The sequence below is a fragment of the Saccopteryx bilineata genome, chromosome 2, assembly GCF_036850765.1.
Source record: "Saccopteryx bilineata isolate mSacBil1 chromosome 2, mSacBil1_pri_phased_curated, whole genome shotgun sequence".
NCBI lineage: Eukaryota > Metazoa > Chordata > Mammalia > Chiroptera > Emballonuridae > Saccopteryx > Saccopteryx bilineata.
In genome coordinates, this window is record NC_089491.1 from 120,252,592 (window position 1) to 120,313,539 (window position 60,948).

The 60,948-nt window shown below is 39.0% G+C and overlaps 1 protein-coding gene across 1 annotated transcript; it reads right to left on the reverse strand.

The window, feature by feature from the left end:
- Window positions 1–15,037: 15,037 nt before the first annotated feature.
- On the reverse strand, window positions 15,038–53,025 carry MRPL42 (mitochondrial ribosomal protein L42). Its single transcript, XM_066254786.1, has 7 exons — window positions 52,941–53,025; window positions 47,795–47,960; window positions 39,026–39,089; window positions 36,518–36,602; window positions 28,468–28,631; window positions 19,420–19,581; window positions 15,038–15,210 (listed from the first exon to the last, which is right to left on the reverse strand). The coding sequence occupies exons 2-7, from the start codon at window positions 47,862–47,864 to the stop codon at window positions 15,165–15,167; spliced, it is 591 nt and encodes a 196-aa protein (XP_066110883.1). The 5' UTR covers window positions 47,865–47,960; window positions 52,941–53,025; the 3' UTR covers window positions 15,038–15,164.
- Between the last annotated feature and the right edge of the window lie 7,923 nt (window positions 53,026–60,948).

Consider the following 60,948-nt stretch of genomic DNA (forward strand, 5'->3'; position numbering starts at 1 on the left):
TTAGTTCTCTGGCATGGAAAAAAACCCTCTCATTTGGCTCCCTCTTCATGTTTTTCTTTTCGTTTTTATTTAATTTATTTAAACATTTTAAATAAAATCCAAATCAGTCACCCACTTCTCCCACTCCCAAGTCCCCACTTCTGGCAACCGCTAATCTGTTCTCGGTATCCATGAGCTTGGTTTGTCTGTTTTTTAGATTCCACATATGAGATCAGATGATATTTGTCTTTCCCTGACTTATTTCACTTAGCATAATGCCCTCAACATCTACCCACGTTGTCACAAATGGCAAGATTTCATTATTTTTTACGACTAAGTAATATCTCACTGTATATACATGGTTTCTTCATCCATTTATCCATCAATGGACATTTAGATTGTTTCTATACCTTGGCTCTTATAAATAATGCTGTAATGAACATAGGGGTGCATATATCTTCTCAAGGTATTGTTTTTGTTTTCTTTGGATAAATACCCAGAAGTGAAATTGCTGGATCATATTATAGTTCTATTTTTCATTTTGGGGGGGAACTTCCATACTGTTTTCCATAGTGGCTGCATCAATTTACTTTCTACCAACAGTGCACAAGGGTTCCCTTTCCTCTGCATCTAATGTCCTGATAATTGACAAGTTTTAGCAACTTAAAGTTGTTTATATAAAGTCTACAAAGCATTAGTGTTTGTGAAATGTTGAACACGTGCTTTTCCCAGCGTGTTTCATTAGTTTTTTTTCAAAGCAGTCTTTTGATTTTGAACTTATCTTCTTATGATTGTTTTGGGCCAGTGTTGGGAAGAATTAACAGGAAAAGGGCATGAGATAACTTGATAATTTGGGGAAGGTTATCCAAATATTCTATATCTTGATTGTGATAGCAGTTCCTGGGATGAATATATTGTACTTGTCAAAGATCATCAAAGCATATATTTAAAATGTGTGTATTTTATTGTATTGTAAGTTATACTTTAATAAAGTAGATTTCAAAAATGCTTCTCCATGAAACAACCTTCCCCAACTAATCTAATCCCCAGTGACTACTTCTTTTTCTGAACTTTAATAATAGCACACAATTTACCAAAAGATTAGTTACTGTCTTATTTTGGTCTCCAGTTGTTAAGCAGGCCATATTGCTTTATTGGTTAGCTCAGTGGTTTTCAAATGCCCGTCCACCAGAAATTTCATGCTGATCAGCAAAAGAGTTAGACATCCTGATGTTGCATGAAGATAATATCAGGGTGGTTTAACTCTTTCATGACGGGTATGAAATTATAGACCCTGTAATCTTCATAAAACAGCAAGTTGGTTAACTCCTTTACAACCAGCACAAAATTTCTGGCAGACTGGCAGTTGCAAACCACTGGGTTAGCTTTTTCTCCCAAGCCCCCCACCCCCTTAGCTAACTGGTCTGTGTGGAAACAAGCGTTGAATATATATATAGTTGTGTTTCTTTTTACTCTTTTTTCCTTCTTTTCCAAGTGAGAGGAGGAGAGATAGATGTGCCCTGACCAGGATCCATCCGGCAACTCCCATTTGGGGCCAATGCTCTGCCCATCTGGGGCCATGCTTGCAACCCGAGCTATATGTTAGCACCTGAGCCGTCCTCAGTGCCTGGGGCTGATGCGCTCAACTAACTAAGCCATGGCTGTGGGAAGGGAAGAGAGAAAGAATGGGGAAGGGAAGGGATGAAGAAGCAGACAGTCACTTCTCCTGTGTGCCCTGACTGGGAATCAAACCTGGGACATCCACACGCCAGGCCGATGCTCTATCTCTGAGCCAAAATATATAGTTTAAATTGATAAGAAAATTATCAGTTGTTGAGCATATCAGTAAGTGATCATTAAAATACAGATGATTTATAGTAAAAGATTTTTTTTAACACTAGGAAAGAAAATTCAAATCAATTTCTGATTGTGAGTTCCTAGTACCATGTGCATTCAGCTCAGTCCTACAGAGACGTGGCAATTTGAACCCATAAACAAATCAATTAAGCTTTAGTAATTTCTATTGTGATAGAATGGCTAGGCCACAGTATTTGCTGCTTCTCCCTTCAAAAGCTATAGTCTATTGCCCTACCCCCTGAACCTGGGATGGTCTTGTGGAAGTGATATTGTACCAGGTCCTCAAATAGCTTTGTAGCTTCCAATCTTGCACCCTTGGAATCCTGAAGCCATGTGAACAAGCCAGGGCTGGCTTGCTAGATAATGAGAAACTTCTAGTTCCCCTATTATCCCAGCTGACAGTCACATAATCACCAGATATGTGGGTGAAACAATTCAAGACCAGCCAGTCTCATAAACCCAATTAATGATCTCAGATGTATAGGCAAACCCAGTCAGAATCAACCTGACTGAGCCCAATCTAGACCAGAATAATTAGCCTGAAGAACTGTGAACTAAAAACAACAACGTAAATTTATAATTTAGCACAGATAACTGATACTCAAGGATTCATCTAAAGTTTTCTTGAGGATGGACCCTCCAAGTAGTTTTAAAAACTTATTAACAAGTCATTAAATCCTTAAAAGAAACTGAAAGGGAAGGTTGAAGCTAACATGTAAGGAATGTTTATTTCTCTATGGAAATATTAATTAAAAAAAAGACAACGTGCTTCTGAATGTATAAGTAGAATGAGTGAGAAAATGAACTAATGCTTTAATAGTAAATGTATAATTTCAGGCCCTGGCCAGTTGGCTCAGCAGTAGAGCGTCGGCCTGGCGTGCGGGGGACCCGGGTTCGATTCCCGGCCAGGGCACACAGGAGAAGCGCCCATTTGCTTCTCCACCCCCCCTTCCTCTCTGTCTCTCTCTTCCCCTCCCGCAGCCAAGGCTCCATTGGAGCAAAGATGGCCCAGGCGCTGGGGATGGCTCCTTGGCCTCTGCCCCAGGGGCTAGAGTGGCTCTGGTCAGGACAGAGCGACCCCCCAGAGGGGCAGAGCATCGCCCCCTGGTGGGCAGAGCATCGCCCCTGGTGGGCGTGCCAGGTGGATCCCGGTCGGGCGCATGCGAGAGTCTGTCTGACTGTCTCTCCCCGTTTCCAGCTTCAGAAAAATACAAAAAAAAAAAAAAAAAAGTATAATTTCAGGGGCACATCCAGTGAAATGCCAAAGCTGGTTCACACTAACCTGTGGGATTCAGTTATTAACTTCAGGAATTTTGTGAAACCATTGATAGCTCAAGTCAGCTATGATGAGAGTATTTACTCAATGAAAATTGGAAAATAATACCAATCAGAGCCAGGTGTTAAACCTTTACTAGTACTGGGCATATTTTTGGAGGAAAATTTCATCAGTATGTGTACATAAATGCACATATGAAAACATTCTTAATGTTTGAAGAAGACTTCGAGTGGTTCTGCTATAGGTAAACTTAAGAAAGTTAATTAGTCTCACTGAATTTCAGTTTCCATATCTGTAAAATTAGACTTTGTGCCCCCAAATCTGTTTTTAGCTTAATTATTCTATCTTCTATGATCTTATGAATGGTAGTTATACTTGGATAGCAACAAATGAAAAGTCCAATGGGATCTATTCAAATTGTCTCACTAACCATGTTAGTAAGGACAGACATTGCTCTAATTCAAGAAAAACTGAAGTAAGCATTAAATCAATGTGCTTTAAAGTATGACAGAGTAAAAGATGAATTCTAACTAGAGGGGGGAAAAGGGAAGATTTGGCAAGATATTTTGTCAATCAGGAATGTGGTCTCATCTTTAAATCCACAGTGGTTTGAACTCTGCAGGTACTTAATGAATTTGCTGAAATGATTTGCTGCTTAGAGAGAAGATAACAAAGAAGATCTATCTATCTATCTATCTATCTATCTATCTATCATCTTTTAAGTGAGAGAAGGGAAGGGAAGATACAGAAATAGACTCCCACATGTGCCCCAACTGGGATCCACCCAGCAACCCTTTCTTAGGACGATGCTTGAGTACTGAGCTATTTTTAGTGCCTGAGGCAGATGTGCTCAGACCAACTTAACTATCCTCAGTGCCCAGGGCCATGCTTGACTCAGTTGAGCTACAGGCTGCGGGAGGGGAAGAGGGAGAGAAGAGAGAAAGGAAGGGGAGTGGAGCAGATGGTTGCTTCTCATGTGTGCCCTGACCGGGAGTTGAACCTGGGACGTCCATACAATGTGCCAACACTCTGTACACAGAGCTACCAACTAAGGCCATAAAGAAGATATAATCCTGCTGAATTGAAGAGATAGACAATATTAGAAGGATTTTACTTGCAATTTCCAAATGAAATTGTGAAAGACTCAGTCTCAGTTTTGCCATCTAAAAATAGACACTAATTTACAAGCAGGCAACCACAGTTGTGAAGCATTTTAGGTTTCCTGCAGGAAGATACTATATAAATGAAGTGATGTTACCAAATCAAAGTGGATGCCTTGGTACAAAACTAGAAATAACATTACATGTTCTTTCTGAGCATTTCTTCCCAGTGCATTAAAAATATTACTTTCAGAAGGTTAAACAGTACATTAGAAAATAGTAGGTATGAGGAAATTGGCTGAGTTGTAATTGGCAAAATAATCTTTGGCATGAGAATTTTTTTTTTTTTTTTTTTACAGAGACAGAGAGAGAGAGTCAGAGAGAGGGATAGACAGGGACAGACAGACAAACAGGAACGAAGAGATGAGAAGCATCAATCATCAGTTTTTCATTGCGCATTGCGACACCTTAGTTGCTCATTGATTGCTTTCTCATATGTGCCTTCACATATGAGACTGCAGGCCTTCAGCAGACCGAGTAACCCCTTGCTCGAGCCAGCGACCTTGGGTCCAAGCTGGTAAACTTTTGCTCAAACCAGATGAGCCTTTGCTCAAGCTGGCTACCTCGGGGTCTCGAACCTGGGTCCTCCGCATCCCAGTCTGATGCTCTATCCACTGGGTCACCGCCTGGTCAGGCTGGCATGAGAATATTTGAAAATCATTTTGGTGAGAATATTAGCAAGTCACTTTGAACTTCTTAGAAAAATAAAATCTAAGAAATTCCCTTTGCCCATAAACAATGGAGACATTTATGTATGCCTTCAATGTTTGTGCACTGATATTCAAGTTGACTCATTTCTGGAAATCAAAAGTATATACACCTGAAACTGGAAAAATGTTTTCCTAAAATGCTAGAGCTATCCAAAACGAAAGAATATGTTTTCTTCTTTTCTTAAAAATAATGCTTGGAATCTAATTAGAGCTGCTTCTTAAAATATGTGGAAACCACACTTTCTATCTTGCATATCAATATCATTCCCTTACTAATGTCATTATGTGCTTAGCTTCAGGCAAATAAAAACTAGGGCACAGTGTGACGCAACCTTTTATGAACCACTGAAATACTACAGGCCTGTCCCTAGGAAAACACAGACATGTATTCTCAAAATTTGACACAATTTCAGGAGTTTCATAGATACCCCAACCTCAAATCCCATTTATGGAATCCTTAGGTTAGAATCATTTGACTAGAGCAATTTCTTCCTACAAAATCACATTTAGATGCTTGTGATACAATGGATGTACAAGGCCCTATGAGACTCTAGGGACACTGTGGTACTATAACCAGTCAGGATTCTTACAAAGTCATAGAGCTTACAGGCTAGTAGGGAAGATGGACATTTATCAAATAATCACACACATAAATAACTCCTAATTATAAACTTTGATCAAGTGCTATGGAGATAAGACATCCCACCTCTCTTCAAGCAAGCAAGAAGAAAATGAAGTGAAATAGTTCAAGTTGAGAGCAAAAAACCCCACCAACTTAGAATTCTGTACCCTGCAAAATTATCCTTCAAAAGTAAAAACAAAAACAAAAACAAAAACTCTCTTAAGCAAAAATTGAGGGAATTTACCTTGTAAAAATTTTGTTTGTTTGTTTTTCTTTTAGTATTTTTACAAAGTTAGAAGCCGGGAGGCAGTTAGACTCCTGCATGTGCCCAACTGGGATCCACCAGGCATGCCCACCAGGGGGCGATGTTCTGCCCATCTGGGGCATTGCTTCGTTGTGGCTGGAGCCATTCTAGTGCCTGAGGTGGAGGCCATTGAGCTGTCCTCAGTGCCTGGGCCAACTTTGCTCCAATGGAGCTTGGCTGCAGGAGGGGAAGAGAGAGATGGGAAGGAGAGAGGGAAGGGTAGAGAAGCAGATGGGTGCTTTTTCCTGTGTGCTCTGACCCGGAATTGAACCAGGGACTTCCACATGCCGGGCCGACACTCTACCACTAAGCCAACAGGCCAGGGCCGTAAAAATGTTTTTAAAAGTTCTTTAATCCATGTCAATTAAGCTTTATAAGCCAAACCAACCTTTCATCCCAGAGACAAAAAATTATCATAGGCTGATAAAAGACATTTGATTAGTGTTTAGTAGGCCTAAAGTAATGTATCAATGACAATTAGTTGGATATCTATGTGTTAAGTGCCTTAGTAGTATTCAAAAAAATTATTGGATGTATTTTTCCTCTCTAATGAAACAGTTGAGGATATAAAATATATAGATAATTGTTGAAAATACATTTCCCTTGACCAATTCTATGCTACAAAAAAGCAAAATGGTTGTAATACCAAATAGTTATATTGTCTAAGAGTTTTAAATAAGATGAGTTGATTGTAAGATAATCATATAAAATTGTATAAAATTAATTATAAGAGAATTTTCTATTATAGATGGGAAAATGAGAGAATAAAAGTAACAAATAAAAAAAGTTCTTTAAGAGAAAAGGAAAATGTTATAGGTCAGAAAAACATATCTACATTAAAAAAAAAGGACTGAGTGAATAAAAAGTTTTATTTTCCTTATTCATTAATTTAACATATTGTTCAAAAATAACAGCAACAATATATTTGAATATATTTGTATATATATGTATGTGTATTTGTATATATACATATATATATATACACATGCATATGCTTATGTTTAAGAGAAATGAATGACAGCAATGATACAAGGAATGGGTGGGAGGAATTAGGATTAATCTGTTATTGCTAGGTACTTGCACTACCCACCACACAGGATAGTGTTATCTGAAAGTGGACTTGGCTTGGTTGCACATGTATATTGAAACTCCAGGGCAATCACTAAAAAAAAATTTTCTTAAAGTATAATGGATATGGTAAGAAAGGAGAGAAAACATAATAATATAAAATGATTAATGAAAACCACAAAAGGTAGAAAAAGAGTAGAAAACAAAATAAAAGTAACAAAGACTAGGGCATAAAACAGAAAACAATAACAAATATAGTAGATAGTAAATCAAACTTTATCAATAATCACTTTGAACATCAATGGTCTAAATGCACCAATTAAAAGAAAGTGATTGCCAGATTGGATCAAAAAGCAAGACTCGTATGTTGTCTGCAAGAAACCCACTTTAAATATAAAGGCACATACAAATAAAAAATAAAAGGATAGTGAAAGATATACCATATTAAAACTATTCAAAAGAAAGCAAGAGTAGATATGTTAATTTCAGACAGAGTGGACTTCAGAACAATAAAGTTATCAGGAAAAAGAGGAGCATTACATAATGATTAAAGGGTTAATTCTCCAAGAAGACATAACAATCCTTAACATGTATGCATCTAACAAAAGAATGTCAAAATACATGAGGCAAAAACTGACAGAACTGTAAAGAGAAATAGATGAATTCGCTATTATAAGTGGAGACTTTAACATAGCTCTATCAGAAATGGAGAGATCCAGCAGCCAGGAAATCAACAAGCAATTAGCTCAACTTAATAACCTCAATCAACTAGATATAATGAACATATATAGATTACTTTATCCAACAACAGCAGAATACATATTCCAAGCTCATGTGGAACATTTACCAAGATATACCACATTCTGGGCCATAAAAAGATTCCTTAACAAATTTAAAAGAATGAAAATTATATGGTACCTGCTCCCAGACCTCAGTAGAATTAAACTAGAAATCAATAAAAGAAAGACAGCTGGAAAAATTCCAAAATTCTGGGACATTAACACACTGCTAGCTAAGTAACACAGATCAAAGAAGAAATATCAAGAGAAATTAAACAGTATTTTTTCTTCTTCTTCTTTTTTTTTTTTTACAGAGACAGAGAGTGAGTCAGAGAGGGATAGACAGAGACAGACAGACAGGAACGGAGAGAGATGAGAAGCATCAATCATTAATTTTTCATTGTGCGCTGTGACACCTTAGTTGTTCATTGATTGCTTTCTTATATGTGCCTTGACCACAGGCCTTCAGCAGACCGAGTAACCCCTTGCTGGAGTCAGCGATCTTGGGTTCAAGCTGATGGGCTTTTGCTCAAACCAGATGAGCCCGCACTCAAGCCGGCGACCTCGGGGTCTCAAACCTGGGTCCTCTGCATCCCATTCCGACACTATCCACTGCGCCACCATCTGGTCAGGCTAAACAGTATTTTGAATTAAATAAAAATAACAATTTATCAAAATTTTTGGGATGTAGTTAAAGTAGGCTTAAAGGAAATTTTAGCGCTGAATGCTTACATTAGAAAAAAAGAAAGATCTAAAATCAATCATCTTAAGTTTCCACCTTAGGAAACTAGAAAAAGAGCAAATTAAATCTCAAGTAAGCAGAAGAAAAGAAATGACTTAGAGCAGAAATCAATGAAAACAGAAAGTGAATAGAAAAAAATCAAACCGAAAGCTGGTTCATTGTAAAGATCAATAAAAACCAATAAACCACTAGCCAGGCTAAGAAAAAAAAGAGAGAAGATGCACATTGCTAATATCCAAAATGAAAGAGAAAACATCACTACAGATCCCATTGACAATAAAAAGATAAAAGAATATATGAACAACTATATACCCATAAATTTGATCATTTAGATGAAATGAATTAATTCTTTAAAAGACACCATCTGGCAAAACTCACACAAGGAGAAATAAACTACCGAATAGGCCTATAACTATTGAAGAAATTGCATCAATAATAACCTCCCAAAATATAAAGCACCAAGCCCAGAGAGGTACACTGGTGATTTCTACCAGACATTTAAGGAGGAAATAATACCAATTTTCTACAATCTCTTTCAGAGGACAGAAGTAGAGAGAGTATCTTCTGAATTATTTTATGAGGTTAACATCCCTAATACCAAAACCAGCCAAAATCATTCCAAGAAAAGAAAACTACAGGCCAGTATCTAAAATGAACAGAGATGTTCAAATTCTCAACAAAATATTAGCAAGTCAAATCCAAAAGAATATAAAGACAATTATATACCATGACCAAATGGGATTTATTTCTGGTATGTAAGGCTGGCTCAATATTTGCAAATCAGTTAATGTAATCAATAAATACTGAAGTAAAAAACAAAGTCAAAGGGCAGACACTACCCAGCTTCAAGACTTACTATAAAACTACATTCATCAAGACAGTGTGGTATTGGTGAATGAACTGACAAATAGATCAATGGAACAGAATAGAGACCCAGAAATAGACCTACATAAATATAGTCAACCCATCTTTGCCAGGGAAGTAAAATCAATACAATTTCATCAAATGGTGCTAGAACAACAGGACATCCACATTAAAAAAAAATTAATCTAGATACAGCTCTTAAACTTTTCACAAAAATTAACTCAAAATAGACCGTAGACCTAAATGTAAAATACAAAACTATAAAATTTTTACAGATAACACAGGAGAAAATATAGATGATCTTGAGTTTGGTGCTAACTTTTTAGCTATAACACCAAAGGCATGATCCATGAAAGAAAGAATTAGTAAACCAGACTTCATTAAAATTAAAAATTTCTGCCCTGTGAAAAGACACTATCAAGAGAATTAAAAGACAAGCCACCCACTGAGAGAAAATATTTGCAAAAGACATCTAATAAAGAACTATTAACCAACATATACAAAGAACTATTAAAACTCAACAATGATAACAAACCAGATTAAAAAATGGGTCAAAGTCCTTAACAGAATCCTCACCAAAGATATAGAGATAGCAAGTGAGCATATAAAAAGATGTTCCACATCATAAGTCATCAGAGAAATGCAAATTAAAACAAGATACCATATCATATGTATTAGAATGGCCAAAATCCAAAACACTGATAACACCAAATGCTGACTGACGAGGATATGCAGCAGCAACGGGAACTCTCATTCATTGCTGGTAGGAATGCAAAATGGTCCAGCAACTTTGGAAGACAGTCTGACAGTTCCTTACAAAACTAAATATACTCTTACCATATAATCCAGCAATCATACTCCTTAGTATTTATTCAAGGGAACTGAAAACTTATGTCCACACAAAAAACTGAACATGGATTATAAACAACTTTATTCATAATTGCCAAATTTGAACCAAGATGTCCTCAATAGATGAATGGATAAACAAACTATGGTACATCCATACAATTGAATACTATTCAGCACTAAAAAGAAATGAGATATCAAGCCACAAAATGACATTGAGGAACCATAAAAGCATATTACTAAGTGAAAGAAGCCAATTTGAAAGGCTACATACATATGTTCTGATTTCAACATGTAACACAAAAAAGGCAAGACTATGGAAACAACAGAAAAATCAGTGTTTATCAAGGGTGGAGGAAAAGGGGGATGAATAGGTGGAGCAGACAGGATTTTTAGGGCAGTGAAACTACTCAGTATTCTATAATGGTAGATCCATGCCATTCTATATTTGTTAAAACCCACAGAATGTACAACATCAAGAGTGAACCCTAATTTAAACTATGAACTCTGGGTTATGATGTGTTAATACAGGTACATCAATTGCTGATACATGTACCACTGCAATGGAAAATGTTGATAATAGGAGAGGCTATGCATCTGTAGGGACATGAGAAATCTCTTCCACTCAATTTTGCTATGAATCTAAAACTACTCTAAAAATAAAGTCCTTTTTAAAATTTAGAGAAAGAAGGAAAAGGGGGAAATGGCACAAGGGTGGGGGGGCGGGGGGGTTGGTTGATTACTATATGTGCCCTGAGGATCAAATCCACAGCCTTGGTTTATCGAGATGACGCTCTAACCAATTGAACTACCCAGACAGGGCCAAGTCTATTTTAAAAAGAAAGTGTATGCACCAGGTTGTTAATAACAGCACTACATATAATAGGAAACAAACAGAAACAATGATTATGTCTAACAGTAGGAATTTAATTAAATTATGACAAGCTAGATGACAAAATATGCATCCCATTTAATCAAAGTATTTAAAGATATGGAAAAAGATTCATGATATTCAATATAAAAAAGGAAGTTACAAAACACCTTGCATAATAAATACTATTTTTATTTTTTTTAATTCTATTTAGAAAATTAAATTTAACATGGTGACATTGATCAATAAGAGTACCTAAGTTTCAGGTAAACGTTTCTATAGTATTTGAACTGTTGATTATATTGTATAACCATCACCCAGTCAAAATCATTTTCCATCCCTATATATGTCCCTCTTTACTCCCTCCTCCTGGTAACCATTCACTTTTTCTATGTCCATGAGTCTTAGTTTTATATCCCACCTATGTATGAAGTCATACAATTCTTAACTTTTTCTGATTTACTTATTTCATTTAGTATAATGTTCTCAAGGTCCATCCATGTTGTTGTAAATGGCAATGTCATCATTTCTTATGGCTGAGATGTATTCCATTGTATATACATACCACATCTTCTTTATCCAATCCTCTTATTGAGGGAGACTTGGGTTGTTCCATGTTTTGGCCACTGTGAATAATGCTGCGATAAACATGGGGTGCGTAGATCTTTACATACCAATGTTTTCAAGGTTTTGGGGTAGAAACACAGTAAAGGGATTGCTGGGTCATATGGTGGTTCTACTCTTAATTTTTTGAGGAACCACCATACTTTCTTCCATAATGGTTGTACTAATTTGTATTCCTACCAGCAGTGAATGAGGGCTCCTTTTTCTCTACAGCCTCTCCAACACTTCTACCTGTCTTGTTGATAAAACCAATCTAACAGGCTATCTCATTGTAGTTTTGATTAGCACTTCTCGAATAGCTAGTAAAGATGAGCATCTTTTCATATATCTGTTGGCCATTTGTATGTCCTCTTGGGAGAAGTGTCTACTCAGGTTTTCTCCCCATTTTTTAATTGTTTGTTGCTAAGCTTTGTATTTTTACTTTTGCAAGTATATTTATGAAGTGAGACAGAGATGAAGTGAACATAAAGTGAACAAGAATGTTAGTGTTATCTCTGTATGGAATAATTATGGGTAATTTTTACTATTTATTTAGTGTCCAACTTTTAAAAATAATGATGCATATTACGCTCATGATTAGAAAAAAACCCACTGTCATTAAAAAAATTAAGTATCTCAGTAGATACTATAGTTCCTAGGAAGGGACTATATTTTGCTATTGGCCTAGCAAAAGTATAATGCCTCCTCACATATTGTAGGGGTTTAATAAATGCCTGATCAAAAGAATAAATAATAATGGCCTCAAAATATTTCAATATTTAATTTTACTACTCCCATTTACTTCACTGGTCATTCTTACCTAAAGAACATCCAAATATTCTTTGCTGATTAAGCACATTAAAAATGACTACCTTTGGGTATGGGATGTTCCAATTGAATTTATGTGAGAGTGCCCTCTGGTGGTTTCACCGACAGTGCTCTTTATCAATTTCAGGTGCGTTAATCAATGTCCCCAATGGAAATATGAGAACAAGAACTGGGTAATGAGTTTTTCATGAAACAAAATCCATTCTAGTTTTAAATGACCATCCCACCTTATGTAATTTTTAACTTTCTGGAAAAAAAATAGACAAACGTGGACCTTTTAATAATGACCAAATAATGTTAGTAATGGTGGGAAATGGGAGGAGCAGAGGGGTGGTGATAGTGGTTATGGAGTATGTACTTATTTAGCAAAATTAAAAATCAATGAGCCATGAAAATCAAAATTCTAGAAACTACAGTGTTTATCTGTATTTCCAGTACAATAAAATCAAAGTTAATTCTCCAAAGCATTGACATATGAATGTATGTTTTGGGCAACTTACAGTTGAACAATCTTTCTTTAGTAGCTTTTTGTAGTTGAAGAAAAAGAATCTGTAATTTAATTTTTATTCTACTTCTAAAACATAACATAGCTCAATCTGTGTAAAACAATGGCTATAAAATCAACCTAGAAGTATCTATTTTTGTCATCAAACATGGCTGATAAATATTTCTGATTAGGTCCTGGCTGGTTGGCTCAGCGGTGGAGCATCGGCCTGGCATGCGGGGGACCCGGGTTTGATTCCCGGCCAGGGCACATAGGAGAGGCGCCCATTTGCTTCTCCACCCCTCCCCTCCTTCCTCTCTGTCTCTCTCTTCCCCTCCCGCATCCAAGGCTCCATTGGAGCAAAGATGGCCCGGGCGCTGGGGATGGCTTCTTGGCCTCTGCCCCCAGGCGCTGGGGTGGCTCTGGTCACGGCGGAATGACGCGGGGGGGGGGGGGGGGGGGGGGGGGGGGCAGAGCATCGCCCCCTGGTGCGCAGAGCGTGCACCTGGTGGGCGTGCCGGGTGAGTCCCGGTCGGTCTGGCTGTCTCTCCCCGTTTCCAGCTTCGGAGAAGAAAAACAAAAAACAAACAAACAAAAAAATATTTCTGATTATAGTTTTATCAATTTTTTTTCCTTTCCCTCCAAAATTAGTGATGTATTAATTTAAAAAGTAAACCACTTCAGTGGCCTTTATTTCCTTTCCTATTCACTATTCTTTGTATTTTTTTGAACCTCAGCTAGAGTTTTATAAAAGAACTAGATTAAATAAACTTTGAATGTAAAATCATTTTTCACATCAATTTTTAAAACATCACAAATATTTTAGAAGTTTGTTTTTCTTTAAGTTTTTTGTTTTGTTTTTGTTTTTTTTTTTAAATATTTTATTTATTGATTTTTTTTAGAGAGAGGGGATAGAGAGAAAGAGAGAAGGGGGAGGAGCAGGAAGCATCAACTCCCATATGTGCCTTGACCAGGTAAGCCCAGGGTTTTGAACCGGCAACCTCAGTGTTCCAGGTTGACGCTTTATCCCACTGCGCCACCACAGGTCAGTTTCTTTAAGTTTTTATTTTGAAGAGTGAGACCGGGGATTGAACCAGCAACCTGTGCACTTCTGGGCGACATTCCCACCAGCTGAGCTATCCGGGCAGGACAGAAGTTTGAATAAAGTAACTTGCACCCTTTTAAAAGATCCTAACCTCCTAAATAGAAATCACTGGGGCAGCAATGCTATTAAGGATCATATACAGGGTTGGGCAAAAGTAGATTTACAGTTGTGAGTACAAGAGTTTATTCCTGTATTATTTTTATTTTCCATATGAAAAACTGTAAACCTCCTTTTGCCCACCACATATAATCTGGTAGTGACAACCAATAGTATATACTAGTATTAGCATTGTTATAATCACTAGTTTAGTAATATTAATTTTTAAATACAGAGCTGTATGTGTTCCAAAGCTAGCATAATTTTAAGAGTTTAAAAAAACCTCAAACAACCTATATAATATATTCTTTATATTCCTGGGTGAAGGAAAACACCCCTTTGTCATTATGGTGTCCTATAGAAAAGCTTGGGAGCCTGACAATTTGGATCCTGGCTCTCCCGCTCACTGGGTAGGTAGTTCACTTAGGGTTATCTATAAAATGAGGATGATACTTCTTCAACGGATTATTGTGAGAATTTAATAATAATGTATGTAAAGAACCTAGCAGATAGTTGTAACTGATTAACATGTAACTAATTTAATTATTTCCTAGATGCCACCAAACTCCCCCCCAAAACATTATAACATCTATTTTCTAAATAGTCCTCCTGAGTTTCTTTACAAAGGCAATTTAATCTCCAGAAGGACAGCCATGCACATTTTTATTAATCATATTTAAATTACTAACAATATTTGGCTGATAATATAAAATACATAATTATACTAATCACATAAAAATAAATGGTAGGTTAATATCTCAAAGGGAAAATAAAATAGGTCTCTCTAAATAAGAATGTCAAATCCAGAATTACTTAATCTATATAAAGAAATACACATTCTAATAGATGAAAAGACATTTTATTATTATTTTGCAATATAACATAGTAGTGAATATATCTGATAGCATTTTCTCAAATGGCAAATGAAACACAGGATAACATCTTTCTTTGATTACTGTAAACCTCAATATTATCTGTCTTTTGGCGGATTCAGTTTCTTACGACGTCTATGATACCTTAAAAAGAGGAAAATATTTAAAAGATTAATTATTTTAATAAAAGTTAACTTTCTGATAGAAATATCAAATTTCTGTTTATTTTGCTGTTTATTAGTATTCAATAAAATCAATCAAACTATATACATATGTTGTTAGATATATCTCAGATAGTTCTTAATAAGCCACATTTCCCCAGAGTGAAAATTGTTTTCTATTAATTAAACTTTTAGAAAATCTTCATTCAGATCTTAAGAATAATTTCAATATGGTAACCTGGATGACTGTTAAACACTATAGCTTTATAATTAAGAAGCTGCATATTGTGAACATGCTCTATTGAATTTATTTTATTATATTTTATTTCTCTTCTAGAAATTTGTCCTAAAGCAATATAGAAAAATGGTTAAAATTTTAATTGAGGGAAGTGGAGGTACAGGATACAAACTTGAATACATAGTAGAATCAAAACCATATAAAAATAACCAAACTAAGACAACCTATGTATAGATCAAAAGAGAAATGAAATGAATTGTTAGCAGTAATCAAATCTGAGTGATTTTATCGTGAAGAATTTTTCTTTTTGCTTCTCTGTCTTACCCTATTGTCTTTATTGATTTAAGAAAATTTCTGCACAGAATAAGTGTAGTTTTTTTTTTTGGTGATGAGTTGTCTTCAAAAAATTCTGCTATGGTCAGATTTTAGGACGTTTATCTGAATTTTTTATTTATTTTTTGCTAATGTGGAAATGCAATGTAAGGATTCTATATCATAAATAATACATGCATCTTACGCTCTTTAGTTGTTAAGATTAACGTATCAAAAGCATTTTGTTATTATCTTAAGGCTTCATACAAGCAACCTTCTTATGCATTATTTTCTCAGCTAATTTTTTTAAAAATTGCAAAATATAGACATTAAGTTGAAAATAAGTGAATATGGTCCTGGCTGGTTGGCTCAGTTGGATAGAGAGCATCAGCCTGGCGTATGGACATCCTGGGTTTGATCCCAGTCAGGGCACACATGATAAGTGACCATCTGCTTCTCTCTTCCCTCTCCCTCTTCTCTCTCTCTTCCCCTCCTGCAGCCAGTGGCTTGATTGGTTTGAGTGTTGGCCCCAGGCCCTGAAGACAGCTTGGCTGGTCCAAGCCCAACAGCCTCAGGTGCTAAAAAGAGCTCAGCTGATTCAAATATCGGCCCCAGACAGGTGTTACTGAGTGAATCCCAGTCAGGGGGACTGTGGAAGTATGTCTATCTCCCTTCCTCTCATGAGAGAAGAGAAGAGAGAAGAGAGAGAGAAGAGAAGACATTTATATATACTAACATGGAACACTAAGTTGTAGGCTAATACATAAAGTAATTCTGTGACAAGATGAATGAACCTGGAGGGCATCATGCTAAGTAAAATAAGTCAGTCAGAAAAAGACAAATATCATATGATTTCACTTTTATGTGGAATCTAAAAAAAATAAAATAAATGAACAAACAAAACAGAAACAGACTCATAGAAACAGAGAACAGACTGAGGGCTGCCAGATGAGAAGGGTGTGGTAGGCTGGGGAAAATATTGAAGGGATTAAGAAGTACAGATTGGCAGTTACAAAACAGTCTAGGGATGTAAAGTACAATATAGAGAATATAGTCAATAACATTGTGATAACTGTGCATGGTTCCAGGCAGGTTCCACACTTGTTAGGGGGGAATCACTTCATAAGTTATATAAATGTCTAACCACTATGCTGTACACCTGAAACTAATATAATATTGACAGTCAACTGTAATGGAAAAAAAAATGTTTTTAAACCATAGCAAACCATTTATGTAAACATTTCTACATGTATTTATATTAACATAGAAAAATTAGTGTTCTTATGCATTCCAATTACGTGTCAGATAATCAAGGTTTTACTAGTACAGCAGTATCCCTGAAAGGTATTATCTCAATGCAGCAGGGGTTTGAGAAGTCATAAACTTTCTGAAATTACATATAAAATTCTGATTATATCTTTTTCTGGGAAATGGATTCACGTTTCACTGAATTCTCAATGAGGTCTTTGACTCTAAAAATGCTAGAACTATCCTATAAAAATGTGATTCAGCTTTAACATTGCTCAACTATTTTCACTACTCAAGAGTAAGTTAAAAATGCTTGAGACTCTAACAGCCCTATATTTAACAAAGTCAAATTCTAAAACATGCTCAATAAATGTCAACTAGTCAGACAGCATTTATAAATAAATGTCTTATCATGCATGGATTTTCAATATGTGCTACCATCACTAACCAGAATAAGCACATTAATTTTGGAGTTCCTTTATAACTTATCATCCAAAGTAGGACCCTTTAAAGAATAAAAACCTCTCTATTAATAACTAACAAGAGTTAAACTGAGACTGCTCCTGGCAAACCAATATGTGTATCATTACACTTCTTAAATTTTACACTGACTCAGCGACACCTGGAATGTATGTCCACAGTTTTTAATCCAGAGTAGAACTTTACCTCCTGGTTCACACTGCAGCAAAGTCTTCAAATCTGTTTCCTACTGATGATAGTTGCTAATTTTTGTTACCTCCATGGGAAAATATTAAAGTAGTTCTTTAAATAAAGTGGTACTGCTATTTGTACATTTATAGAATTGTTCTACATTTCAGAAATTTAGAATTACTTTCCAGATCCTTCTTATCTTCCATCTAGCCTTCTTTCAATCCTTTCTTTCAATGTAATTTTACATTTACTGGAGCTATGTTCACTTATTACTTCTTATTTATGAGGTTTCATGAGCATACAATGGAGTATACAGATGCATTAGAAAACTGTACATATGAAATTTACATAATGTTATTAACCAATGTTACTCAAAATTAAAAAAAGAACCAGAATTTTTCACTCATTCACCTAGTCATTCATGTTAAAATATGAATATCTACTATGTGCCAGTCACTATTTCTAGGTGCTAAGGATTCTGTAGTACACAAAACAAAACAACGCCCCACCCTCATGAAGATTACGTTCCAGTGCAGAAAAGAGAAAAATAAGATAAATAAGTTGGCCATGGAAGGCTGTAATGAGTAAAAACCTGAAGGAAGTGAGAGCTAGCTTTACTGATGAGCAGGAAGAACATTCTATACAGAGTGAACAGCAAGAACAATGGCTCTGAGATGAAAGGAAGAACATGTTCAAGGACAGCAGAGCCCATGTGGCTGTATAGAATGAACAAGGAAGAAAATAGGAAATGAAGATAGAAAGTAGGAAACGGAGTCAGATCACGTAAGTTCTTCTAGATCAGCGGTTCTCAACCTGTGGGTTGGGACCCTGGTGGGGGTCGAACGACCAAAACACAGGGGTCGCCTAAAGCCATCGGAAATTTTAGGCGACCCCTGTGTTTTGGTCATTCAATCCCCGCCGGGGTCGCGACCCACAGGTTGAGAACCGCTGTTCTAGATAATAGTTCAGGCCTTTACCTTTTCTCTGAGTGAGATAGGAAGCTGTTGGAGGGTTTAGAAGAAAAATTATAAAAACTGACATGTTTGAACATGCTTATTCTGACCGTGTATACTAAAAATAGACTGTAGAGAAGCAAGAGCAGAAGCAGGGGACCAGTTAGAAAGCACTATAATAAGTCAGGCAAAAGATGGTGGTGCGGACAGGATGGTGGCAGAGGAAGTGGTGATAAAGGGTCTCACTGGGATACACTTGGAGACAGACAGAATCTGCTAATAAACAAGATGCTGAGTGTGAGACAGAGAGGAGTGAAGAGTAGCACCAAAGTTTTTGGCCCAAGAGGTAGAAAACTGGAGCTGGCACTGTTATAGACAGGAAAGGCTGCAGAAGAAAGCTGGTTTGTGGGGGACCATCAGAAGCTCAGAGACACGTTAAGTTAGGGATACCTATTAGACATGTTCAGTAAGCATTGATAAACAGGCCTCTAAATCAGGGGAGCAGTGTTCAAAGACAGATTTTGGATCCATTAGCACACAAATGGTATTTAAAGCCGCAAGTCTGGAGAAGATCACTGTCTTAAAGAATGGGACAGAAAAGAGGAGACCCAAGGACTGATCCTTGGGGCACTCAAAAATTCAGAAATAGGGGAGATGAAAAGGAATCAGCAAGAGAGAAAGCAAACTAATACATAGACTTTAGAAATGCAAGAACAGTATTAACAAAGTTATTAAGGTTGAATTAATGACAGAAACAAGAGATAACAAACACAAACATCAGAAACTCTACCCTTGCTGAAATGCTGGGGTCCGGAAAGAGTTGTACTGGAAGGAATGTTCCATCCCTTTGGATTTTTCACGCCGAATGAAGAAGACTGAAGAGATGAAGAACCTGTGCACAGATGCCGGCACTGAGGGGACTGACATGCCTATGGCCCGAACACTGGCAACACTAACAGCCAAAAGAGACACCATATGGGCAGCTGTGAGAGCAACGAAACTCAGAATTGTGTCCTTAACAACTATTTACAGAGTGGTTATCAAACGTGAACTATTTCAGGAAATACAAAACAAATATTCACATAAATAGTACCTTTCAAAGAATATATTCATGCTCAAAGTTCCATGACTTCAGGTAAATACAATGTAATAGCTAAGTTAATTTAATTTGTTTCTATTACTTATAAAATTATCAAACAGAAAGTAGCAGAAGCTTCATGGTTATATATGTAATTTTTGAATGATCAACCTTTGCAGAATCGAATATAAAAACAGTAATTCAGGCAAAGGCAGAGGGTAGAGAACTAAAAGTTCAATTTAACCCCAAACCCAATGTCCTGGGTTTCTTTATTACCCATCTTCCACACTGCGCAAACAGCTCTAGCACGTAATCTCGGTATAAACCTCAGACCTAAGACTCTGAATTGCCATCCTAAACTAAATCACCAGCATTAGGAAAAGGCAAAATCCAATTCACAGATTTACCAGCAACTATTTTAACTTTGTATTTCCTGGCTTCAAATAACCTAACCACCAATGTTTATTGGCCATTAGATGTTTGGCATCAATTCTGTACAGACATACTTACTACTTACACTCCCAGCCCACCCACCTAGGTGAGGCCAGTAACTAGATGCAGGTATTTTATGACTGAATGAGGTGGGGCAACAACACCTTAGGATCATAAAGCTTTTGGTGACCTTGATTTAGAACCTGATAATGAGGAACATCTTTGTGGCCTACCTAGATAAAATGGAAATGAGATGAACCCACATAACTTGATAGCTGAACTCTGGGAATACAAATTACAAGAATCATTGGGAAAGTTACCAGTGGACCATCCCAAAGACTATTACAAATAAAGTATCATTTCAAAAAGAAACTAAACAACTTCAAGAAGGTGTGGAGACAATTAGGTAAGATAATATTCCATCAGTCAATAATTTCACACCCATACATTGTATTAAAAAACCTGTATGTATAAAAAAGGCCTTATGGAAATTTACAAAATAGAAGATGCATTCCTAATGAAGAGAAAATAATCTAGAGCGAAAATCAGAAACAAGACAAGGCTGTCTACCTTTACTACTTTTATTCAACATAGTACTGGAAGTATTAGCCAAAGCAATCAGAAAAGAAATTAAGGTCTTCAAACTGGAAAGGAAGAAAACTGTCATTACTTGCAGATCATACACACATACACAGAACGCTACAGATTCCACCAAAGACTATTAGAACTGATAAACAAATGCAGTAAAGTAGCAGGATAAAACTAATATTCAGAAATCAGTTGCACTGCCTGACTAATGGTGGCACAGTGGATAGAGTGTCAACCTGGGAAATCGAAGTCCCAGGTTTGAAACCTCAAGGTTGCTGGATTGAGCACAGGCTTGCCAGCTTGAGTGCAGAGTCACTGGCTTGAGCAAGGGTTTCTGGCTCGGCCGGAGCCTCCCCCACCCCCTGTGAAGGTACGATGTATAAGAAGTAAGCAATGAACAACTATGAGTTGATGCTTCTCATTTCTCTCTCTTCCTGACTTTCTCTAAAAAGAGAAAGAAAAAAAATCAGCTGCATTTTTTATACAACAATAAGCTATCAGAAAGAGAAATTAAGAAAACAATCCCTAAATTCAATAAAAATTTAAGAAATAAAACAAAGAAAAAAACAATTCCACTTACAATTGTACCAAAAAAATACCCCCAAAACAAAACAAACGAAAAACACTCACCTAGGAATAAATTTAACCAAGTAGGTAAAAAGACTATAGTCACTTAGAAAATTGTAAGACACTGAAGAAAGAAATGGAAGATGATTTAAATAAATGGGAACATATGCCATGCTCATAGATGGGAAGAATTAAACATTGTTAAAATGTCCATATTACCTAAAGTAATCTACAAAGTTGATGCAACCCCTATCCAAAAACCAATGGCATTTTTCACAGATCTAGAACAAATAATCCTAAAATTTATATAGAGTCACAAAAAACCTCTAATACCCACAGCCACCTAGAGAGAAAAGAACAAAGTTGGAGGTATCATGCTACCTGATACATGTATCACCAATGATACATCTGATAAGGGGTTACTATTCAAAAAAAACAAAAGAACAAAAACAAACAAAACAATCCAATTATATACAATGGGCAGATGGCCTGAACAGAAACTTCTCCAAGGAAAACAAACAGATTGCCAACAGACATGAAAAAAATGTTCAGCCCTGGCCGGTTGGCTCAGTGGTAGAGCATCGGCCTGGCGTGTGGAAGTCCCAGGTTCGATTCCCGGCCAGGGCACACAGGAGAAGCGCCCATCTGCTTCTCCACCCCTCCCCCTTTCCTCCCTCTCTGTCTCTCTCTTCCCCTCCCGCAGCCGAGGCTCCATTGGAGCAAAAAGACGGCCCCGGCGCTGGGGATGGCTCCTTGGCCTCTGCCCCAGGAGCTAGAGTGGCTCTGGTCACAACAGAGCGACGCCCCGGATGGGCAGAGCATCGCCCCCTGGTGGGCGTGCCGGGTGGATCCCGGTGGGGCGCATGCAGGAGTCTGTCTGACTACCTCCCTGTTTCCAGCTTCAGAAAAATACAAAAAAAAAAAGAAAAAAATGTTCAACATCACTGATCATCAGAGAAATGTTTAAGTCAAAACCACAGTAAGATATCACCTCACATCTATTGAAATGACTGTCATCAATAAATCAACAAAAAAGTGTTGTTGAGGATGTGGAGATAAAACCACCATGGGATGGCAAAATAGTGCAGCCACGATTAAAAACAGTACAGAGGTTCCTCAAATAATTAAAAATAGAACTAACTACCTTATGACCCAGCAAAGAGAAAAATAAAATCAATGAAAACAAAAGCTAATTTCAAAAGATCAACAAAGTAAACAGTATCAGTAATGAATGAGAGGTGACATCAATACAGAGTATAAAAATATTAAAAAGATAAAAGGGACTATTATGAACAACTGTGCAAATAATTTAGATGAGATGAAAGAATTCATTAAAAGATAATCTACCAAAGCTCCCTTTAGAAATAGATAAAATGAATCACCCTGTATACTGACTATAGTAACTGAAGTTATACAGTGGTACCTTGACACACGAATTTAATTCGCTTCATGGCTGAGCTCGTGACTCAATTTGCCCGTGTGTCAAATCGAATTTCCCCATTTAAATGAATGGGAATGCAATTAATCCGTTCCGGCCCCCAAAAACCACACAAATTTTTTGTTTTATATGCTTTTAAATAAGAAAATGTACTTTATAAATAACAAATACATATATGCATATATCATATATATACATAATGAGAGAATATAAAGAAATAAACTGGTTTATGAAGTGTATTTACCATCAAGGTCAGGAGAAGATGCTGGCAAAAGGGGAAGAGACTGGTGGAGGAGGTTTTCATTTTGTGAGCTATCGCTTAAATAACTTACTCTCTACACACTTAATGCTATATTTAATTGCAAAATTTAACTCACACACTATGAATGATATGAAACTTTATTGCTGAACTAAATTTCTATTTTTTTACTTTGCTTAATCATCATTTTCTTCACTGACTTTTGGCTTTTTTCGCTACACTTTCCTCACTTTCACTTAGAGGTCATTTCAACAAAAACCTTTCCATGGAAGTTTGTTTCTTCCTCCATTTCAGAATGTTCAGCAGGCCATCTAGTGGAGGGTGGCAGAAGCTCATGATTCAAATATCCGCTTATGACTTAAAGCAAAACATCCTATGAGTGACTGCTCGTCTTTCCAATTGCTTGTGATTTAAAGTGCTTGTGTGTCAAGGTACCACTGTAGTTAAACACCTTCCCACAAAGAAAATTCCAGACCCAAATGGCTTCACTGGTGAATTTTAACATTTAAGAAAGAAATATATATTCTTCCAAATAAACTGAAGAGGAGGAAATATTTCCAAACCCATTCTATGATGCAAGCATTACTCTGATACTAAAACCAGGTAAAGGCATTATAAACTGCAGACTAATAGCCCTAATAAAGTAGTAAAAATTCTATACAAAATTTTAACAAATTGAGTTCAACAATCCATAAAAAGAACAATATATCATGCCTAGATAGGGTTTAGCCCAGGAATAAAAGATTGGTTTAACACGAAATCATTCACTATAACTCATTATAATAAGGACTAAAAAAGGAAAAAATACATGATCATCTTAATAAATAAAAAATCATCTAACAAAATTCAACACCCATTCATGATTAAAAATAATAATAAAGAAAAAGAAAATTCACCACACCAGCAATAGAAGAGATTTCCTCAACCTGATCAAGGGTATCTACAAAATGACCCATTGTAAACATACTTAATGTTGAAAACCTCAACACTTTCCCTCACTAAAACTGGGAAAAAGACAATGTCCGCTTTCAACACTTCTATTCAACATTAAGTACAACACTGTACTTAAAGTCCTAAGCATTACAGTAAATCCAGAAAAATAAAAAACATAAATATTGTAAAAGGAAAAGTAAAACTGTCTTTATTTGATGATGCCATGATTGTCTACTTCGAAAATCCTAAGGAATATACAAACAAGGCACCAGAACTAGTCTCAAGACCACAAAGGATACAAAGTAAACATACAGAAATCAATTGTATTTCTATATACAAACAACAAATCATTAGAAATTAAAAGTAGAAACCCAATACAATAGCATAAAAAATATGAAATGTTTGAGATAAATTTATCAAAAATGTACAATATTCATATACTACAAGCTATAAAACACAGTTAAGTGAAATTTGAAAAGACCTAAATAAATGGATGAATAGGCCATTTACATGAACCATTTGGTTATGAACAAGACAACAAAAGACTGCAGCAATTCAGAACATGCAGGAAGGAAATGGGTACTAGGAGCCATTACGGCAAAATTTCAAGGCAGGGTCTGAACTAAAATATTTGAATAATGGCAAGAAATAAATGATAAACATGAAAGATTTTATAAATTATGAAAAGCAATCTTAAAGAATATAGTAATGATTTAGATTTGGGGCTATAAAATAGCTTGCTAATTTGTATTCATATATCCTAACTTACAGTGACCAGAACAGGAAAAAGCCTGAGAGCATGCAGAAACAGAAAGAAAAATCAAGAAAGTGGATATAAAATTGAAGCAGGACATGAAAGACACCATGGCAACCAAAATAATTTTTTTCTTGGGAAATTAATACAGAAATATTTTTATTACAAAAATATTAACAAAGGGGCTTTTCTTTATTTTTAATTCAGTGAGAGCAGGGGGAGGCAGAGACAGACTCCCACATGCACCCCAACTGGGATCCACCCAGCAAGCCCACTAGGGGGTGATGCTCTGTACATCTGGGGTGTTGCTCCATTGCTCATCAACCGAACTATTCTTAGTGCCTGAGGTGAAGGTCATGGAGCCATCCTCAGCGCCCAGGGCCAACTTGTTCCAATTGAACTATGGTTGCAGGGGAGGAGGGGAAGAGAAGTGAGAGAGAAAAGGGTGGAGGAGCAGACGGGCGCTTCTCCTGTGTGTGCCCTGACTGGGAAGCGAACCCAGGACATCCATACATGGGGAAACACTCTACCTCTGAGCCAACCAGCCAGGGCCATGGAGGGATTTTTTTAAGATAGGAAAAGAAGAGCTATGTTTTAAGTTTAAATCTTTGAACAGATATCCAGTTTGAAACATTTTAAGGAGAATGGTACAGTCATCCCTCGCCATATCATGGTTCACCTTTTACAGTCTCACTGTATTACGGATTTTTAAATTGTATGTATCTAATTTTGTATCGTGAATTTTCGCTATATCATGCGATTTTGCGGTATATAGATATTTTTATATATTTATTATTTTAATTACTTTTGTGGTAAAATAAGTATTTTCTAGCTTAAAAAATTGAAAACTATTAAAATTTCAGCAAGACATGGAGTAAGAGTCACAGCTCTGAAGAAGTTATTAGAATTAAAGATAAAGGAAATACCTTCTGAAGAAAAATAAAAAAGTAAACTGAGCTCTATACAACCACCTGCTTTCAAAACTGCTCCCCAACAACCGATCCACAGATCTTTCAGACTCAATGTAACCAATAATGGGTTCATCTCTCAAACCTGTTTCCCCACTTATATGAATGGCAACACCATCCACCCAAACACCTGTCAGAAATGTGAGAGGTATCCTATCTCTTCCATCTCTCTCCACCCACCCCTCGTTGAGTCACCTACTTCTGCTAATTGAAGTTCTTAAACATAATCCTCCCTTTTATTTTACCTCTTTCTATTCCCATTGCTGGCCACCTAGATAAACATTTTTTACCTGGAATATTATAATAGTTCCCTAACAGGTCTGACTCCAACCTTTCCATATATCACCTTATCCCAAAACCAGAGCCAACTTAATGATTTTCTAATGTATAAAAGTTGGGCATGTCAGTTGGCTTCTTAAAATCTGGCAATGAAAATAAGATATAAACTCCTCAGCACAACATAAAATCCTTCATAAGAACCTTGCTACATTTACTTCCCATATTCTGGGTCCTATCCAAGCTGAAATACTCACAAACCCCCCAGTATAACACATGCTATTTATTCTCTCTGCCTGTGGAGTCCTTTCCCCATCCCCCATGGGTAACTACTAATCATATTTCAGGCTTACTCTTTTGTTTTTTTTGTATTTGTTTTAGCTAGCAAGCGAGTGAGAGACAGACATAGACAGACAGACAGGAAGGGAGAGTGATGAGAAGCATCAACTCATAGTAGCGGCATTTTAATTGTTCATTGATTGCTTCTCATATGTGCCTTTATCGGGGGGTTCCAAAAGAGTCAGTAACTCCTTGCTCAAGCCAGCAACCTTTGGAAACAAGCCAGCAACCATGGGGTCACGTCCATGATAACACGTACAAGCCAGCAACCCTGTGCTCAAGCTGGTGAGCCTGTGCTCAAGCCAGATGTGCTTGCGCTCAGGCTGGCAACCTCCAGGTTTTGAATGTGCGTCCTCAGCATCCCTGGTCGATGCTCTACCCCAGGGGTCAGGAACCTATAGTTCACAAGCCAGACGTGGCTCTTTTGATGGCTGCATCTGGCTCGTAGACAAATCTTTAATAAAAAAAAATGTTAGGCCCTGGCTGGTTGGCTCAGCGGTAGAGCGTCGGCCTGGAGTGCAGGGGACCCGGGTTCGATTCCCGGCCAGGGCACATAGGAGAAGCGCCCATTTGCTTCTCCACCCCCACCCCCTCCTTCCTCTCTGTTTCTCTCTTCCCCTCCCGCAGCCAAAGCTCCATTGGAGCAAAGATGGCCCGGGCGCTGGGGATGGTTCCTTGGCCTCTGCCCCAGGCACTAGAGCGGCTCTGGTCTTGGCAGAGCGACGCCCCGGAGGGGCAGAGCGTCGCCCCTGGTGGGTGTGCTGGGTGGATCCCGGTCGGGCGCATGCGGGAATCTGTCTGACTGTCTCTCCCCGTTTCCAGCTTCAGAAAAATACAAAAAAAAAAAAAAAAAAAAAAAAGTTAAAAAATATAAAACATTCTCATGTATTCATTCTCATGTATTCATTCTCATGCATTCATTTCCTACTGCTCATGTTCATGGTTGCGGGTGGCTGGAGCCAATCACAGCTGTCCTCCGGGACACCACCAAATTTTTATTGGATAATGTGTAATGTACATGGGTTGTTATATGGCTCTCATGGAATTACATTTTAAAATGTGTGGCGTTCATGGCTCTCTCAGCCAAAAAGGTTCCCGACCCCTGCTCTATCCACTGCACCACCACCAGTCAGGCTTAATCACTTAGTTTTTATTCTGTTTCCTCCTTGCCTATAAATAACTTCAAAATAGGATTGTGTTTCTGATTATTCAGCGCTTAGTAGAGCAGCTTAATAAATGTGTATTCATAAATCCCATAGCATGCCTAGTCATAAATGTGCCAGCCCAGCCCAGTCATTGGGGGACACAATGAATAAAAATAAAGGGTGCTAAAAAAAACATAAACAATGAAAAACGCCACCTCATAGTTTTGGTAGATGAGAGAGAAGAAAACATTAAAGCCAGAGTCAGATAGGAGTTAGAATCAATGTAATAAAACTGAGTACTAGCAAACAGGTGGGCTATTGTAAACTTATAAAGGAAGAACAAAATATACCATCCAATTATTTGCTGTGTACCCTAAGTTTTTTTGCAATAACTCAAAATCTTTTAAAGAAATGGGTAAATCGAGATTATCAGGAAGATAAATAAAACCAGTATGTTAAATGACTATATCACAAAATGGAAAAAAATTTTAAGAATTTTTGCAAAATTCACTGAAAGCTTTGGTTAAATTCTCCCAATAAAATAAAGGAAAAAAGAAATACTACTTCATTTTAGCTACAGTATATGTAGATTTAAAATTATAGTAAGTGATCTGGTGGGAATGTAAATTGGTGCAACATTAAAGAAAACAGTATGGTGGTTCCCCAAAACTAAAAATAGAACTATCATATACTATCTAGCAATTCTACTGAGTATTTAGCCAAAGAAAATAAAAACACTAGTTCAAAAAGATAGATGCACCACATGTTCACTGTAGCACTATTTTTACTTAAATGGCCAAGACATGGAAATAGCCTACTGATGGATGAATGGATAAAGAAAATGTAATTTTTATGTAATATATATAAATCATAATGTCACATGACTAAAACTAATATAATGTTATATGTCAATTATACCTCAATAAACAAAAAAAGAAAGAAAAATATATAGTAGGTGACCATACTGGGTGTTAATTTCCCCATGCAGAAGTTGTTAATGCGAGGTTAAGTTACATGTTCCTTCAGTGTGTCTAGTGGGAGTTGAAGAAAACAGAACTTACTGTCCACGAGGATACCAACGATGCTTAGTAGTAAAAAACATTTTGCTAAGTTGTTCTATCATGGGTCCTTGTTCATAGTGTTCACCTTTTTCTTCTAATCTGGTTTTCAGTACTTGATCCTGTGTTTCTTCATAATTATGCACAGGATCTGGCCGAGGAATAGGCTAAAAATAATTAGTAATAAACAGCATCAAACCGTAGGAATGCCAGCCAGCATTTGATTGAATTTACAATAAAAAAATTACCATTCTGAAGAATTCATTACGGTACCTCAACATGGGTAAGTTATCAGAAAAGAGTTTCACTTAGTTGCATTACTCACTAAAGAATAGAAAATATTTTTTCTTCTCACATCAAGTTTTGAGTTTCTTTTTCAATAATAAAGTTCTTATTTAAAGTTTGTTTCCCCCTCAATAATACTTATTACTTTAGTTTCTATTCCTCAAAACTATAAATTGTGCCTATTTTATTTTTTAAATTAAAAGTTTTCAGTCTCTACTGTGAATAAAATTAAAGTGAAATACAATGAAAAATCTCTCCTTGAAAAGGACACTTCTGGAGACTTAACTTGGGGTGGTAAACATGCAATACAATATACAGATGATGTATTCTAAAACTGTACAGCTGAAACCTATATAATTTCATTAACCAATGTCACTCCAATAAATTCAATAATAAAAAAAAAGAAGTGGTGCCAGTAAATGGGAAAGGGGTAGGCTTGAAGATTAATTCAGTAAAGATTATGTGTGTGTATATACACACACACACACACACACATACATATATATATATATATATTTTTTTTTTTTTTTTTTTTTTGGTGACAGAGACACAGAGAGAGAGGAACAGATAGGGGCAGACAGACAGGAAGGGAGAGAGATAAGCATCAATTCTTTGTCGTGGCTCCTTTAGTTGTTTACTGACTGCTTTCTCATATGTGCCTTGACAGGGGGGTACTGGGGGGGGGGTTACAGCAGAGTGAGTTACCCCTTGCTTGAGCCAGAGACCTTGGGCTTCAAGCCAGCAACCTTTGGGCTCAAGTCAGAGACCATGGAGTCATGTCTATGATCCCACACTCAAGCTGGTGAGCCCACACTCAAGCCAGATGAGCCCATGCTCAAGTCAGTGACCTTGGGGTTTCGAACCTGGGTCCTCCACGTCCCAGTCCGACACTCTATCCACTGCGCCACTGCCTGATGAGGCTAAAAATTATATTTCTTAGCTGGGAATACAGTCTGGACCAGGCAAGTATATACCTGATTTCCTTATATTGAACAAAAAGAAAATTGTGTAAAAAAAAAAAGAAAAAGACATTACTTATATCCAATGAAAGCAGGAAAATTTTCAGTATGTTTATTTCAGATGACTAAAATACTAAAATTGATGCTGTATAGTAATTTGAGTATGTTTTAGCATATACTTATTTATTTAGCTTATGTATATAAAACACTAAGACCTCCTTAGAAGGCAATATGTGACCTGTGGTGGCGCAGTGGATAAAGCGTCGACCTGGAAATGCTGAGGTCGTCGGTTCGAAACCCTGGGCTTGCCTGGTCAAGGCACATATGGGAGTTGATGCTTCCAGCTCCTCCCCCCTTCTCTCTCTCTCTGTTTCTCCTCTCTCTCTCTCTCTCCCTCTCCTCTCTAAAATGAATAAAAAAAAAAAAAGGCAATATGTAAGTGCATGAAGATGGCAAAAGTACATCAGGAATGCAAAGTAACAAAGATATCAGTGAAAAGTACAATGGGAGCCTGATCAGGTGGTGGCGCAGTGGATAGAGTGTCGGGCTGGGATGCGGAGGACCCAGGTTCGAGACCTGGAGCTCGCCAGCTTGAGCGTGGGCTCATCTGGTTTAAGCAAAGCTCACCAGCTTGGACCCAAGGTTGCTGGCTTGAGCAGGAGTTCACTCTGTCTGCTGTAGCCCCACAGTCAAGGCACATATGAGAAAGCAATCAATGAACAACTAATGTGTCACATCAAAAAACTAATGATGTTTCTCATCTCTCTCCGTTCTTGTCTGTCTGTCCCTATCTCTCTCTCTCTCTCTCTGTAAAAAAATAAAATAAAAAAAAAATAAAAAAGTACAATGGGAGCCAAGTCAGAGACCTGTCAGAGGGTAGAATGTATTCTACAAGGGGAAACAAATATTATGAGTAAAGAAACATAAGTAAGGCCCTGGTCGGTTGGCTCAGTGGTAGAGCATCGGCCCAGTGTGCAGATATCCCTGGTTCAATTCCTGGTCAGGGCATCTAGGAGAAGCATCCATCTGCTTCTCCACCCCTGCCCCTTCTCTCTTTCTCTCTCTCTCTCTCTCTCTCTCTCTCTCTCTTTCTCTCTCTCACTCTATCTTCCCCTGCTGCAGCCATGGCTCGATTGGATGGAGGGAGTTAGCCACAGGCACTGAGGATGGCTCCATGGCCTCTGCCTCAGGTGCTAAAAACATGGCTCCGTTGCTGAGCAATAGAGCAAGGGCTCTTGATGGGCAGAGCATGGCCCCCTAGTGGGTTTGCCAGATGGATCCTGGTTGGGGTGCATGCAGGAGTCTCTCTGCCTCTCCTCCTCTCACTAAAAAAATAAAAAATAAATAAATGTGAACTATAATTGAAAAATAAAGTTAAAAATTAAATAAAAAAAAAGAAAAAAGAAATGAATCTCACTAAATGAGATTATAAAAGGCCGTCAAAGTTATATTTAGAAATAACAATTTGACATAAGTAGAAATAAGTAGCTGCTTATGTGGTATGGGAGGGAATAAGGAGGAATATAATGAAAAAGTTAAGAACTTGGGCTTTGCCTGACCAGGTGGATAGAGTGGATAGAGCGTCGGACTGAGATGCGGAGGACCCAGGTTCGAGACCCCAAGGTCGCCAGCTTGAGCGCAGACTCATCTGGTTTGAGCAAAGCTCACCAGTTTGGACCCAAGGTCGGTGGCTTGAGCAAGGGGTTACTCAGTCTGCTGTAGCCCCATGGTCAAGGCACATATGAGAAAGCAATCAGTGAACTTGTCGCAACAAAAAAATAATGATTGATGCTTCTCATCTCTCTCTGTTCCTGTGTGTCTGTTCCTATCTATCCCTCTCTCTGACTCTTGCTCTGTCTCTGTAAAAAAAAAGAAAAAGAAAAAAAGAACTTGGGCTTTGGCCTCTGATACTATCATTTATCAGCTCTGCCTTTGAGCACATTAATTAAGCTCTTCTTTTCCCTTTCTATAAAATCAGAAAAGTAATAATTACCTAATAACGGCCTGATAATTATTAAGTAAAATAATAATATATAGTAGGCTTAGCCGTCCCTCATTCTCTAAGAGTTCAATAATGGTAGGTCACTATTAACATTTCTTATTGTCCTCAAACAGAAAAAAAGGTGATATAAATTTCTTAAAATAACAAATGCTCCTTAGACACAAAGTAATATTAAATATCATCTCTTGTTTGTAAAGTAAAATATTAATAAGTGTCTTTTCAAGTTACTATCAGACCTTGAGGGGTACTAGCAAATATGGGATTGGAGTCTATAGTTTTCTCTCTTTTAGGTTATTAAACATGTTGCTAAAGATCAAATGTTTTCTATATTATCAAGAAGTTAAATTCTTTTCAAGTGTTAATAAATGTTCAGGTTTTTGGTCCTACTCCCAAGCAGGCTCAATTCTAATACATCACAAATTCTCTCTGCTTTGCATGATTAAAAAGTTTTTCCCCCCGGCATACAGATAAAAGATGTTGGAATTAATAGATTTTTCGAGGTCTATACCAAGAGCAGCTAGCAGACTCAGAATTGATTATGAGGCAGTTATTTGATCTCTTTGATCACCTTCAAAGAAAGGATACATGAATGTTTCAGTAAAAACAAAACAAAACTGAATATTAACATATTAACTTCATAAAACATTCATAACTGCCATCCTGAATTTCCTGTTTTTCTTAAGAACTTAAAAAATTTGACATTCAAAATTTCCCACTAAATTAACCACCAAAAAGAATTGCCTAGTACTTACAATTTTACTTTATTTTTCCAATCATTAAATTTTTTTTTTGCCTCTGGTGGAATGGAATATCTTTATTTTCCTAAACTAGATATCCTAAATTTGGAAAACATTTTTAGAATATTAGTACTTTAACAAAACATACACCAGGCAGGAGCAGAAAAGAAGGATCTTTTTACTTGGAGCTACGGAAGGTGATCAACATGCTTTAGTTTAGAGTCAAATATAAATACCCAGAAAACCAAAGATGCAAATCATCTCAGCTTTCTTAGAGCCAGTGTCAGGTGATCTGCAACACTGTTTTCCAGGGCCCAGGGGGCCAAGGGCCCACTAGAGCTGCAGCCCTACTTCCTGGAGAAGAGAAAAACAAGACTAAATTTTAAGTTCTGTTTGAGGATATTTATTTAATGGTATATGCTATCATCATGAGTCTTATAAGTCTGGATTCAGAAAGAACATACTTTATTCTAACAGTAACAAATTTTCAAGAACGTTTCTTGTTGTGTAGCCCAATCTACAATTTATTAGTTAAGGAACAAAAAGAAAGCCATGCCTCCCCATGTGAATATTTCTTAGCCCTAAAAGAGAACAACCTTAAACATGGTGAGAGAAACAAATGTATTTATTTAGTTAATAATGTTCATTGTGAACCTACCAAGTAAAAGCTGTGATTCTAGGTGCTAAGGATATAGCAAAAACAAAACAGAGAAGGCCTTGCCTTTTGTCTTCATGGAGCTTATATTTTAGTGGTCGGAGAGGAACAGAAAAACAAGTGCTCCGCGTACCAAAATGATAAATGGTAAGGAAAGTAAAGGAAAGACAGACAATAGGGAGTTTGGGAACAGGGGTACTACTTTAAATGCAGTAATCAAGCAAGGCAAATAAGGTAACAAACAAGTAAAGACCTAAAGGAAAGGAAACTATGATTTCTGGGGTAAAAATATTACAGGCAGAGGAAACAGGAAATACACAGGCTCTGAGGCAGGAGCTTGCCTAATATAATTGAAAATCAGCAGGGAGACCAGTGTGGAAGCAGAGGAGGGATTATAAGTAAACTGACAGGAGTGATCTTCCAAACTCGAGAGAAGATTACTGATGATGTGAGGGAGGAGACATCTGCTACAACAAAGGCAGTGCAACCAATAAAGAGAAAGAGGGGAACTGGGCATGTTATTATAATCACTCCCTTGTAGGCAAGGGAGTGATTATAATAACAGATCTACATTGGGTGAGAAGTGTGAATGTGCGAGATGCACAAGAGACTGAAAAAGTGGTTCAATCCACTGATACAGGTCTCAGTGAGAGGATGAATAGTTCTTGGAGCTGAAAGACTGGGGAAGTTGGTAGTAAACTAGTAGAATTCTTGGAATTGAGACTGGGAGAAAGGAGAAGCAATTATTTGGGGTTTTTTGTTCGTTTTTTTGACAGAGACAGAGAGAGTCAGAGAGAGGGGCAAAAGGAACAGACAGGAAGGGAGAGAAATGAGAAGCATCGATTCTTCGTTGCAGCTCCTTAGTTGTTCGTTGATTGCTTGTTCACTGATTGCTTTCTCACATGTGCCTTGACCAGGGGGCTACAGCAGATCGAGTAACCCCTTGCTCGAGCCAGCAACCTTGGGCTCATGAGCCCGCGCTCAAGGTAGCAACCTCGGAGTTTCGAACCTGGGTCCTCCGCATCCCAGTCTGACGCTCTATCCATGGCGCCATCGCTTGGTTGGGCAGAAGCAGTTATTTGTGATTAGAATATCTGAAGGATACAATCATGGGAGTGGGGGCTGAGGTGGGGAGAAAAGAGCAAAAAGTGAGAGGCCAAAGTATTAGGAAAATCATATACATGGATACTTAAATAAGAAAGAAGTAGGACAGAAACTGTACTGGAGAGTTTAAAAGACTTCTAAAATCTTCAAGGGCCTGACCTGTGGTGGTGCAGAGGATAGAGCATCAACCTGGAATGCTGAAGTCGATGATTTGAAACCCTGGGCTTGCCTGGTCAAGGCACATACAAGAAGATGCTTCTTGGTTCCCACCCCAGCCCCTCTAAAATCAATAAATAAAATCTTACAAAATTTTTTTTCTTAATAAAATAAATATTATCTTCAAGGAAGAGTGAAAGGATAGAGGGAGAGGAGAAGTAAACTGTGGGTTGGTAGATGACAGCAACAAAAATAGTAGTAGATGGTAGAGTTTAATGATATAAATGACAAAGCTAGAAAATCTTGAGAAGGAAAAATGGTCTGGCCCTAACAATGAGGAGCTACAGTGACACCTACTCCACCTCTAGGCCTTGTAATAAACAGATATAGGAGAGATGACAGCAACCATTTAAAAGACTGCTAGGGAAGCACTGGTCCCAGGGTACAGCCAAGTTTCTGTTGAGCAAGAAGGTGAAGGCAACATTCTGGAAGAAGTTAAGTTTATGAAAATTTTTGCTGATGATATTAAATCCTAAAAGCACAGAGGAAGAGTGTGAGAGTTGGGAGGGACAGGAGAAGGGTCAGATTCAGAGATATAAACAGCCATGTGCAGATGAGAGTGTGGATGCTGAGAAACAACCTCATAGTCTTGGTATTGCACTAAGACAGAAAAAAGCATATAACCATAAATATACCACAAAATAAGAATGGAAGAAGGCACAAAATAGTATGAGCTGGAAGGTCTACAGGCCAAAAGTCACTGACTTAGGCCTATTTTCTGCACACTGCTCAAAGAAATGAAATGAAAGAGGTATTGAATTACTATGAGATGTGGCTAGAATACAAAGCAGGCAGACAAAATGCTAAGGTTAAAACGGAATAAAAATTGGAAAAATAGCAATCTATTGTATCAACTTAACCAGTACTCTGGCCCTATTGGTAATTTTTAAAAATATGTACCACTGGCCTGACCTGTGGTGGCACAGTGGATAAAAGCGTCAACCTGGAACACTGAGGTCGCCGGTTCAAAACCCTAGGCTTGCCCGGTCAAGGCACATACGGGAGTTGAAGCTTCCTGCTCCTCCCCCCCTTCTCTCTCTCTCTCTTTCTCTCTCTCTCTCTCTCTCCTCCCTCTAAAATGAATAAATAAATAAAAATAATTTAAAAAAATGTACCACTGCCTGACCGGTTGTGGTGCAGTGGATAGAGCACAGACCTGGGATGCTGAGGACCCAGGTTCAAAACCCCAAGGTCACTGGCTTGAGTGTGGGATCAATGACATGATCCCAAGGTCACTGGCTTGAGCCCAAGGTCACTGGCTTGAGCAAGTGGTCACTCATTCTGCTGGAGCCCCTGTTAAATCACATGTGAGAAAGCAATCAATAAACTAAGGTGCCACAATGAAGAATTGATGCTTCTCATCTCTCCCTCTTCCTGTCCCTCTCGCTCTTTCTCTCTCACTTAAAATAAACAGTAACAAAGAAAAAAATTCAACAAACATTAAACGGATTATCAGACCTAATACAATATAAAATTTATGAAATAGTACTCTAAAATACAAGTTTTTCACAATTTACTACAATAGATTATTGTATTTTCCCCATGTATAAGACATTCCCATGTATAAGACACACCTTAATTTTGGGGCCCAAAATTTGAAAAAAATATATTACATAAAATTATTGAACTAAAGCTTTATACATCATAAAATTCATACAACTCCTCATCATTGTCAAATGCAAGTAAAAAAAATCTACAACTATTGTATAAGACACACCCAGTTTTTAGATCCCAAATTTTTCAGACAATGGTGTGTCTTATACATGGGGATATATGGTATACCACAGGGTAGTATTGGACAATGTGTTCTGTAAGTTTATAGCATGTGTATTTGATTCCTAGTCAGAACTCTGCCAAATTTTAGAAAACTGATGTCATAATTGTGCTTAAATGGTTCACTTTGCGCACTGAAAATAGTCTTTAAAGGGAGATGAAATGGAAATGAGAAAAATCAAAACAGTAAAATAAAAAAGCCAAGATATAAATAAAAAAATTTTAAATTTCAAATAAAAGGAAATCCTTCTCTTTTTATAGTATAAGGAGGAATAATTTCTAACCGGAAATTACAAATTATAAGAGATTTTATCATACATACTTTTGTGTGTTCATATGGAATGTCCACAGAAGGATGGTAGCAAACTATTGTCCGGCTATCAGATGTCAAAGCAAGCTCTACTTTGCTAAAAAAGAATGTTTCAGAAACCGAGTTACACTGTATTCAAAGCAGAATGATCCTTCTTAGAGCTAAAATTAATTATGAATCCCTGAAGAACAGATACCATGTCACTAAACTGGCAAATCTGGTACCCATATAATAGAGAACAATTCAGACCATCCCACAAAAAATATATCAGATTAACTACCACAAGAAACGCTTAATGCATTACCCACTATTATATCTAAATCAGTCTTCAAATTATTTGCTTTTAGACTATCCAGACCTTTGGGAGACATCTTCATATTTTTTTGTCACTATTATTAGAACTCCTTTTACTTATCTAAAAACTACCTTCAGGCCCTGGCCATAGGCTCAGTGGATAGAGCGTCAGCCTGGCATATGGATGTCCCAGGTTTGATTCCTGGTCAGGGAACACAAAAGAAACAACCATCTTCTTTTCTGCCCCTCACTTCCCCCTCCCCCTTCTCTCCCTCTTCCCCTACCACATCAAGTGACTCAACTGGTTTGAGCGTTGGCCCCAGGTGCTGAGGATAGCTCAGTTGGTCTGAGCATAACAGCTTTGAGCAGTAAAAATAGCTCAAGTGATTTGAGCATTGGCCCCAGACAGGGGTGGCCAGGTGGATCCCAGTCAGGGTGCATGCAGGAGTCTACCTCACTATCTTCCCTCTCCTCACTTAAAAAATAAATGAATAAAAATATAAAGGGGTCACTCGGTCTGCTGTAGCCCCCTGGTCAAGGCACATATGAGAAATCAATCAATGAACAACTAAGGAATTGCAACGAAGAATTGATGTTTCTCATCTCTCTCCCTGCCTGCCTGTCAGTATCTGTCCCTCTCTCTGACTCTCCCTGTCTCTGCCACAAACCCCTCCCCCAAAAAAATACTTCAAAAAAAAAAAAGATGTGTAGAAAAGATATCTTCCATCAAGTAAGAGGACATACTTGGCTGAATTATTAAAGTTGAAGATCAGCAAAGTACATAATCTTCCAGGTAAAGAATCACCTGAATTTCTAATCATAAAGATTGTAGCTGGCCTGACCTGTGGTGGCGCAGTGGATAAAGCGTCGACCTGGAACACTGAGGTCGCAGATTCGAAACCCTGGGCTTGCCCAGCCAAGGCACATATGGGAGTTGAAGCTTCCTGCTCCTCCCCTCCCTCTCTCCCCCCTTCTCTAAAATAAATAAATAAATAAATAAATAAAAAATCTTAAATAAAAAAAAAAAAAGATTGTAGCTGAGCACTTTGTTTAAAGTAGCATTTCTCCAAGTGCCTTCGGCAAAACAATACAACTGTAAAAAGCGTTCCATAAAAAGGGTTCTATAGCCTAACAAATTTGGGCACTACTGAATATATCCCTTTCCTTCATTAATATCCCTCAGAAGAACATACTTTGGGCAATACTCCTTTAAATACTTCCAGGAATGTCCTAACTGGATCTCAATCTTTCAGGTTCCAATTAACCAAGTCCGTTTCTCAAAGACTGGCAAATATTATTGTACTTTGATCCATACACATTTGAAGGAACAAGACTTTAACTTTTATTAAACATATGTGTTCTCTATATTTCTATAAATTTAAGTTTCTAGGATTTTAACACCAACCAGATTTGAGCCATACCAACAATTAAACTATAAAGTGTATTTTAGCTAACTCGGAATAAGGGTGTTTCACCATGATTTAAAAATGAAATACCATAACATAGCTACAATGAACATTCAATCTATAAAATGATTTTTAATGAAGAATGGAATTTTACATAATGTACCTACAAGACTCATTCTTTTCAGGTTCAAAAAGTGTTACCTTTTCTAATTTTATCACTATCTTAACACTTACTAAATGTACAATTAAAACTATATAAGTATCAAGAGGGAAGAAAATATATTTTTACTAAAATTTACAATAAAAATGTTGCTTAAGAAAATAAGTTGCAGTTTCTGCACATCAGATTCTGCTGTAGAGAAAAAAAGACATCTTATTTAAATGTTATTCCTAGTTCTTAGCATAGTGACTAGAAAAAGTACCAAATATTGTGATTCAAATATTTGTGATTTAAAATTATTCAATGTCAAACAAAAGATAAATAACTGCATAAGCTAATAAATATAAACCCTAAGAGAAAACTATAAAAACTAATTAAGTTTTTCAAGAAGTTAAAGAATGCTTTAGGAAGAAAAGATAGCATTTTTAATAGCATGTCTGTCTTACAACAAATTAAGTATTAACTGAAACATAATGATAATGATTTTTATTTAAAATGTTTATAAGCCCAGATACTGGGTAAATGAGATCACTGAAATAATTTTGAAAAACAAAAGTAAAGAATAATCAAAAAGTAGAAAACACCCAAACCAGAAATAAAATTAAATCATTTCAGATACAGCTAAGAGACTTAGGTTTTCAATTGAATTTTAATACATACCAATTATAGTCATCTGGAAGAGAAGAATACGTGGATTTATGACAAACACAATATATTGCGCCATCTGCAAAATCCCAAAAAGGAAAGTGGATTTAGTTAATTTGAGCATATGCTTTCACATAAATGAAAAGCTATTTTCGCTCATTCAATCAGTATTTACTGTTTACTATGAAATGGGATCATGCTAAGGGTCCAGGATTCAACAAGATCCAGTCACTGTCCTCAGAAAGAGTACAAATCTGCTGAAAGACAGACAAGAGAGCAAACAATTCCAAAATAAAAGATAAGCCCTGTTAGGATGGGTAAGTATTAGGAAAGAGAAGAAACACAGAAAAGTTACACAACACAAGTTCAAGAATGCCTTTCCAGTGGAGATGACGTCTAAGGTACTCTGAAGGATGAGGAATAAAAAGGAGTTAGTGAGGGGTGGGTATCACGTTCCCGGCAGAGGGAGTAACAAGTGCCAAGGGTCAGAGATAGTAAGAATATGAAGTATTTGGGTATGCTAAAAACTTTCCTGTGACTGGAGTGCAGTTTATAAATGGGGAGTGTTGAGTGATGAAATACATACAAAATAAATTTTTCAAAATTAACTTCTCTTAATCGAAATGCTCATATTTCAAAGCACATTATTCTTTTTTAGAATACCTATTAATTCAAGACCCATAATTATTTTTTAAAAAGTTTGTGAAAGGTTTTCCTTGTGTTCAGAGAAAGGGTGTTCTTTTAAATATAAAGAAAAAATGTATTTGTACCTCAGTTTAGTTAAAAACAAGTTCTGAATATATATATATCTTGGCTAAAGTCAAGGAACAACTTCTCTCAACTGAGCATCTATTTCCTCAGTATGAAATACAAGCCCTATTTTTTGTTGTTGTTGTTATTTTTCTGAAGTTGGAAATGGGGAGGCAGACAGACTCCCGCATGTGCCCGACCAGGATTCACCTGGCATACCCACCAGGGGGCGATGCTCTGCCCATCTGGGGCGTTGTTCTGTTGCAACCAGAGCCATTCTAGCGCCTGAGGCAGAGGCCATGGAGCCATCCTCAGCACCTGGCCAACTTTGCTCCAATGGAGCCTCGGATGTGGGAGGGGAAGAGAGAGACAGAGAGGAAGGAGAGGGGGAGGAGTGGAGAAGCAGATGGGCGCTTCTCCTGTGTGCCCTGGCCGGGAATCGAACCTGGGAATCCTGCATGCCAGGCTGACGCTCTACCGCTGAGCCAACCGGCCAGGGCACAATCCCTACTTTTTTCAAATATCACTCATCCTTCAAAGTCAAATGCTGCTCTTTCATCAAATCCTTTCCCCCCTCCCCATCCCATAACCCCCATAACAGAGGGAAATGTTGTCTATTTTACACATCCCAAATCAAACATATCATATGGCATTGCTATATCTTCTTTGCAGTCTTTTCTGCATCAATTATTGATGTGTATCAAAGATGCGTAGAGCCTGACCAGGCGGTGTCGCAGGGGATAGATTGTCAGACTGGGATGTGGAGGACCCAGGTTTGAGACCCTGAGGTCACCAGCTTGAGCGCGGGCTCATCTGATTTGAGTAAGGCTCACCAGCTTGAGCCCAAGGTCGCTGGCTCGAGCAAGGAGTCACTTGGTCTGCTGTAGCCCCCTGGTCAAGGCACATATGAGAAATCAATCAATGAACAACTAAGGAACCGCAACAAAGAATTGATGTTTCTCATCTCTCTCCCTTCCTGTCTGTCTGTCTCTATCTGTCCCTCTCTCTGACTCTCCCTGTCTCTGCCACAACCCCCCCCCCAAATACTTAAACAACAAAAAAAAAGATGTGTAGAAAAGATATCTTCCATCTTTGTATACCTATCCTTTTTCCAAGGACTGCATACACTGAGAGATCTAAATATAAATTCTTACCCCAAAGCATAAAAAATACCTTAACAATACTCACTATTATCATAAAAGACTATTCAACAAAATGTCAAATCCAAAATTCTACTGATGTAAGATAACAAAATATAAAGAATTAACCTCATCTCTCAAGAGATTCATTAGTTTTCAATTAACTGTGCTGAGAGAAGCATTCAATAAGACAAATCAGAGGTTAAAGTAAAAAGCTTTTATATATTTTATTCTCTTATTTTACATTAATGAGATTCATCCTAATTATACTTGAATTAATATTAAAATTCCTATTCTCTGAATACAAACCAGCTAGGTGATGGAATTTTCCCTGAAAGAAATGGTTGGATGGCAGATGCAGGACAGATAGGATTAAGTATTCTTAAACAGGCAGAGAGGAAAACACAAGACAACTGTAATTCAGTTCAACAAGAAACTCTATACAATTTTTATCCTGTACTTACACAGACATTTGTTTTGTACCTTTAGGACACATGTCACATTCTACCTCAGGGGTCGGGAACCTATGGCTCGCGAGACAGATGTGGCTCTTTTGATGGCTGCATCTGGCTCGCAAACAAATCTTTAATAAAATAAATAAATAACATTAAAAATATAAAACATTCTCATGTATTACAATCCATTCATTTCCTACCACTCATGTTCATGGTTGCAGGTGGTTAGAGCCAATCACAGCTGTCCTCCGAGACAACACCAAATTTTTATTGGATAATGTGTAACGTACACTGGTCATTGTATGGCTCTCACAGAATTACATTTGGTATTCCTATTTCATACAGATGTGTGTTTCACCTGCAACCACACTGTATTCATTACTGTGTTCACTACAGTGGCTACCAATAAAAAAGTGATGGCCAAACTGCCTCTAAAATATTAATTTCTAAATAATTAATGCTTGAAAAACTGGTATGACACTTTACCAAGAAAGTAATTTTGGTTATGGTAAGTATTAGAGGTTCTCAATATATAATTAAGACTGATGTCAAAGTTAACCTCAATCAACCCAAAACAATTAAATGAGCCAAAAAAAGAATTCCAATGAGAGTCAGCTCTCTGCAACTTATGGGCTATTGTCACATATATATGTTTGATTTCATTTTGATAAGATACTGTATATAAAAGCTGACATCCCCACTTAATTTACAAATGGTTAATATTTTAAGTGACTACAGGAAAGGCGGAAGAGCAAAAGTGTATTGGACAAAGGAAGGTGGGAGGCCTGGGTTTTGATCAGTCCTCATTTAGCACATATACACCTCGGGTAAGTTCTCAAAGGTAGAGAACTCAAGTCCTTTCTTCTTCAGAAAGAGAATACCACATGGCAATGCAAAGTTGTTGTAAAATTCAAAGTAGTAAGGATCAAATGGCTTACTATGCTTAAAAAACTGTAAAATATTCTACATTCCCATGTTGACTGTATATTTTGGAAGGTTTTAGAAGTTCCTTCTGAAATAAAGAAAGGGTTTTTTATTTCTGCTCATTGAACTTTCTCCGTTAATCATGGTTTTGCTTTGCTTCTAATCTTAATATCCTTCCTTTTGGTATAAAATATCTGTAATAATAGTAATAACAGAAATTGTGCAGAATAAGGGGCTTCAGGTGTTGTAAGGTACAAAAGGCTACAGAATTAATATTAATATTTTAGGAAGCTTCAAAAACATTTTATTAATTTGGGCTGGGAGTACAGAGAGATTTTGTAAATGACCTCTGTACTTGTATGATTAGTATAAAACAAAGATGGCCGATGACATTGTGTTGTAAATGCAGAAAGAGAAAGGAGACTTGGATTCTCTGACCTTCCCCCATACCTATGGGGAAATGGGTGAATAGTTAGCCAGGTGTAGGGAGAGAAAAGATTAAATTAAACCTTTTCTTATACTAATGGACCATTTATAGGCATTTGTCCCCATGGAAACTACCTCTCCCCTCCTGAAAGCATGGAGTTAATGTATCTCTAAACAAAGATAGCAAATGAACACCAGAAAATTATAGGAATGTCTTTTAGTATATAAAGTGACATTTTTACCATTATGTTGCCTTGTAAGTTTTAATGTAGAAGCGTTTATTATGAATCTTATAGACAAATGTTATAAACGTGCTAATGAACTGTGTCCCATCCCCCTCCCTTCATCCTTTTCCCAAACCTGTATAGGAGAAAACAAAAGGTATAGGCTTACACCTTAATGTCAGGTTATTTCCCCGCCCATGTATAATTAATGGTATATAACCAACCCCTAGAATATTAATGAGACACAATTTGGGACTGACCCTGTGTAAGCTATATGCCGCCGGCATATTTAATAAATTTCCTCCTTTAATAAAACTCTTCAAAAACTTATTTGGACTATGTGCATCTACAAAAACCCGCAAAATTGTGATTGGGTACTTTACAATACAGGTAGTCACTGTATACCAGGAAGACTAAATGATAATGGATTAATTTTCTGGGGTGACTTAAGTTAATTTTTAGTTAACTAGATATTTTGACAACTAAAATTCATTCATATCAGTTCAACAAACAATTATTTACCCCCCATGTATAAGAGGCACTAAGGAAACTAAAACCAAAATAAACTAGACACTGTATAAATTTATAATTGTAAAGCCAGTATCCACGGCCATTATCACAGCCGCCTGGCCCATGCAGGTTCACATTAGATTCAGACAGACAGTAATGAAACAACGGAGCCAAGAACTGGTGGGCCATCATCTTTAATCCTAGCTTGCACCCGGCAGGCAAGTAAAAACAAACACTGGGCTCCAGAACCCACTCATTCAGCGCTTACAAAGCTACTGACTTATCTGAATTTCCTAGAATCAAAGGTTTCTAGCTCACCAGCCTTATTCACCTCTGTTCCCATCTCTTTCCTTCTCTCTGCACAAACTGGCTTCCCACTCAGCACTCCACCATCCTGGCTGCTTCTCCTGGTTCCTCCACATGGCCCTTCTCTGCTCTCCTCTCTAATGCTAATCTCAGGAACCCAGAGAGCAAGATCCAAGTCTGCCCCACTTTATAGTGCAGAAATCAAAACCTTTAATCCAATATACAAAAATAGGGAAGTCTCTAATACAAAGTCACTTATCTGAGACATGATGGGATTGAACCACTCCACATCAAAAAGGGTGGGAAAGGCTTAATCCTAAAACCAAGCCCCAGGCTACAAGGATCTTGCCTGCGCACAGCCTGCCCCCAACACACATTAATATCACCTGGGCAGTGCCATCTTTAACAAGTGAACATAATATATTTTATCTGCCCAACAATAATCTAGTGGGTAAAGTATACATAGACAATTTTCACTTATCCTGAGTGAGGACTAACTGCTGTTTCAAGACAGTCTTGAATTCCTGTCAGGGCAAAGGGAAGGTTAAGCAGTACCGGTCTCACAATTCTCAACAAAAATGCTCCCAGGCATCAAGGACTGATTACTGTTTGTTTTGACTCTGATTTTTACACCTAAAGTCTCATAGCAATCTCCTCTTCTTTTTACTTTGTTAGTTATACTGTTACTTATACAGTACTATTTCTTATATCTTTTTTTTTTTTTTTTTTTAAGCGAGAGAGGAAGGGAGGAGGTAGAAACATCAATCCTGTATATACTCTGTACCCTGATCCCTGATCAGAGATTGAACCAGCAACCTCTGTGCTTCGGAACAATGCTCTAACCCAGTGGTCCCCAACCCTTGGGCCATGGACCGGTAGCAGTCCGTGGGCCATTTGGTACCAGTCCGCACAGAAAGAATAAATAACTTACATTATTTTTGTTTTATTTATATTTAAGTCTGAACGATGTTTTATTTTTAAAAAATGACCAGATTCCCTCTGTTACATCCGTCTAAGACTCACTCTTGACACTTGTCTAGGTCACGTGATACATTTATCTGTCCCACCCTAAAGGCTGGTCTGTGAAAATATTTTCTGACATTAAACCGGTCCGTGGCCCAAAAAAGGTTGGGGACCACTGCTTTAACCAACCAAGCTATCCGACCAGGGTATATACTTTTTTTTTTCTTTTTTTAGTGAGAGAGAGAGAGAGACAGAGACAGACAAAGAGAAAAGAGATGAGAAACATCAATTTATAGTTGCAGTACTTTTATTTGTTCACTGATTGTTTCTCATACGTGCCTTGACTGGGGGAGGGATTGCTCCAGCTGGGCCAGTGACTCCTTGCTCAAGCCAGCAACCTTGGGCTCAAGCTAGCAACCATGGGATCATGTCCATGACCCCACCCACAGGCCAGCGACCCAATACTCAGGCCAGTGCTCAAGCTGGGGACCTCAGGGTTTTGAACCTGGGTCTTCTACATCCCAAGGTGACACTCTATCCACTGTGCCACCACCAGTCAGGCCTTTTATTTATACTTTTAATCCTGGTCTTCAAACAGTTCTTTTTCCCTTAATTCAATAAATAAACATTCAATTGCAAATGAGAGTAAAACAGGAAACATAAAGGTATGATGGGGACCAAAAAGCCAACAGGGTTGTTGCAGTTTAGATTTTGGGGGGAGAGAGGTGTGGGGAGTTGGCTGTAAGCTGACAGTCTGCCCAACCCCCCACCTCACTTTCCTGATTAAGTTGCAAAAGGTTAAGCCTTTCCCCACACCTCCATGTTAGCTGATACTCATCCTACCCCACATGTCTCCCGGAAAGACTGGAGGCAAGTTTCTTCTATCCTGTTTTGTGTAAAGCAGGGGTAGTCACCCTTTTTATACCTACCACCCACGTTTGCATCTCTGTTAGTAGTAAAATTTTCTAACTGCCCATCAGTTCCACAGTAATGGTGATTTATAAAGTAGAGAAGTAACTTTACTTTATAAAATTTATAAAGCAGAGTCACAGCAAGTTAAAGCATATAATAATAATTACTTACCAAGTACTTTATGTCAGATTTTCACTAAGTTTGACAGAATAAATCTTTAAAAAACAACTTATTATAGTTAAATCTATCTTTTTATTTATACTTTGGTTGCTCTGCTACCGCCCACCATGAAAGCTGGAACGCCCACTAGTGGGCAGTAGGGACCAGGTTGACTACCACTGGTGTAAAGTTAAGATGTTATGAATGGTGGAGGTTTTCTGCACTTGGTAAAAATTCTTGGGTTGCCTTGGAAACATGATCAGAAATATCACTGATTTGCTAATGGCCCACTTTGCCCTATAAATAAAGCAAGATGTGACTTTTGGGCATGCTCTGTTTCTGCTATCAGCTTTGCAGAGCCCTCCTGAACCCATTCTTTAATTCTTTAAGCATATTTTCTTAATTTCATGCCATTCCCACTCAGGACCTGGAATTACTAGTCGTGCTGGTTTGCGACAAAGGAAGAGATTCAAATGAGGCAGAGATGTGTAAAATGTTGGCTGATGTAGCTAAACATGCAAAAGCAAACCTATTGGAACCCTCTAATTCTGTCTGCTTTAGAAATGGGAGAATAGTGTTCAGATAGTGGAAAAAGAAAGTAAAAGTAGGCCCTGGCCAGTTGGCTCAGTGGTAGAGCATTGGCCTGGCATGCAGGAGTCCTGGGTTCGATTCCCGGCCAGGGCACACAGGAGAAGCACCCACCTGCTTTTCCACCCCTCCCCCTCTCCTTCCTCTCTGTCTCTCTCTTCCCCTCCTGCAGCTGAGGCTCCACTGGAGCAAAGTTGGCCCAGGTGCTGAGGATGGCTCTGTGGCCTCTGCCTCAGGCGCTAGAATGGCTCTGGATGCAACAGAGCGACGCCCTGGATGGGCAGAGCATCACCCCCTGGTGGGCGTGCCGGGTGGATCCTGGTCGGGCGTATGCGGGAGTCTGTCTGACTGCCTCCCTGTTTCTGGCTTCGGAAAAATACAAAAAAAAAAAAAAAAAAAAAGTAAAAGTAAGGGTGCTGGGAAATCTATTTACTTGTATGGATCGATGTTTTGACTATCAAACATGTATTAACACACTTTGAAAAAACAGTACATTTCTTCAGAACAGCTAGGTAGAAATTAATTTTTTTAAATGACTAAATAGATAAAAACACAAAGAGAATACACCAAAATATTAACAATAATTATCTTTGTAAGATGGAATTGTAATTTTGCCCTTTATTTGTTGATGTTAAGTACTCCTAAAAAAGTATTATGTGAAAAAAAAAATATAGTAAATATGATTCAAACCAGAAAAGTTCCTCTTTATCACTCACACACTTGCCCTCAGCTAAAATCTCAATTGTGGTCTACACAGATAACCCATTTGGTTTATACTTTTGTGTGTGTGTGTGTGGCATAGACAGAGTCAGAGAGAAGGACAGACAGGAAGGGAGAGAGATGAGAAGCATCAATTCTTCATTGAGGTTCCTTAGTTGTTCATTGATTGATTTCTCATATGTGCCTTGACTGGAGGGCTACAGCAGACTGAGTGACCCCTTGCTTGAGCCAGCGACCTTGAGCTCAAGCTGGAGAGCCTTGCTCAAACCCAGTGAGCTGGCGCTCAAGCTGGCGACCTCGGGGTCTCAAACTTGGGTCCTCCACATCCCAGTCCGACGCTCTATCCACTGTGCCACCGCCTGGTCAGGCTGGTCTATACTTTTTACTCTATGTTTATACATATACAGACACATGCATATGTGGCAGATCACTTTTTAAATGCACAAATGGAATCACACAATCGATATTGTTCTGTGACATACATTTTTATCCCCTTCCAATCAGACATCTGTACATAGTAAAGATGTACCTTACTTCACCCATTTCCTTTTTGATAGACATTTAGGCTTTTCCCCTTTTTTCATTATTGTAAACACTCCTGCTAAGGCACATACAGTAAGTAAATGCTTTAAACTTTCCATAATTAATACATTTTCTATAATATTTAAAAAGTTAAAACTCTTTATAAACACTAAAAAGCTCACTTACTTTGAATTGGATTTAAATGTTTCAAGATAGTTCTGTTGGATATCGCCCATTTCACTGCTGATATTGCCATGGTGAATCAAGATTTTTATCAAATGTATGTAAAAAGGTGATTTGATTTTTTTAAAAATGCTTTAAATTTTTCTTCTAGGCATACCTATTTTCATCCCTGAGTAAGAGATAAAAGAAAAAATATTACTGGTAAATTTAAGTGAGCACTACAAGAATAAGATAGGAATCACTACCTAGAACCATAGTCATCTAAAGCAAAACTTTTCAACACTTATTTCCATGCAATGTAAGAGCAACATTATCAAAATATAACATCAGAAACCCCAGAACAATCTCCTCTACAATTTCTCCAAAAGGCAAATTTCTCAGCATCTAGTGTAGTTCTTTCCTAATGAGCGCTCAGTAAATGTGTAATTACCCTTAGAAACATCACATATGCTACACAGAGCATCCTTGTTGGGCAGATAAAATATATTATGCTCATTTTGTTAAAGATGGCACTGCCCACATGGAAGCCCGTTGCCTAGGTGATATTAATGTGTGTTGGGGGAGGGCTATGGGCAGGTAGGATCCCTGTAGCCTGGGGCTTGGTTTTAGGGCTAAGCCTTTCCCACCCTTTTTGATGTGGGGTGGTGCAATCCCATCATGCCTCAGATAAGTGACTTTGTATCAGAGACTTCCTTGTTTGTATATTGGATTAAAGGTTTTGGTTTCTACACTATAAAGTGGAGCAGACTAGGAACTTGCTCTCTCTGGGTTCCTGAGATTAGCATTAGAGAGCAGAGAGCAGAGAAAGGCCACGTGGAGGAGGCCATGAGAAGCAGCCAAGATGGTGGAGTGCTGAGAGAAAAGCCAGTTTGTGCAGAGTTTGTGCAGAGAGGAGATGGGGAACAGAGGTGAATAAGGCTGGTGAGCTAGAAACCTTTGATTCTAGGAAACTCGGATAAGTCAGTAGCTTTGTGAGCACTGAATGAGTGGGTTTTAGAGCCCAGTGTGTGTTTTTACTTGCCCGCTGGGTGCAAGCTAGGTGTAAGGTATTTTTCCCCGCCGAGAAGGAAGGAAGAGGGCCGGAGCCGCAAAGTGTGGAATAGCAAACAGCTTTATTGAATACAGAGCGTGCATCCCGCCCGGCAAGGTTCCCTGGCCCCGAGGAAAGAAAGATGGAGGCTATGGAGGCTAGGGAAGTTGCACAGATTAAACCGCATGGGAGATATTTAAAGGGTGGCTCTAGGGAAGTGGAGCTACTATGACGTGGTGAAATTTCACTGGCTGGCAGACGATCCCTTTTTTCCAAATGGTTTTGGCACGCTTTGTTGTGTGCGGGTCTGAGTTCCCCACATGACCATCCCCCATTATCCACTGACCTTACATTCTGACCTTTTGTGTTAAATAGAAAAAGGGGCGCCATTTATTCGTCTACTTCCTGCTGAATAGGGGCATTGTGGGGAGGGGAGATCAGAAGATGGTGGCTTTGAGGGGTGTCAGGAGGAACATCTGTGTGGTTGTGAGTTGAGAAACTTCGCAGATGCGGTCCCACTTGTTGCAGAACCCTGGGTTCCACGAGTCCAGGCCTTGTCTTAGGAGTTCAAGTGATGCACCCACCTGGCTGGATTGGCCTTCCCATTCAGGCAGCTTGTCCTCCACGTAGAGGCGCTGAGGAAAACCTGTTGCCCAAAGGGGCAATCACTCCGCCAGTGACTGAGCTGCTTGCAGTCAGGGCAGGGTTCAGTGGGCAGCCACCGGCAGGGGCCCTGCCGGGACCAGTGGTCCTGCTTGCCACACTTAAAGCAAGCTGCTGGTGGCTCTGCTGGTCTCAGGGTTGCCACAAGAGTTTGGGTTTGGAGCGTTACTTTCTGCTGCATGGGGGGCCTGGCAAACAGCCTTGGCCTGTTTCTACTAATTGGGACCGTTAAAAACTTTAAATGCCATGTTCACAGGTTCCGGATAGCGGTTTGGGGGAGTTGAGAATAAAAGGAGGGAGGGCTCATGCGGAGCCCGGCACCCAGATCCTGCAGGAAACGCTGGACAGGGCAGGAACTTCCTGCAAGAAAATTGTGGTTGGACGTCCTGAAAACCTGTGTAAAAGCCAATGCCAGGCTGAGAATGGCCTGATGGAGGAGGGACTTAAGAACACAGTGAAGGGAGGGTCCCCTGGCCAGCAAGGGAGGAGAAAGAGATGGTAGTGGTGAATAAAAAACAGGTTTTAGAAAAGGGAGGGGAGGAGGCTCTCAGAGGGAAGAGAGAGTTGGGAGTCCGCAGAGAAGATTAGGAGTGGAGGTTTTAGGTGAGGTTTCTCTGGCCAGAAAAAGGCCTGCGCGGTGAAACAGGCAGCACAGAGATTAAGGACAGGTGCGTGAATAATTAGAAGCCATGAATGTAAGAGATCTCCAATCAGTTCCCAGCTTTTTTGGTGATAGTTAAATTGGTGAGGGTGTTAAAACCGAAAGTCCCTTCAGGAGGCTAATTGAGTGGGTTCTGTGGCCTGGCCACAGCGGAGAAGAACAGTTTCTTCTTCTTTAGGGAGGGAGATTCCTGTGCCCCAACAGCCACCCTCAGTCCTTGGAGTGGTCAGTATTGAGTATTAGCGTCCTAAAAACTCAAAGGTCTGGCCACGGATGGAAAAGGTAAAGTGGATATGCTCCGGAGGTCTCCGAAGCACACGCTCACTCGGACGGAAAAGAGTTCCCTGACGTAGCTACGGTTTCGGACAGGGAGTCTCGGAAGAAAGAACTCAAGGGTGGCTGGAGGCAGGGGACTTACCGCACCGAAGTGGGTGGAAGGTCAGAGATCCTGGTTCTTTCTCCTGGTTCTTTCTCAGAGGGGCGGGGAAAGGAGAGGTCCTTGAGGACTTCTAACTCCTTCCAGGTTGTCAGCCAAAATACCAAAATGTAAGGTATTTTTCCCCCGCCAAGAAGGAAGGAAGAGGCTCTGAGCCACAAAGTGTGGAATAGCAAACAGCTTTATTGAGTACAGAGCACGCATCCTGCCCGGCAAGGTTCCCTGGCCCCGTGGAAAGGAAGATGGAGGCTAGAGAAGTTGCATGGATTAAACACGTGGGAGATATTTAAAGGGTCCCTCTAGGGAAGTGGAGCTACTATGACGTGGTGAAATTTCACTGGCTGGCAGACGATCTCTTTTTTCCAAACAGTTCCTGTGAAGCCTCCTTTTGGCACGCTTGGTTGTGGGCGGGTCTGAGTTCCCCACGTGACCATCCCCCATTATCCACCGACCTTACACTAGGATTAAAGATGATGGCTGTAAAGCCAGTTGCCATGGCCACCATCACAGCAGCCTGGCCCATGCAGGTTCGCATTGGATTCAGACAGTTGGTAAAGAAACAAAGGAGCCAAAAACTGATGGGCCATTACCTGGCTTCTCACTCAACACTCTGCCATCTTGGCTGCTTCTCCTGGCCTACTCCACATGGCCTCTTTCTGCTCTCCTCTCTGCTCTCTCCTCTAATATTAATCTCAGGAACCAAGAGAGCAAGCTCCTGTTCTGCCCCCATTTTATATTGTAGAAATAAAAAACCCTTAATCCAATATACAAACAAGGAAGTTTCTAATACAAAGTCACTTATCTGAGGCATGATGGGATTGCACCACCCCACATCAAAAAGGGTGGGAAAGGTTTAGTCTAAAACCAAGCCCCAGGCTACAAGAATCCTGCCTGCCCACAGCCCTCAGAGACACACATTAATATCACCTGGGCGATGGCCTCCACATGAGCAGCGCCATCTTTAACAAAGTGAGCATAATATATTTTATCTGCCCAACAATGGCCCACCAGTTCTTGGCTCTGTTTCATTACCATCTGTCCGAATCCAATGCAAACTTGCATGGGCCAGGCGGCTGTGATGGTGGCCATGGCTACTGGCCTCACACCCCTCCATAATGCTAATGTGTCTCTGTACAACCTCCCAGGTACCATACACTAGATCTGATTACACCTCTTAAATTAGTATTTTGTTTCCGATTAAATGAAATACTAAACAAGGCCTACCCTTGGCCTACTACATATTGATTTATATGAATATACATTAACACCCTGAAGTGCCAAATATAATTTCACTATCTTATATACATATGTACATGGTTTTTAAATTTCCAAGGCGCTTTTGTTACCATTTCATTTCACTCTCATACTAATCATGTGAGGTATCTTTACTTTGAGTCAGGAAGAAACTAAGTACACAGTTTAAATGACTAGCTCCCAAGACCTTTAAGAGTCAGCCACTTACAAACTGGGAAACACTGGGTAAGTCATTAACTTAAATGCCCCTCCGTTTCCTCCAGGGTAAATGAGGGGGAAAAATCACAACCTCCAAGGCTGTTGTGAACAAAAGCATGGAAGTATCGTCACATTCTTGTTTTTAATTGGCCATGAAGACTCGACCCTCCCTCGGTGAGGATGAAAGGGAATGAGCACGCAGTCTTGTTTGCTAGACTCACTGTGCAGACTGACACCGGGGCCGTCAGCACCGCCTCTCGCCGTCCCGAGCTCACACGCTGTGCTTCTCAGTGTGCCACCCCCTTTCCCACCCGTTCTGTGCTCTGTGCAGCAGGCACCGTCCTTTCACACATGCAGAGGCTCCGAGAGGTCGCACGGTTTAATCTGGCCACTACACCCCTGCTGAATGGGCGGCCAGGGTGGCACGCAAACCCTTGTCTTCCGAGCACGAACCGAACACTAAACACTTGGGGGAGGGGCACGAGGCCTCCTTCGCCCGAGGCCCAGAGGCCAGCACACCCAGGAGTGGGTCGGAGTCTTCACCCCAGGGAGGATATTTGAGGGTAAATCACAGAGCCTGGAACAAAAACTGCAGAGAGCCTCGGAAGGCCCTAAATTTGAGGAAGAGGCTACCAGGAGCACGGGGACTAACACCCGGGAGCAGAGCCTGAAGACCCGGACTACAGGTGTCCCCGAGCGATGGGCACAGGCACGAAGGAGCCCTCACAGGAAGCGCGCGGCCACACGCCGGCCCTTCGGCACCAGGGAACGCGCCTGTTGACGTCGGAGGCTTTCTCCTGCCGCGAACGACAGGTAGGAGACCTCGACACTTCGGATAAACCTTCTGGGCCTACTCAGTTTGGCTTCTAGGGACGCCTTGACCCGAGGAGGAAAGGGCAACGGTTACCTTGACAGCTGCTCACCGCGAGTCCGCCATCTTGCTTCCGCGGGTCCTAGGAGACACCACCCCAGGCGCTTTCCGGGCATGCGGGGCACTCTGGGAAATGTAGTCTCGCGGGAAAAAGCCTCGAGCCGCGGGAGGGCGGGGAGCTACTGTCATAACATGCTCTCGCGTTTAGTTGCAGCAGCTTGGCTACCTGTCACTCAAAAACAAAAATCAAAATCACTACCCCACGTACACATCCCTAGAAAGCTATTTTTTATAAGTTTATATTATTAATTAGAGGCCCTCAAGATCGCTTCTTGCTGGAAAAGTTCAGGTTGCCCAGACTCTAGGTATTTATTTCTAGAACTACTGAAAAGCGGAGGGGTTGGATGTGAAAGTTTAAAATGGAGAAGTGGGGAGGACCTCAATTAGAAAACTCAGCATTGTGTTCTGAGAATTGTGTTAGCTACTGGTCGTGGGAGAAAGACAATGTGCAGAATCCTTACATCTTGCAGGGAGAAAAGGCCCCTGGGGCTCTGCACTTTCTGTTCTGGTTGCCAGCCAGCTGTTCCTTTCTCTCACCTTTTATGACCACTGCCTTATTTTATACAGTCTTGTTCAAGTATCATCCCAGAGAGACCACACCAGTAAAACAGCCTCGCTCATCCTTATCCCGTTGCCCTCCTTTATTTTTCTTCATAACATATACCATTATATGGCATCATATTATTTGTTTTCTCGTTTAATGTCTGCTTCATGCTCAAATGCAAACTCCACGAAAGCAGGAAGTACTGTATCTATCCTTTTCTATAGTGTAAACAAACCCAACATTTAGCACTGTGCTTGGCCTCATTGTAGGCCTCCGGTATTTGTTAAATGAATGAAACAAATACCACCACAGACATCCAAGATAGCAGATGAAGGGCTGCTAAAGCTAAAGTTCAACCTGGAAATACCTTTCCCTCTCTGTTTGTAAATCTTGTATTTACCTTTTCTTGAAAAGGATGCATGCTTTTTTTAAAAAAGATTTTATTGATTTTACAGAAAGAGTAGGAAGGATAGTGAGAAGTATCAACCCATAGTTGCTTCATTTTAGTTGTTCATTAATTGCTTGTTGTATGTGCTTTGACCGGGCAAGCCCAGAATTTCAAACCGGTGACTTCAGCATTCCATCAATGCTTTATACATTGCACCACCACAGGCCAGGTAGGATTCATAGCTTTTATCATGTATTCAAGGGGGGTGGATAAATCCCTCAAAAAGTTAAGTGCCATGGTTCTGAGTGATTAATATTAAAAATAAGTGAATAGGCCTGACCAGGCAGTGGCGCAGTGGATAGAGCATCGGACTGGGATGCGGAGGACCCAGGTTCGAGACCCCCGAGGTCGCCAGCTTGAGCATGAGCTCATCTGGTTTGAGCAAAGCTCACCAGCTTGGACCCAAGGCTGCTGGCTTGAGCAAGGAGTTACTCCGTCTACTGAAGGCCCACGGTCAAGGCACATATGAGAAAGCAATCAATGAATAACTAAGGTGTTGCAATGCACAACGAAAAACTAATGATTGATACTTCTCATCTCTCTCCGTTCCTGTCTGTCTGTCCCTATCTATCCCTCTTTCTAACTCTGTCTCTGTGTAAAAAAAAAAAAAAAAAAAAAAAAAAATATATATATATATATATATATATATGAATGGAAATTCACAGTAAAAAAAAAGTAAGTGTGGCCTGTTGTGGTGTCTCTCCTCATTTCCCACAGAATAGCAGGCACATTCTGCTGCTTCCTGTAGAAGCCCACAATGAGAGCCCATTGCTGTCCTTTCTAATCTAGTCCATCCTTCAAAGCCACCCTCTAATGTGTTTCTAGACTATGCTGTAGGAAAAGACGCAGAGGAGAAACAGATTTAAATGATCAATCAACTGGACTTGGCAGACATTCATTGTGCAAATTGGAAGAAGGATGAATCAAAGATGACTCCAGAGGACATATCTCTGTGAGTAGAATAAGGACCACAGACAATAGGGAGACTCACTTAGTGAGGCCAGGAAAGGTTACAAAGCTGAGTTCAGAGCAGAAACCAATCATGTGCATGAAAAAGAGTGTAGAGAGACCTCTAGGCTGAAGGAACTAGTTAAAAGTCTACAGGGGGTAGAAATAACTTCCTGTCTGCTTGAGTACAGTGTAGAGGAGAGTGGCAGGAGATGAAGTAAGAACCATGTCACGTTGGGCTTTGTAGGCCTTAATGGTGATAATGTGGAATTTGGACATAGGCCATATGTGTAGATGTTATTCTAAATGCAGTAATCACTGAATGGTTTTAATACAAAAGAAGAGATATATGATTTATGTTTTCAGAAGATTACTCTGCATTGTAGGGAGTGGCAAGACTGTAAGCAAGGCTAATGAGACTAGTGCTTTATTGCAGTCAAGTTAATAGTTGAAGGTTATAACGTGATGGACGTTGACAACAGTGGAGATGGGGAGAAAGTAAGAAAGTCTAAATATATTTTGAAAGGAGAAATGATGTCTGAGCTTGCTGGTAGATTGATGGGATGTGGAAGTTGAGAGAGAGGAAAGACTTTAGGTGACACTTTGATGACTGACCTGGAGGTGGTGTGGTTCATGAGATAGGGAGGAGTGAAAGAGGAGCAGGTTTGGAGAGGGTCATGAGGGTGGAAATGAATGATTCCACTTGGAAGTTATTGAGTTTGTGGTACTTCTGAAATAAACAAGTAGAGATATTAAATGAGGGGGATGGTTTGACAGATGTGTCTGGAGAAGACAGGTTAGGCTAGATATAGATTTAAAGCCATCGGAATGTTGGGTGCATGTAGGGAGAGAGTGTAGAAAAAAAGAAAAAGAACCCCAAACCAGCCTCAGGACATTTGAACATTTAGAGGTCTGATGGAGGAGGACAGCTAGCAAGGACCTTTTGGAAGTGGCAAGGACAGAGGCAGCAGGAAAACTGAGACTATGATGTGAAAGTAGTTAGAGAGGCCTGTCATGTCATGAGGTATTTCTTAACTTTAGAGTTCAGTGCTGACAAGTTTAAAACTTTCATCTCCAAAAATACAAACTTGAAATACCAACAAATAACTTACATTAGCCTGAATAAAAGCCACTTAAATTCATACTAGTAACAGATAATTATAGAGGTTCGGAGTTGGCTTTAAATGGCTTCAGTTGCAAAGGGGGTTGGCATTTTTCTTTCCTAACTTCACAGAATAAAGTCACTCTTTATATAAATCAGAGATCAAAGACTTCAGAGCAGCCCAGCTGGTGATGGCACAGTGGATAGAGCATCGACCTGGCATACTTAGGTCACAAGTTCAAAACCCCAAGGTCACTGGCTCCAGTGTGAGTTTACTGGCTTGAGTGCAGGCTTACCAGTTTGACTGTGGGTTGCTGGCTTAAGTGTGAAATCACTGACATGATCCTATGGTCACCAGCATTAGCTGAAAGGTCACTGGCTTGAGCAGGTGGTCACTAGATCATCTAGAGCCCCCCATCAGGGCATATATTAGAAGCAATCAATAACTAAAAGTGCTGCAACTACAAGTTGATACTTCTCATCTCTCTCCCTCCCTTTCTCTCTCTCTCTTAAGAAAAAAACTCCCAAAACTTCAGAGCAATCTAACTGCCAAACCATTGGGGATAATCTTTCTAAAAACTTTAAAAAAATTTTTTGTTGTTGCATAAAATTGGCTACAATTTTGAGCACTTACTATGTGCCAGACATTGTTCTTCAAAAACAATACTTTACATATATTGTTTTTGTCTATTCCTACTGTTGGCCTTAGGAGATGTGTATAATTATTGTTACTGTCATTATACAAATAAGCAGAAGCAGACTTGTTCAAAGCCATGGAAAATACAAGTGGTAGAACTGTGATTTGAACCTAGGACTTCTGATACCAGCACCTACGAGCTTAAACACTGCATTAGACTGGGCCATTTTTATTTCCAAATAGAAAATGTAAATAAAAAAAAAAACAACACAGAATTTTAGAACAAAACCCCAGAGAAAATATCTACTAATATTTTTGTGTGTAAATTTTCATTTCTTTATCTCTTCTTATATCTGTATTATGATAATAACTAACATTTATTGAACACATTATGTGCATTATTTTCAAGTTCTATGGACAGAAATAAAAGATAGAATAAAATAAAATAAAAATGAAGTCTTATGACCAGTAACTGGTGGAGGTGAGAGTTGAATCAGAAAGCCTGGTTCTCATTCAATCACCTGCTCTTCCAAACAAACAGTAACCAGAAAGCCTGGTTCTCATTCAATCTCCTGCTCTTCCAAACAAACAGTATCTTTACGTTTTCTTTTATTTCTATTAGTATACATGTATAAATAAATGCACATAAATGTATACTAGAAAGCCCGGCGGTCATACGAAATGACCGCTGTTCTAGATATTATAAATTGTAATTAAAATGATTTGTGCAAAGGTGTCTGCTAATTCAAACTGAATTACCCAGGGCAGGCGGCGAGGACGCCCCTTTGCTTACTGCCCCACGGGGTTTCCCCCTTCTACTTGCTTAATTGCTTAAAGTAGAGTGCAATGAAAGAAACCACTGGCGGTACATTTCTCTTTATTTTATTTTATTTTTTTTTAATTTATTTAATTTATTAATTTATTTATTTATTTTTTTTTGTATTTTTCTGAAGCTGGAAACGGGAAGAGACAGGCAGACTCCCGCATGCGCCCGACCGGGATCCACCCGGCATGCTCACCAGGGGCTACGCTCTGCCCACCAGAGGGCGATGCTCTGCCCCTCCGCGGCGTCACCCTGCCACGACCAGAGCCACTCTAGCGCCTGGGGCAGAGGCCAAGGAGCCATCCCCAGTGCCCGGGCCATCTTTGCTCCAGTGGAGCCTCGGCTGCGGGAGGGGAAGAGAGAGACAGAGAGGAAGGAGGGGGGATGGAGAAGCAAATGGGCACCTCTCCTATGTGCCCTGGCCGGGAATCGAACCCGGGTCCCCCGCATGCCAGGCCGACGCTCTACCGCTGAGCCAACTGCCAGGGCCTTTTTTTTTTTTTTTTTTTTTTTTTTTTTTTATAGAGGCAGAGATAGACAGGGACAGACAGGAATGGAGAGAGATGAGAAGCATCAATCTCTCGTTGGGCGTTGCGACTTTTTAGTTGTTCATTGATTGCTTTCTCACATGTGCCTTGACCAGGGGCCTTCAGCAGACCGAGTAACCCCCTGCTGGAGCCAGCGACCTTGGGTATAAGCTGGTGAGCTCTTTGCTCAAGCCAGATGAGCCTGTGCTCAAGCTGGTGACCTCGGGGTCTCGAACCTGGGTCCTTCCGCATCCCAGTCCAACGCTCTATCCACTGCACCACCACCTGGTCAGGCTTCTGGCGGTACATTTCTTAAGAGCCACCGCTAGCTCAATAAATAAAGGTGATTTAAATAATAAAATGTTAATTCACATGTCAAAGATCTCTTTGTACACAACATTTCTTGTGTAGATCTTTCCATCATTTTTAAGCTCGCCTTGCAGAGGACCATCAATTATTTTTAATTTTACGTCCGTTCTTTCACAAACTCTTGAACAGGCAACATAAAGTTGACCGTGTCCAAATGCAGGCTCAGGTAAAAAAAATGCCAACACGCTTAAGCATTTGGCCCTGAGACTTATTGATGGTCACAGCAAAGGCAAGTTTTACAGGAAATTGTCTACGTCTCAATTGAAATGGCAACCCTGTTTGAGATGGAGCCAAATCAATTCTTGGAATGACATGTATTTCACCTTTAGAGGAGCCAGTCAAAGACTTAGCTATTATGATATTATTTTTCAATTGGAGAACCTCTAGTCTTGTACCATTGCAAAGACCCCTTCTGGTGTTAAGATTTCTTAACAGCATAATAATTGCTCCAATCTTTAACCTCAATTTGTGAGGTGGCATGCCAGAAGGCGGGACTATTTGAATGCTGTGGCAACTTCACCCCATTGGCTAGTACAGTTATGCAAGCAACCAATAAGCTGTCAGCGACAAACAGACACTTAAGCCTCATATAATAAAGATGTGTAGACTTTCTTTTTATAAAATTATATATGTAGAATATGCATATCATGTATCTCAGTATCAGTCAATGTATCATGAACATCTTTCCTATGAATAGCCTAAATATTGTCAGTAATTTTTTGAGGAAACTGTGAACTATTTTCCATAGTGGGTGCACCAGTCTGCATTCTCACCAACAGTTCATAGGGTTCCCTTTTCTCCACATCCTCACCAGCACTTGTTTGTTCATTTATTGATGAGAGCCATTCTGACAGATGTGAAGTGATATCTCATTGTGGTTTTAATTTGCATCTCTCTGATGATTAGTAACATGAGCATCTTTTCATACGTCTGTTGGCTATCTGTATGTTCTTTTTTGGAGAAGTGTGTATTCAGGTCCTTTGCCCATTTTTAAAATTGGATTGTTGTCTTCCTGGGGTTGAGTTTTATAAGTTTTTTATAAAATTTGGATACTAATCTCTTTTCAGCTGCATCATCAAAAATGTTCTTCCATTGTGTGGGTTGTCTTTTAATTTTGTTGATGATTTCCTTTGCTGTGCTAAAGCTTTTTAGTTTGATGTCCTATTTATTTATTTTTTCTTTTGCTTCCATTGCCCAAGGAGATATATCAGCAAAAATATTGCTATGAGAAATGTCTGAGATTTTACTGCCTATGCTTTCTTCTGGGATATTTATGGTTTTGTGACTTACATTTAAGTGTTTTATCCATTTTGAGTTTACTCCTATGTATGATGTAAGTTGGTGATCTATAATAGTTTAATTTTTTGCCTCTGCTTGTCCAATTTTTCCAACACCATTTATTGAGGGACTGTCTTTACTCCATTGTATCTGCTTGCCTCCTTTGTCAAATATTAATTGACCATAATGACATGGGTTTATTTTTGAGCTCTCTGTTCTATTTCATTGATCTGCATGTCTGTTCTTATTCAAGTACCATGCCTTTTTGATTACAGTAGCCTTGTACTATAGTTTGATATCAGGTAGTGTGATATATCCAACTTTGTTTTTCTTTCTCAAGATTGCTGAGGCTATTCACAGTCTTTTGTGGTTCCATATACATTTTAAAATTATTTGTTATAGAGCTGTGAAACATACCATTGGTACTGTAATAGGAATTGCATTGAATCTATAGACTGTTTTGGGTAGTATGGACATTTTAATGATGTTAATTCTTCCAGTCCATGAACATGGTATATGCTTACCCTTCTTTGTATTTTCCTCAAGTTCTTTCTCCAACTTTCTATAATTTTCTAAGTACAGGTCTTTTATCTCCTTGGTTAAATTTATTCCTAGGTACTTTATTTTTGTTGCTGTTGCAATAGTAAATGGGATTGTTCCCTTAATTTCTCTTTCTGATAGTTCATTATTAGTGGATATAAATGCCACTGAGTGATGCTGGCCAGGTGGCTCAGTAGATAAAACATTGACCTTGCACACCAGAGGTTGAGGGTTCAACCTCCAGGTAAGGCATGTACAAGAAGAATCAATGAATGAACAACTAAATGGAACTATTAAGTGAAACAATGAGTTGTTTTCTCTCTCTCTTTGTCTTTCTCTCTTGCTCTCCTCTCCCCACCATCCCTTCCTCTTTCTCTCTCAAACAAATGGAAAAATGAAAAAAAAATAAAAATGCCACTGATTTATAAATATTAATTTTGTATACTGCTACTTTGCTAATTTTTTTTATTAGATCTAGTAGTTTTTCGGTGGAGTCTTTAGGTGTTTCTTTTTTTCATTTCATTGTTTTTATTTTTGTATTTTTCTGACCAGAGAAGCAGGGAGGCAGTTAGACTCCCGCATGTGCCGGGCCAGGATCCACCTGGCATGCCCACCAGGGGGCAATGTTCTCTGCCCATCTAGGGCATTGCTGCTTTATAACCGGAACCATTCTAAAGCCTGAGGCAGAGGTCATTGAGCTGTCCTCAGTGCCTGGGCCAACTTTACTCCAATGGAGCATTGGCCGCGGGAGGGGAAGGGAGAGACAGA

Coding starts and splice junctions, on each gene's coding strand:
- MRPL42 (XM_066254786.1), bottom strand. CDS start 47,864: ATGGCAATATCAGCAGTGAAATGGGCGATATCCAACAGAACTATCTTG. Junction 28,632..36,517: donor TTCCATATGAACACACAAAA/GTATGTATGATA, acceptor AATTATTTTTAG/CCTATTCCTCGGCCAGATCC. Junction 19,582..28,467: donor CGTTGGTATCCTCGTGGACA/GTAAGTTCTGTT, acceptor TTTGGCTGTTAG/TGTTGCCAGTGTTCGGGCCA.